The sequence below is a fragment of the Poromitra crassiceps genome, assembly GCF_964638095.1.
Source record: "Poromitra crassiceps genome assembly, contig: HAP1_SCAFFOLD_730, whole genome shotgun sequence".
In the NCBI taxonomy this organism is placed as follows: Eukaryota; Metazoa; Chordata; class Actinopteri; order Beryciformes; family Melamphaidae; genus Poromitra; species Poromitra crassiceps.
The window spans coordinates 5,100-74,000 of NW_028151678.1; the positions used below are offsets into that span (position 1 = coordinate 5,100).

A 68,901-nucleotide genomic window follows, 5' to 3' on the forward strand; every position below is an offset into this window, starting at 1 on the left:
CACACACACACACACACCATACACACACACACACACACACACACACACACACACACCATACACACACACACACACACACACACACACACACACACACACACACCATACACACACACACACACACCATATACACACACACACACACACACACACACACACACACACACACCATATACACACAGACACACAGTCAAAATAGCAGTTCCTATTCCAATATGTTTTATATAAATTTGTATATATATTTTAAACACATCATCCAATTAATCTGTGAATGAGGGGAGACACAAATTGATGATGATCATATAAACTCGATCTAACTCATCTCTATCCATTTCTCTCTAAGATTTCTCTAGGAAATGATGATGAAAATAAAGTGTTACTGTGTGTTTGAGTATTTAGTGTCTAATGACATTTCTGTTCCATGTTCACATATCAGATCTCCAGGTGCAGGTGACCAGATCCCAGTTCTCTAACCAGGCAGAGCTGAAGTGTCACAGCAGCTGTCGTCTAGCTGGTCGTCTTTCCTACCTCTGGTACAAGAATGGACAGACAATGAAGGGAGAAACTTCTTCTTCTTATCCAGGCAGCTTTGGTCCTGAAGACAGCTATTCCTGTGCTGTGAAAGGATATGAGGCTTTCCCCTCTGCTTCAGTGTCAGTGTGTGAGTTTACTCCACAGTGTGTCACTAACATAGCACCACCTGGTGCAGCCAGATAAAATACATGATAAAACACATCTTAATCTTACAGTTAATTTATGTTAATTATAATTTCTTCCAGATGGTCCAAAGCTTCCCTCAGTGTTGGTGAGTCCCTCTGGTGAAACAGAGGAGGGCAGTTCAGTGACTCTGACCTGCAGCAGTGATGCCAACCCAGCAGCTACTTACTCCTGGTACAAGAAGAATGAAGATCCAGAGCAGAAAGCTTTGAAATCAGGACCACAGCTTGACTTGGTTTCCATCCAGTCCTCTGACTCTGGAGAGTATCACTGTGAAGCTGAGAATGAGCTGGGGACAAAGAGGTCTGCCTCCATCTCTGTCAATGTGACATGTGAGTGAAATACAACTAGTGTAAAAGCAACAAACACATTCAATCTGTCAACTTATTTTAAACTTTATTAACCAGGGAAAAGGTTTAGCTGAGCATGTATGTTTTCCTGCTTCACTTTCACAACTGGGAGCTGCCCAGAACAAACCACAGTGTGACTGTAGCTCACTGAGCAGCTCCACTGCAGCACTTGGAGATGAAGTGCCTTGCTCAAGGGCACAGTGACAGCAATGTTGAGGGACAGGAGAGCGTTACATATTCACTGTTCAAACAATCAGACTTCCAGTCACAAGTCCACTTCCAAATGTTCAGATGCTGCCTCCCACATATTTACAACTAATTGTTGAATTACAGTCTGTGTCATTGTTAAAACACATCCTTATTTCATTAATCCATGTTAATCCATGTTCTCCAGATGGCCCCAAGAACACCTCAGTGTATGTGAGTGTGGCTGTGGCTGTTGTGCTGCTGGCCGTTGTGCTGGCTAGTCTGCTGCTGCTCTACAAATGGAAGACAAAGAGGGAACGTGAGTTACCACACACACAGATGCACACAAACACACACACACACAGATGCACACACACACACACACACACACACACAAACACAAACACACACACACAAACACAAACACACACAGATGCACACACACACGCAAACAACCTTTGTGTTGTCTGTGTTCACAGGTTCGAGCACCAGGGGAAACTCTGTAACCATAAACTTGCAGGTGAGTTTTTTTTTGTATCTATTTTTACTTTTATTGTTGCTTAGGCAACCCATGCTGTCAAACTCTTGTTTTAAACTTTTTGTTTGTTTGTTCTTATCTATTTTTACTTTTTAATAACAAACAAATTCAACAAAATATCTGGGCAGTAACTTTGGCTGGATTCTTTCTATGTAAAATTACAGTTCCAATTGAAAAAGTTGCACTATTAGTGTTAGCACTATCTATGCTTTTTTAAATCAGATAACACATTTTATAATCTGTTGAATAACAAAAAAGAAAATAATAAATAGTAATAACTGTCATTTCAATTAAGTGTTATAATTTTGGAAAATCCTTTAAAATGGACATATAAAGTGTTTACAGTGTGTGCAGAACACATGTAGGAGGAGCCTGGTAAACCATACTGATCACATGACCTCACATTCTGTTTGGTTCTGCGCAGAGCAACTTAGAGAGAGAGTGGCGTCAGCGGAGGACCAAAATGCATGACTCATTAGCCAATGAACAGCCAGGAAGGGGTCTTGCACTACTTTTGAATGCTAAAATGAAGCTGATAATGTACAATTTGATTCTAGAAAAAAACACTTTCAAAGTACAACACAAACTGTCCATTTTGCTGCAACTCGACAGTGCTGCTTAATCCAGGACCTTACTTCCTGGAACTCTAAAAAAGTAAAAAAAAACAAAAAAGAAGGTCCATTGGAGTGAATGGAGATGTTGCGACTCTTCTATATATACGGCTCTGGTTCTGCAGATCAGTCTGACCTCCAGCTGCTCTATAAGTCACTCTGTTGGTCCTTTATTACCTGCAGGGGGCAGCAGCTCTATAAGTCACTCTGTTGGTCCTTTATTACCTGCAGGGGGCAGCAGCTCTATAAGTCACTCTGTTGGTCCTTTATTACCTGCAGGGGCAGCAGCTCTATAAGTCACTCTGTTGGTCCTTTATTACCTGCAGGGGGCAGCTCTATAAGTCACTCTGTTGGTCCACAAAAATCAGAAATTTGCATATCTGGTCACAGCTATAATTGCAAATTTGTGTTTGTTTATATGAAAGTTAAGTTTTCCTTTCTCATCTTGTCTGTCTTCTCTTCATCAGGCAGACTCTGATCCTGAGTATGAGAACATCACTGCAGCTCAGTCAGGCTCTGATTCTGAGTATGATGACATCGCTGCAGCTCAGACAGGCTCTGATTCTGAGTATGATGACATCGCTGCAGCTCAGACAGGCTCTGATTCTGAGTATGATGACATCGCTGCAGACTCCACCTACCAAGGCCTCAGCCCAGCCACCATGGACCAGGACCAAACGTACGGTACTCTGGATCCAGACTCCACCTACCAAGGCCTCAGCCCAGCCACCATGGACCAGGACCAAACGTACGGTACTCTGGATCCAGACTCCACCTACCAAGGCCTCAGCCCAGCCACCATGGACCAGGACCAAACGTACGGTACTCTGGATCCAGACTCCACCTACCAAGGCCTCAGTCCAGCCACCATGGACCAGGACCAAACGTACGGTACTCTGGATCCAGACTCCACCTACCAAGGCCTCAGTCCAGCCTCCATGGATCAGGACCAAACATGCTCTACTCTCACAGACTAGATGCAGCGATACTCAACCTGAGGCTCTAGAGCCACGGCTCCTTATAGTGCCTCTTTTAAGTACTACTTAAAATAAATAAATAAATAAATAACAATAAAAAAGAAATATTTTTTGATAACACTTCATAATAACTATACACTACAAAGCATTAATAAAGCATTCGTAAATACTTAATTCCCAATGAACTCATCATTTAAAAAGCATTATTCATACATTACTAAGCTAACAGATAGTAAGTAAGTTATAAACACAGTTATAAACATTTGATTCCCGATTAATAACCTAATCTGTAATGTGTTTAATGATTGTATTCTCATCCTTAAATGATAGATTCACAATTTATAGATGAGTATTATATCAATTACAAACCATTTATTTATGAGTTGTTAATGGTTCATAGGATCATTTAGAAAGTGTAAGTAAAGTGAACCCAAGTGAACCGCCCCATCCACAAACCCTTAGGGGAGTAACCCCACCCATCTACTGTTTAGGGATAAATAAGTATTACACCTTTGACACTTAAAAACCTATAAAAATACACCAAAATGTCAATTTCACCCACTTCCCGAGGTCGTAGAGACTCATGGACGGTTTCGTTGGAAAGCCCATGCTCCCTTCCTGGACATTTTCATAAAGATCCGAGCGTCAGTTCCAGAGTTATTCAAGAAATCCTCCTATTGGCTGTTTAGAAGGCTCTGGGAGGCTTAATTTGCATTTCTGTCCCATCATGCAATTCTGACCCTCTTAGAGACACAAAACCCTGAGTGAAACACATCTCTCAGAATCATTCCCTGGCCGTTTGGCCATTCAGACATCTGCCTCCATTGGTCAAGGTCAGCCGAGACCTTCTATCTCATTTATTAAATGCTTTATAAGGCATAGTCCTCACTTTAGATGGGCTCACACAAAATACTTAACTAATGACTAGTAACTACCTTAATTAATCATGAGTTTGAGTATCAATAAGTGTTTATAAACCATCTACTAACACTCACTAACCATGTCTAAATCATATGTACAAATGTACACATAAATGTACATACATATGAATAGTTGTTTAATCATTTACTTACACTTTCTAAATGATGTTATGAACCATTAACAACTCCTAAATAAATGGTTCATAATTGATATAATACGTATTTATAAATAGTGAATCTATCATTTACAAAGTATGAGAATACAATCATTAAACACATTAGAGATTAAGTTATTAATCAGGAATAAAATGTTTATAACTGTGTTACTAATGCTTAGTGATGTATGAATAATGCTTTATAAATGATGAATTCATGATGAATTAAGTATTTACTAATGCTTTATTAATGCATTATAGTGTATAGTTATTGTAAAGTGTTACCAAGAAACGAATATTTTTTAAATGTGTATGTTATAGCCTATATGAACGATATGACTAATTACAGTAAGCGCACGCTTTGGGACATGGGGATATTCACTGCGTAACTGCGCGACGGCCCTTTAGTGTGTTTCAAATAGATTGTTCCATCAGCATCAATTTTCGTTACGAATCCGAACAGGGTTCATCCTCCAATTCTCTCCCTCTCTCTTCCCTCTCTCGTTCTCTCCTCTCTCTCTCTCTCTCTCTCTCTCTCTGTCACTCTGCTTGCACTCAGCAAGAAAGAAGCTGCCGTCACAGACGTGATGGCAGTGACGCTGTGGCTTTTAAGGGGAGTGATCTCACACTTGTGAATACTGTTATGGGCATAAACACGCCTATATGAGGTTTGCGCCAAGATGACGCGAAGTGCAGCGGGCCGACACGGCCACAATTAGGGCTCTGCGCGCTATTCCAGCGCAAAATGGGCGCTAATGCAAAATGACCGCCTTTGCGATGATAGGGCCCGTAGTGTATAATGTTTGATGTTTCTGAATGACTTGATTATAAGTTGTTTGATTTTTACTGTTTGATAATTGTTTTACTCATTATTCATAATTCTGTAGGATTGTAATATCTCGAATGGCCACTTGAGGCAGGACTCAGAAGTCCCGTCGTTCCTGTTAAAATGCCCCACTTTGTAACAGTAATTAAACGTCTTTACAGCCGGGTTTAAAGTTATGCATAATTAAGGGCGTGGCCCGGTTGAGTGACAGGCGGCCATAGTGACAGTCCGGCAGCCTGTGCTGGATAGTGCTTTCTATAGTTGTCTGACTTCATGTTTGTCCTGTTGCGTCTTTTTGTCAATTTAATCCAAATATTGGACTGTAAATATGGCTTTTTGCGATGCGTTGTAGTAACCGTACCTCAAAGAAAAGTGGTTTCCACTTTTTCCGGTGAGTGAATGCTGTTGTCGGTGGTCAGCTATACGTCAGCTAACTGCTAACAGCCAGACAACCATCTGTGCTATGCTAACCTGAGTGTAACATTATTATCCTTTTCACACACACTGAATATACCGAAATGACTTGATCTTGGACTTAATGTTGATGTTAATCAGAAAGTGCCACACTCTGTAACGTTAAGGTGTGTTTGACCTAATAGAAATATTAACGTTAATGTCACATTTCAGTTCCAGATGTAGCCTAACCTAGCTGTTAAGAGGCTATACGTTACGGTAACGTTACGTCAATGCCATGACCCATTATCATTAATATTATTATTATCTTTTTTATTATAGTATTACTATAACAGACATTCTGAGATTAACGTTAACATTATTGCAATTCAGAAACTGACTGATTGAGACTGAGAGCTGACATACCGTTAACAGTGTTAACTTAACACAACTTAACAGCTTGATATGGGCTAGTTAATTGTCGGCAGTATTGGTTTTTGAATTCTAACAGCCTCACAGCATATATGATGATTGTGTTTCTGACTTGGACTGTGGTTTGATTCATCAGAACTGTCAAAATCCTTACTGCTGTCGGCTGCTGTCCAGTAATAGTGACATCAGGCGACAAGCTGAAATGTTCTTTTTTCTACCAAATCTAGGTACATTTCAGACTTGAAAGTAGTGTCCTGTCTTGTTTGAGGTCAATGCAAGTGAACTAGTATTTGTCAATCCTGTCCAGACTGTCTTTTAATAAAGTGTGTTGTGTTCTAGTTGAATACCATGTCTCTGTTCCCTCATTTATGTTTACAATGACAAAGAATCTGTATGGTTTATCTGTTGGTATTTCCTTGGGTGATATTCCCAGGTTGTCACTCATTACCTAGACCTACCCTGCATTGTGTACAAATTGGGCTACATTTTCAATGGTAGTAAATCAAAGTCACATGTGAGATATCACAAGTAACTGTATTAAAACACCAATCAAAATCAAAATCCTTCTCTAACTATTGGTGCTTTCACACAGAAATATTTACACAATTAGATTGTTTTGATAAATAATCATCAATAATGTGGATATAAAGACTTGTGTGGGTAAAGGCACAGTAGATGATGACATCTGGTGCATCTGCTGCTCTTCTTCGTTGGAGGACATGGGAAAACCAAGAAAGAAGACCATTCCAACCCAGTCCACCTGAAGCTGATCCCCAAGGCCTTCTCAGCAGCACGCCACACTGTCACTCAAGATCCACACTGTGGGAGTCAAATAAAATGTAATATGCTTCAGGAAATGAAATATAAAAAAGTTGCCTAATCCATGGCTACATTGATCAACGTTAATGTTGTTTCACGGTAGCTAGCTGGCTATAATTTCTGCAATTTCCCACTATGTATATGCTTGGTACGTTAAAACTATAATAAAAGTTGACGCAAAGATGTAAGCTCACCCCCATAGGCTATGCTAATCGGCGCTCATGCCGCTAGCGCTCATGCACTAGCTCCACCCTCTCAACCCTCTCTATCATTGACGGTATCAAATTTAAGGAGAAAAAATGCACAAACAAATTTCTAAGAAGTACTCTTACTTCTGTAATCTTCCCTTTACCAATAAAAAGGAAAAATCTGTTAAAAGATGATCCTGAAGAGATCAGGCCCGTATCTAGCTATGAGGACAGGGAGGTCCGGACCTCCCTAATAATTTCAGAGGGAAAAAAAAATCATTTTTTTTTTTTTTTTTTAATGTAACTTAAGTAAAAATATTTTGCAGTTCCTTTCTTGTTTAAGAATGTTTCGGGAAATGAAAATGTAGCCCATTTAAATACAATTATCAACAATAACAATCAAGGAAGTTACATGCTTGTAGGCTAGAGAAGAAGAAGAAGCGGGCATGCACGCACATGTTGTGTTGAACCAACCAACAACCAATAAGAATTGTTTAATCTGGCAATAAAGAAATGTGAACTTGACATGCTATTTTAATAGCCTACTCAAAAATGCACCTCCCACTATACAGCAAAGAGAGGAGTCAATGTTTCTTGATATATGCCATTCAGATCAGAATAATTAGTCTAGTCATTAAGTTTGCTGGTAATATTTCTATCATGTTAAGTCTGCAGTGTCATGTTAACTGGTGTATTCAGAGCAAATAGGGAGATATAGAGCATTATCATCATGCTATATATCTCCCTCTTTGCTCTGAATGAGTGAGAAAAGGAGAAAATACTGAATAATTACATCACAACAGTATCCTAATGTTAATTAAAAATGAGATATTCCTCTAAATATGGCTAAAAAAGGTAAAAAAAATACATTTTTTTAATTTAAAATGATATATTACTCTAAATATGGCTAAAAAAGGGAGGGGGGGGGGATCTCAATTTTTTTCCGGCGGCGCCCGCCCTTGCCATGTCTGGATCTCCCCAATTTCGAAACCCTGGATACGGGCCTGGAAGAGGTAAGAATTAGAATTAGAACTAGATACCTCACTCTCCCCATCCCACCCAAAGCTAAAGACACTCACTTTAAAGTAATGAATGATATCCATGTAATGAGTTTCTGAGACAAAGATTTAACCTTGATATGAACAACTGTAGATTTTGTGATTCTGATATTGAGACTGTAGTAGAGCATCTGTTTTTTGTTTGTAATTACTCTAGATCTTTTTGGGATTTGTTTCAAAATTGGATATCTGAAAGAGACCCTCAATCGCCCAATTTAGAATATAATGATATTAAATTTGGAGTTATGATGAAAGATAAACAAATTGAAATGATGTACAATAGTTTAATTATTATGGCTAAACAATTCATTCACCGATGTAGATTTCAAAATGCCAGACCCCTGTTCTTGATTTATTTATTTTACTTTGTTGTTTATTTGATTGTCTGTTCCAATTTTGTAAATGTTTAGTCTGAATTTTTCTGTATAATGTAGGCCTACTGTTTGTTACTGCCAGACTTTGTTTATTGAATAAAAACAAAACGAAAAAAAACGTTCCATCTTGCCTGGCACTTTTCTAGACTCCTAAACGCGTGACGTCATCTACACGCGCCAAGCAACTTGCCAGCTGGGGTCCTTTCCTTTCCTCCAGCAGTCGCAACCGGTGCCTCTGGAAAGTTCTGGTCGGGACTGGAGAACAATCGCAATCTGAGCCCATCCGCAGCCCAGCAGCACCGCGTGAAGCCCGGGGTTCGTCTGTCCCCCCTCTGAACACCTCGATTAACATTTTACAACGAGTATGCCTGAAGTGATGGCGGCCTCCAAAGCGTTCGGCGGCGGCAGATACAAAGGCATCGGAGGGGCGTATGTGGACCGCGACAAGCCGGCCCAGATTCGCTACAGTAATATCTCTGCGGGGAAAGGTAAAAATAATACTAATACTAATAAACTGTGCGTGCTATGGTGGTCAACTAACCGACAGCGACTCTCATGTTGCAGTTCAGTTGACATCTGTCACATAGCAGCTCACGTCCTAAACAATGAACCATAACACCCACCTCCATCCAGGATGCTGTACTGACTTGTAGCAGTAGGCAGGGCCGGAATCCCATTAAGTAGCTTGATCTGCTGATGTGACAGTTGTATGTGCCCCGCTGCTGGATAGAACACATTTGACTATTTGGATAGGATCTGGATTCATGTTCGGCATACACCCAATACAATATTTACATTTGCTTCCCCGCCCGTGATTCCTCACAATGCTTCCTCCACCGAAATGCGTCACAGTAAAAGTCTGTCTTTTATTTTGTTGGTGGTGGGTCACTTCACTTGTCTGCCAAATTTGCCATTGCAACATTCTTTTTTTTGCAAGATTTTTGAATGGAGTTTGGCGTGATGTTCTTCTCTCCATGTAAGCGCATGCATGCTGCTGCACCACCACCACAAGATGCTCGTGGTGACTCAACATAATCTCAGCATTTAGCTAGCGTTAGCTCGCTTGCCAAAAGTGCAGCACAAACTGAATCAAATTTAAACAAATGCACAGTAGGCTGTCCACAGGACAAAGGTGTTAAATTGGATGAGCACATTATGCAAAATTAAAGCCTTAACTCGCTATCAATAGTTACGCTTGATGCAATTTGCTTGGTGTGCAGTTTTTCTAGCTTTTTCTTTTTACAGCTTTTCTTAATTTTAATTTTTTGTTGTGAAATTGTGTTAAATGTCGTTTTTACTGCGATTTACTTGGTGAAACCTCCAGATATCCTGCATCATGGATGTGATCATTCTGGATAAAAGAAGAAGACAAACCATTGTCAATATCAAAAGCTGTAGTTTTCTTTCAGGGATGCAAACTAGTCACCTTTTTCATCCTAAAATAGGGGGATTTCTGAGTGGTTTTATGTCTGCCCTGGTATCTGTCACCTTTTTCACTACGCATGACTTTGTATCCTTGTTCTTTAAACATAATGAGCTTTATGTAAAGCAGACAAAAAAAAAACTGGTCAGGTTACTGTGATCTGGAGTCAGTAAAAGAAGTAGAGTCCGCACACTGCCAGTAGATTTCAACCATCTTCACATTCTGAAGAAGGTTGTTTGTAACTGAAACATGAAAAACAAATCTACTGGGAGAAGTCTACAGACTAGTTCTTTTATTGATACTGATTGTGTGTCCTGCACCGGCTCATCAAGTGGATGTGCATTGTGCACGCTTGACTTTGTATCTGTACTAGGGATGTTCATTTTGAAAAATGTCCAAAATCGAAAATCGGGGAAAATTAACGATCAATAATAATAATAATATATATATATTCCCCATGTTTAAAACAGTTTTGTTGGCACAAAGGCCCGTGCCCAGCCAGAAAACTAGAGACTATATGAAGCTCCACCTCACGTTAGTCGGCTGTGCAATGGAGTGGGGCGAGGAGGAACGAATTATAATAATAATAATAACAATAATCGATAAGAATTCCACATGATCGATTCCATTCCTTAACGATCAATTATCGATTTTCGATAACTGATGAACATCCCTAATCTGTACTGTGATTTGGAGTCCTCCTGCCTTCGCTGGATGGCCACAAAGTGTTGTTGAATGTAAGCGAATGGAGTTCAGCGCTGTGGCAGTACTGACACGCCTTCTGTTTGTGTTGCAGCCGTCGCAGATGCCATCAGGACAAGCCTGGGGCCCAAAGGCATGGACAAGATGGTCAGTGAACGGCGTTTGGCTTCAAGCTAACTTAACGCCAGCTCTTTGGTCATACACATCTTTCTAAAGTCGCTTCAAGCTAACTTAACGCCAGCTCTTTGGTCATACACATCTTTCTAAAGTCGCTTCAAGCTAACTTAACGCCAGCTCTTTGGTCATACACATCTTTCTAAAGTCGCTTAAAGCTAACTTAACGCCAGCTCTTTGGTCATACACATCTTTCTAAAGTCGCTTCAAGCTAACTTTACTAAGTCGCTTCAAGCTAACTTTACGCCAGCTCTTTGGTCATACACATCTTTCTAAAGTCGGTTCAAGCTAACTTTACGCCAGCTCTTTGGTCATACACATCTTTCTAAAGTCGCTTCAAGCTAACTTTACGCCAGCTCTTTGGTCATACACATCTTTCTAAAGTCGCTTCAAGCTAACTTTACGCCAGCTCTTTGGTCATACACATCTTTCTAAAGTCGCTTCAAGCTAACTTTACGCCAGCTCTTTGGTCATACACATCTTTCTAAAGTCGCTTCAAGCTAACTTTACGCCAGCTCTTTGGTCATACACATCTTTCTAAAGTCGCTTCAAGCTAACTTTACGCCAGCTCTTTGGTCATACACATCTTTCTAAAGTCGGTTCAAGCTAACTTTACGCCAGCTCTTTGGTCATACACATCTTTCTAAAGTCGCTTCAAGCTAACTTTACGCCAGCTCTTTGGTCATACACATCTTTCTAAAGTCGCTTCAAGCTAACTTTACGCCAGCTCTTTGGTCATACACATCTTTCTAAAGTCGCTTCAAGCTAACTTTACGCCAGCTCTTTGGTCATACACATCTTTCTAAAGTCGCTTCAAGCTAACTTTACGCCAGCTCTTTGGTCATACACATATTTCTAAAGTCGCTTCAAGCTAACTTTATGCCAGCTCTTTGGTCATACACATCTTTCTAAAGTCGCTTCAAGCTAACTTTACTAAGTCGCTTCAAGCTAACTTTATGCCAGCTCTTTGGTCATACACATATTTCTAAAGTCGCTTCAAGCTAACTTTACTAAGTCGCTTCAAGCTAACTTTACGCCAGCTCTTTGGTCATACACATCTTTCTAAAGTCGCTTCAAGCTAACTTAAAGCCAGCTCTTTGGTCATACACATCTTTCTAAAGTCGCTTCAAGCTAACTTTACGCCAGCTCTTTGGTCATACACATCTTTCTAAAGTCGCTTCAAGCTAACTTTACGCCAGCTCTTTGGTCATACACATATTTCTAAAGTCGCTTCAAGCTAACTTTACGCCAGCTCTTTGGTCATACACATATTTCTAAAGTCGCTTCAAGCTAACTTTACGCCAGCTCTTTGGTCATACACATCTTTCTAAAGTCGCTTCAAGCTAACTTTACGCCAGCTCTTTGGTCATACACATCTTTCTAAAGTCGCTTCAAGCTAACTTTACTAAGTCGCTTCGAGCTAACTTTACGCCAGCTCTTTGGTCATACACATCTTTCTAAAGTCGCTTCAAGCTAACTTTACGCCAGCTCTTTGGTCATACACATATATTTCTAAGTAGCTTCAAGCTAACTTTACGCCAGCTCTTTGGTCATACACATCTTTCTAAAGTCGCTTCAAGCTAACTTTACGCCAGCTCTTTGGTCATACACATATATTTCTAAGTAGCTTCAAGCTAACTTTACGCAGCTCTTTTTTGGTCAAACCAGAGCTGCCAAGTTTCACCAAAAGTTAGGAGTGAGACTTCAGGCGAGGGGATCTTTTGAGCGAGGAATAGGCCTATCTCATTTGAAATGAACAGGATTACACTGTTGTGATGTTGGTCTTAAACCATCAATATTGGCTCATTTTATTATGATTTCCTTATGATGATCATATTGATTTCAACCATGATATCACCCAGCCCTACTTTTGGTAGCCCCCCTGGACAGAAATGCCCCAGCCGCTCCTACAGGTCCGTCTACAAAGTTATGCTAAACAACGAACAACATAATTGGTGGGATATGTCAGTAAGATCTGTTAAGATGTCTTTAATTAGGCTTAAGTCAATAGCCTATGTTTGCCCTCCTTTGAGGTTTGCTACTGTGACAGTTTGTATTGTTACAAGTGGCACACGCAGGTACAGTATATTGCTCAAATCGTGCAAAAATATAACATGTTGGTTGTCATCTGTCATCTGGTTCAATGCGCCAAAACTATTGAGTCTTGACTGCAAAATAATGATCAATAAACAGTAGAGGTGCTCCGATCGATCGACACGCGTTCGGAATCGGACGATTTTGACCTCAAATATGCGATCGGCAGATTGCAGATGTTGCTTTATTGTTGCCGATCTATGCTGCACGTGAGAAACGCCGATTTCTCCGCAGAGTTAATTGGTGTAAAAAAAAAAACATTTTCATGATAGAAAATGTCTGTCGTTTAACTTTCATATTGTGCTCGATCGTTTATATCATTGTGTTGCAAATCACACGCTTTGCTTTCATCAGTGTTTCTTTACTCACCTCCACACCGCACCAGACTCTGTCAACACGCCCCTTGCGTCTTTAGCCGTTTTCACACATGACCGGAAAGCGGTCTAAGTCATAGATGAAGTTTAATAGCTTTGGTTACCTTTAGCAGCTTTAGCTTATAAATCTATAAAATAGTTTCCTTGGATCGAAGTTATTTTTCTTGTGTAACAGGGAAATCCCGGAATGGAGTGTTTTTTTTTGCGCGAACTGAACTGCATTGAACTGGTAACATGGAAGTGGAATATTTTTGTTCCTTTATAAACTGAACTGAGGGAACTGGACTGAACTATAAAAGAACATTCTTCTAGCCATTTAGTTCAACACAGTCTTGTGCGCCAATTATCTCACACACAAATAATCATGTTGGCAGTTTCCTTTAGCCTCCACAATATAAAATATTGATGTAGAAAAAAGGAAATGCGCTGCACTTTCAATTTGATGCATGATATGTAGGCCTATATGTCAAATGGAAACTGTTCTATAATAGACTGCTATAGCTGCTTAAAAAAATAAAACAAAATCTGTTCTTGGTGATCGGTCGGGCAGATATTTCTCATAGGCGATCGGTGGCAAAAAAAAAACGTGATCGGAGCACCCCTAATAAACAAGACTCCACAAGTTTTCTAGACAGAGCTTCAATTAATTTGATTAACTTAACTCTTTCATACTAATATCTAGTCTGTTTATAACATGGCGACGTTGAGCAGAATGAGATCAAAGGGACCATGGCATTACGCACGCATAGTAGGCCTACTGCGCTCTGCTCCATTTACCAGAGCAATATTACCAATATTCTAAGCCATCGCCCTTCCAATTCAGAATATATATATATATATATATATATACACACACACACACACACACACACACACACACACATCGGGGCTTAAAATTCGGTGCAGGATTGCGAGATTCGCGCATCTTTTTGGAAATTCCCGCATATTTTCAATTTATAAAGGGGGAGTAATCCCGCAATGGTTTACGCCAGGGGTTTCAAACTCACGGCCCGCCACGCCACTTGATATCAAGTTATAGTGAAATCAGGCGCGCACCTCCCGAGGCGCGTGGACGAGGCGCACTTCACACCAGGGTTGCCAGATAGATTTCCATAGATGTGCAGTTCCTTGGGCGGTTTTGTGTTCATTTTGGCGGGTTTTGAACTCTTTGTGCTGGAAACCGTCAGCAGTAGGGATGTCGCAATATATCGTCCCACAATATATCGCGATATCAAAACGTGACAATATGTGTCGTTGAGATAAAATCTCATATCGTGAGAAAAAGAAGCTGAACATGGTGGCACTGATCTGCATCTGATTTGCATGCTCGCTCTCCTTTTCATTGCTTTGTTTGAACAGACGAGGGACGTTACAGACACGGAGGATGAAAATGGTGAAATGACTCAAATTAGCGTGGAGGATGCCCCCCTCAACTTACAAATCGATCGCAAAAAAATATTGTTAAAATATCGTATCGTTATCATGAACCCAATATCGTGTATCGTATCGTATCGTGAACTGAGTGTATCATGACACCCCCTAGTCAGCTGTATCTGGCAGCACGGCTTCACACTCCCGCCTGCTAACAACCACCTGCTGGGCTCACGCGAGTGAAAAAGCAAGTGGAAAGAAAAACATTTGCACGCTAAAATGTTGTCTTTTGTTGAGAAAGTGAACACGTCGCTGTCAAAAGGCAAAAGAAAGGTTTCAGGTTAGTTTCAGTTAGTTTCAGGAGAAGTGGGAGAGGGATTGTTTTTTCCTCGGGTTCAAAGGGAATGCCGCCTGCCTCATTTGCAAAGAGAAAATGGCCGCACTAAAAGACTATAACCGGAAGCGAATAAGAATAAGCAGGGATGCAAACTAGTCACCTTTTAGGTAACAGTGAGTCACCTTTTTCATCCCAAAATCGGGCGCTTGAGTGAATGATTTTGCGTCTGCCCTGGTATCTGTCACCTTTTTAACTATCCATGACTTTGCATCCCCGAAGAAGAGTCTAATAATTACTGTGTCTTTTGTCAAAGGGTGAGACTTGGCAGCTCTGGTCAAGCACTTGTTGTTTCTAAGTAGCGGCTGGTATATATACTGTTTGTTCTGTTATATATACTGTTTGTTCTGTTATATATACTGTTTGTTCCAGATCCAGGATGAGAAAGGTGACGTGACCATTACCAACGACGGGGCGACCATCCTGAAACAGATGCAGGTGCTCCACCCCGCGGCCAAAATGGTACGTTCCACCAGAAGCTGTCGGCACTGTCTGTCCGTGTTGTGTCTCTGTGCTGCTGACTGTCCTGCTGCACGAAGTCTTCACATTCAAAACATCACAACAGACTGTCCTGATGCACGAAGTCTTCACATTCAAAACATCACAACAGACTGTCCTGCTGCACGAAGTCTTCACATTCAAAACATCACAACAGACTGTCCTGCTGCACGAAGTCTTCACATTCAAAACATCACAACAGACAGTTAAAGCCCACGTCCACCTGATCCTCCCGCCAGCCATTTTGTAATACATGCCGTAGTAGTAGATAGATCAATGTGTTAATTTGTCCTCGTTTTGAAAATGTAAACCGTACGCTAACAAACCGAGCTTGGAATTAGCTGCAGAGACGCCCTAAACAAGAACGTATGAATGTGACAAATCAACATTGAGACAATCGATCAGCACAGTAAGTGTTTGCAAGTAGCTCCTAGTCGTTGCGCTGTAATCCCACCCCTCTGCTACTGCAGTCAGGTTCAAACTAAAGCCAGTGGTTCTCAAATGGGGGTTCCAGGGGGTCCCCAGCCGAAAGAGGGGTCATTGATTTTCGCTAGAATCCCATTCATAAGTAACGCAATGACTATTTTGCTCATGGGTTTTAGACACTTTCTGTAATAAAACATCTAAAAGCGTCAAACTTATAATCATATGGGCGACCGTGGGACAAAATCCTATCAAATGGGGGTCCGTGGTCTAATTTTTGGCAGTTTAGGGGTCCTTCATGTGAAACAATTTGAGAACCACTTCCCTAGAAGAATCCCTGTGTCTTCAGTTCACAACTCTGTGTGTGTGTGTGTGTGTGTGTGTGTGTGTGTGTGTGTGTGCGCGCCTCAGCTGGTGGAACTGTCCAAAGCCCAGGACATCGAGGCCGGAGACGGCACCACCTCTGTGGTGGTGATTGCCGGCGCGCTGCTGGACGCCTGCTCCAAACTGCTGCAGAAGGGTGAGCGCTGCAGAGAACCCACCAGGGATCCATGGAAACAGAAGAAGCTATTTAAGAAAACACAAGCATTTCAACATAAACGTTTTTTTTTTTTTTTTTTTTTTGCAGTTTTGTTTTATATCATGGAGGAGTCGTCGTCGTAGTAGCAGTAATAGTAGTTCATGGTTTCTGGATTCTGGATCAAGATTCATTTGAATTTTTTATATAGTCATAGTGAGGGGACGGGGGGGGGTTATCTCCATGTAAGATGTGATTAGTAGCGGGCTTTCGGGGTCTCATTGAAGAGGCAGAGGGCAGTTGGGTAGAAGCTTCTGGCATGGGGGAGGAGCCTGAAGAGTTTGATGGTCCTGGACGGGTGGGGGTTCGGCCATCGTTTACATGACGCTAAAATGAAGGCGGTGAAAGTGAAAGTGAAAGTGAAAGCTTGTGTCGTCGCTCAGGGATCCACCCCACCACCATCTCGGAGTCGTTCCAGAAGGCGGTGGAGAAGGGCGTGGAGGTGCTGACGGGCATGAGCACGCCGGTGCAGCTGAGTGACCGCGACACGCTGCTGAACAGCGCCACCACCTCCCTGTGCTCCAAGGTGGTGTCCCAGTACTCCAGCCTGCTGGCCCCCATGAGCGTGGACGCCGTGATGCGCGTCATCGACCCGGCCACCGCCACCGGCGTCGACCTGCACGACATCAAGATCACCAAGAAGCTCGGGTGAGTGTGTGTGGTGTGTGTGTGTGTGTGTGTGGGGGGGGGGGGGGGTGGGGGGCGACTTAGCGCATTGTCGTGTGCAACATCTGCTAGCATTTGCCTCTTGTTTGTATCTGTATATAATTATATCTGTGTATTCTTAGGCTGAATGGTGATACACGATATATATCTGCTTTCTAACAGTGGGCTACATTTTCTGTTGTGAGTAGGGCTGGGCAATATGGACAAAGTCAAATATCACAATCCTTTTGACAAAATAAGTTGACATATCAATATTTCCACAATATTGTAGGGATGAGTATTGCTACTTTTCATCAAATATTGACACATTGAGATTTTATTGATAAATCCTCAGTAATGTGGACATAATGACTAAGTGGGTAAAGGTCAATAACAGAACAGCTAGAACAGTCTGGTAAGTTATGCCGTGTCGCCATATTACCATATTACCATATTACCATATTACCATATTACCATATTACCATATCCAAAATCTAAGACGACATATCTAGTCTCATATCCCGTCACAGCATCTATATAATATCGATATCTTGCCCAGCTTGACTAGGATTTCCCCAGTACTAATGGTGTGTGTCTGTGTGTGTTCAGAGGTACCATTGATGACTGTGAGCTGGTGGATGGTCTGGTGCTGACCCAGAAGGTGGCGAACACCGGTGTGAGCCGTGTGGAGAAGGCCAAGATCGGCCTGATCCAGTTCTGCCTGTCGCCTCCCAAAACCGACGTGAGTCGCCGACCAGTAACACACCGACCCACACCGACCAGTAACACCCTGACCAGTAACACACCGACCAGTAACACACCGACCAGTAACACACCGACCAGTAACACACCGACCAGTAACACACCGACCAGTAACACACCGACCAGTAACACACCGAACACACCGACCAGTAACACCCTGACCAGTAACACCCTGACCAGTAACACACCGACCAGTAACACACCGACCAGTAACACACTGACCAGTGACACAAAAAAAACAAACACTTGTATTGTTGGACTAGCGCAGGGATACTCAACTTGTGGCCCGGGGGCCAGATGCGGCCCGCGGCAGGGTGCAGAGTGGCCCCCCCAACCATTTTTGAATAATTTCACGTTAGTTTTCACGCAATAAAAACTAACGTGAAATAACGTTTGACTGAGCTCCAGCTCAATTGTCAAAACCCGCAGTCTGCTCACTACCCAGGCACTTATGTATGTACTTAACCTATAACTAACTATCTGGTGTGCACAACATTGTCAGACTAAACTCCAGCTGACACCCCAAAAATCCACAATCCCTACAATCCGCTAAAAATATATATGGTTTGTTTACAGTGTTGGGCAAGTTACTTTCAAAATGTAATATACTACATATTACTAGTTACTTTCATTTGAAAGTAATAAGTTACTTTACAATATCACTTTCTGTGTAGAGTAACTGGTTACTTATTACACTACTTCTGCATTACTTTGACCAAAACAACAGCAGCAGCAGAATGACATCGAATATTGTCATCTATTGGTCATTTGCATAAAAACACACAGTTTGATTAGGAAATGATTGTATCTTTTTTAAATATGTGCTTTGATTTAATAAAATGTAACTCAATTTGTAACTTGAGTTACTTGACAAAGTAACTGGTGTAATATTACTTAAATCCAATAAGTAATAAGGTATATTACTGAGTTACTGCTAAAAGTAATATATTACATCGAATATGTTACTTTTGTAATGAGTTACCCCCCCAACACCGTTTGTTGATTAACTGGCCCCTGGCCTCCCATCATTTCACGAAAGTGGCCCCCGGGCAAAGCAAGTTGAGTATCCCCGGGCTAGCGGCTAGGGGACGCTCCGACCGATGGGGCGCCGATACCAATTGGCCGATATTGGCTCCATCGGCTTTAATCGGAGTTTCTCAAAAAAGAATCCAACTGGGCCGATCAGATGCACACGAGACGATGAACTATGCAACACCTAAAATGATCATAGCGACGGACGCATTTGAGAGCGACACGCAGGGAGCGGAAAAGAAACGCATTAATGGTCAGAGCCGGTCGGTTGGAGCCAATGGCAGAGCCTGCAGGGAGAGCGGAAAGGGATTTTCTTCCTCTGCCGACCGCGCCTCTTGACTTCGTGTTGCACCACATTGAAACGGGGCTGCTGCCCCCAGAGGTTAAAGATTTATTCTTTTGTTTGTTTAACCGATGGCTTCCCAGATTGTTTGATGAGACACACAAGACAAAAGACCTCACCAGTCACAACACTAGCCTCACCAGTCACAACACTAGCCTCACCAGTCACAACACTAGCCTCACCAGTCACAACACTAGCCTCACCAGTCACGACACTAGCCTCACCAGTCACGACACTAGCCTCACCAGTCACGACACTAGCCTCACCAGTCACGACACTAGCCTCACCAGTCACGACACTAGCCTCACCAGTCACGACACTAGCCTCACCAGTCACGACACTAGCCTCACCAGTCACGACACTAGCCTCACCAGTCACGACACTAGCCTCACCAGTCACGACACTAGCCTCACCAGTCACGACACTAGCCTCACCAGTCACGACACTAGCCTCACCAGTCACGACACTAGCCTCACCAGTCACGACACTAGCCTCACCAGTCACGACACTAGCCTCACCAGTCACGCCACTAGCCTCACCAGTCACGACACTAGCCTCACCAGTCACGACACTAGCCTCACCAGTCACGACACTAGCCTCACCAGTCACGACACTAGCCTCACCAGTCACGACACTAGCCTCACCAGTTCACAACACTAGCCTCACCAGTCACGACACTAGCCTCACCAGTCACGACACTAGCCTCACCAGTCACGACACTAGCCTCACCAGTCACAACACTAGCCTCGCCAGTCACAACACTAGCCTCGCCAGTCACAACACTAGCCTCACCAGTCACAACACTAGCCTCACCAGTCGCCTCACCAGTCACAACACTAGCCTCACCAGTTCACAACACTAGCCTCACCAGTCACAACACTAGCCTCACCAGTTCACAACACTAGCCTCACCAGTCACAACACTAGCCTCACCAGTCACAACACTAGCCTCACCAGTCACAACACTAGCCTCACCAGTCACAACACTAGCCTCACCAGTTGCCTCACCAGTCACAACACTAGCCTCACCAGTTCACAACACTAGCCTCACCAGTCACAACACTAGCCTCACCAGTTCACAACACTAGCCTCACCAGTCACAACACTAGCCTCACCAGTCACAACACTAGCCTCACCAGTTCACAACACTAGCCTCACCAGTTCACAACACTAGCCTCACCAGTCACAACACTAGCCTCACCAGTCACAACACTAGCCTCACCAGTCACAACACTAGCCTCACCAGTCACAACACTAGCCTCACCAGTCACAACACTAGCCTCACCAGTCACAACACTAGCCTCACCAGTTGCCTCACCAGTCACAACACTAGCCTCACCAGTCACAACACTAGCCTCACCAGTCACAACACTAGCCTCACCAGTCACAACACTAGCCTCACCAGTCACAACACTAGCCTCACCAGTCACAACACTAGCCTCACCAGTCACAACACTAGCCTCACCAGTCACAACACTAGCCTCACCAGTCACGACACTAGCCTCACCAGTTCACAACACTAGCCTCACCAGTCACAACACTAGCCTCACCAGTCACAACACTAGCCTCACCAGTCACAACACTAGCCTCACCAGTCACAACACTAGCCTCACCAGTCACAACACTAGCCTCACCAGTCACAACACTAGCCTCACCAGTCACAACACTAGCCTCACCAGTTGCCTCACCAGTCACAACACTAGCCTCACCAGTCACAACACTAGCCTCACCAGTCACAACACTAGCCTCACCAGTTCACAACACTAGCCTCACCAGTCACAACACTAGCCTCACCAGTCACAACACTAACCTCACCAGTCACAACACTAGCCTCACCAGTCACAACACTAGCCTCACCAGTTGCCTCACCAGTTCACAACACTAGCCTCACCAGTCACAACACTAGCCTCACCAGTCACAACACTAGCCTCACCAGTTCACAACACTAGCCTCACCAGTTCACAACACTAGCCTCACCAGTCACAACACTAGCCTCACCAGTCACAACACTAGCCTCACCAGTCACAACACTAGCCTCACCAGTCACAACACTAGCCTCACCAGTCACAACACTAGCCTCACCAGTCACAACACTAGCCTCACCAGTCACAACACTAGTCTCACCAGTCACAACACTAGCCTCACCAGTCACAACACTAGCCTCACCAGTCACAACACTAGCCTCACCAGTCACAACACTAGCCTCACCAGTCACAACACTAGCCTCACCAGACCAGTCACAACACTAGCCTCACCAGACCAGTCACAACACTAGCCTCACCGCGACTCATCAGTCATTCTTCCTGCTTTGTCATCTCCAAATTCTCCAAATCCACGATTCTCCAAACCTTGAGAGGGATTGATTCTTACAACTATTACTACTATCTTGAAATCTAATGTACTTGTTGTCTTCTGACTCATAGTACAAAATATAAGAACAACAATGAGCGATAAATACCTACAATGCATATACATAATGTACCAGGCTTGGAATTAAGGCCAAGGCCACATTGACCTTTGACCTTTGATGGGGCATTGCGGGTAAAATGTAGGGCACCAAGGTCAAAACCATTATTAAACTCCTTTGTATTTGGCCAGCTAGCTAGCTAGTGCAGGCTAAAGGGCAGGTAGGCAGCACTGTCTGAGGCTGGCTAGCAACAGAGTCCTGCCCTGTCTGGTCAGGAGACCGTGCATGCCCCAACTCACACCATGTACAGTATGGGTGTGCCATGGCCGACCAATGGTGGAACTTCATCACTCACTCACAAAGTGTGATGGGAATTAAATTCCTTGTTATATGAATCATTTTAATATCGTCCTGAAAAAGCAAGACAGAGGCTGTGAAAGATGAACCCACATTTGGGGGGGAAATATGATCGCCTATATATCAAATCTGATCTTAAAGCCCTGCATGATTGGAAGGAGAACAACTTGAGTTGATTTCTCTTGTTACGCTTCAGATCAAATCCTGCCCACACTTTCTTTTTTTTTGACATACAGCAGCCACATGCCCATATTCTTGACAACAGTAACACCTCAAGGGAGCTCTTTCAAACGGTCGTACCTTATAACACACATAATCACAGTATATTCTCTCTGGTAATTCACAATCAAATGTCAAGCACACAGATGCACTATCCTCCTTTTTCCCTTCACGAAATCTCGTCAATCTCCTTCCCTCTTTTACACCTTCAACCTTGAGAAAACCTTGAACGTCAAAATACATTGGCACACCGCTTACCACACCTTTCTTCCATGTTTTGTCCCCGAGCGGGAAGCTATCCACAATCACATTGTCACTCTGACACAATATCCATAATGCCTTGCGGCATAGAAGAAAACCACGCCCTGTGCCCGCCTACGCAGCAGTCAAGCGCCGGGATTGGCCAGGCGCTCATGCTCATGTTGGGCTCTCTGTTCAGGGACACATTCCTGTGAGAAGCAACAACACCAAGCGAGGCTGCAACGAGGATATTGAAAGACAAAATCCTACATCGCACCAAAGCATTTAATGTTATTTGTCTGTCTGACCACCCGCCTCAGCCAGAATAACAGATGCTGCCCTTGGCCATTGGGAAGGCTAACCCTTTACTTTTGGTTTTATTTACTGTGTAATTCAACTTTGTATCTATGATTTTAGATTATTGCATGTTTTTGTAGATTGTTGGGACTTCACTGCGCCTGGAACAAACGGCTGGCCTGGGGGGGGAGGGGGGAGGGGGGCTAGGCCTATGTGCTGTAGCCTATTGTATTTTTAATTTTATATTTTTCATTTGCAGGTTAAACTGTCAGCTGAGCTCTGTTATTGAAGCTTTGGCATACCATCATTCTTCCGCTTGCGGTGTTTGTCAGCCTACTTGTAGTGATCCTGGGTCTGGGCGAAGCATGTTGGTCCTTCGCCAGGAATGTTGTTGTAGGTTGTTATGGTAACCATGTGACCCGGACGCGCTCGTCCTCGATGAGGACTTCACATGTCACACGTCCGGGTCACATGGTTACCATGACAACTAACATTGTTGGGCATGTAAGTTAGAGACCTCAGGTTCTCGCCTGTGTTGTTACATTATTTTAGCCTACTTAGATGAGAATACTAAGTAGAACTAGAAAATGTGATCACATTACTCCAATCCTAATCTCCCACTGCCTCCCAACTCAAACCATCTGACTTTAAGGTGCTGCTGTTATCATTTAAATCATTACATGGACTTGCACCATCATATCTTTCTGACATCACTATCTATATATAAACTTGGCAATGTGGACTCTGTCTGTCTGTTTGCCACAGCTATGCCGTTTTACGTGCGATCGGGCTGAAACTGATGGAGCTGGATTTTTTTAGTTAGGGCAGATTAATTGCCCTAATTGGCCTAGTATTGATTGCCCTAAGGCTGAGGCTACAGTTCAGACTGATGACATCACTGATGATGTCATCAGTGATCAAGTCCTACCTGTCATGCAGTCCTACCTGTCATGAAGTCCTCCTACCTGTCATGAAGTCCTGGGTGTAGGGCGTCTCCACACTGCAGTTCACCATGCTGCTCACAGGGACTCGGCTTGTCTTCAGTCTGCAGGCTGTGCAGCTCGTTTAAATGCCACATCCACTCCAGACCTTTGAGCCTGATATTAAGACCATCCACTCCAGACCATTGAGCCTGATATCAAGACCATAAATTAGTGATTCCATCTGCTTGGTGAAGAGAAAAGTGTGTCAGGCGTGTGTATGTTTATGTTTATGTTGTTCATATTGTGTGGGCCTTTTCTGCTTCAATTTAGTTCCTTCCATTGATCACACCTGTACTGCTTGCTCTTTTATTCCTTTATTTGTATTCAATGTTTTACTGTTTTTATTTCAAACAGATGTCTTCTCATGTTATTGTAAAGCAACTTTCAACCTTGTTAAGAAAGGTGGTGGAAAACAAAGGACACCATATTTCTAATAGCTATCTCACACATCAAACATGGCCTCATTTAGGATCTTTAGGGATTTAGGGCGTTTTTTTAAATATATAAACAGGGTCAAATTCCTGCGTCATGGCGAACACACACAGGCAGACTCTCATAAAGCCCAGGATCAGTACATATATTATTACATATTTAAACAACCATAAAGCGCTGCAAAAACAACAAAAACAACTTGACAATACATATCCAGAAATGATCCTGACTTGGATGACATGAGAGCTAAAGTAGGAACATAAAGATAGAAATTAGTCCAGAGTTCAGAGGTCAGTGGGACAGGATTATTTGCATGTGACGATCATGAGCAATGAATTTGCAGTGGAAATGTCTGTGATCTTGACACAGCCTTGTTATTCTCAGTTCAACCAGTTGCTGCTCTTCTTCCCTTACGAAAAAGTCACATGTGGAAATCACATGTGATTTTGAAATATGTGGTTTTTGGACACACGTTTCGTGTGACTCAACCACATGTTTTAATATCACATGTGGATGTTCACGTCAAGCCACATGTGGAAGTCACATGTGATTTTGAAATGCCACATGTGATTGACATGTGGTTTTAATTGTGTGGAATTGTGTGGAAAATCACATGTGATTATGGAATATATGTGGTTTTTGGACACATGTTTCGTGTGATTCAGACCACATGTGATTGACATGTGGTTTTAATATCACATGTGGGAATATTCACATGTGGATACTCACATGTGGAAAATCACATGTGATTTTGGAATATATGTGGTTTTTGGACACATGTTTTGTGTGATTCAGACCACATGTGATTGACATGTGGTTTTAATATCACATGTGGATATTCACATGTGGGAAATCACATGTGATTCTGGAATATATGTGGTTTTTGGACACATGTTTCGTGTGATTAAGACCACATGTGATCGACATGTGGTTTTAATATCACATGTGGGAATATTCACATGTGGATATCCACATGTGACCTTGAACCACATGTGGTTTTAGGACACGTGGTTTTGTTATTCCCTCCACATGTGAATATTCCCACATGATATTAAAACCAAATGTGATTCAATATGTTGTGGACCACATGTGGTTTTGGCACACGTTTTGGTTTTTCACATGTGATTCAACATGTGGTTCAAATGTTTAATTTCCATGTCCAACAACCACATGTGGTTCAAGATCACATGTGGGAATATTCACATGTGGTTGAAACACATGAACCTTCCAACATGTGATCTTGAACCACATGTGATTGTTGGGACATGTGTTACATGCCAATTGGAATAACATGTGAAAAACCAAAACACATTTCTCCAAAACCACATGTGGAAAACATAGAATCACACATGGTTTCAACATTACATGTGGGAATATTCCCATGTGGATGGAATAACATGAACAACAAATTCACATGTCCTAAGATCACATGTGGGAACATTCACATGTATTAGTAGACAACCACATGTGAATGATCCCTTCTTTGACACATTTTCCACATAATTTCAGATTACATACAATTTGACACATACCAGTAGGTTATTTGCAACACACAACACATGTACAAGAATAAAATTATCTTATTTATTAACAAAACTTCACCTTTTCATAACTGCATTTATCATACATCTCTAGAAAAGGGAGTGATTGACAGATCGCATGTACAGTGATCACGGAACAATTGCAGGTGAAGCTGCAGCTCTGATGGATGAAAAATAAAGATGGCAACAGCCACCACTTCAACTCCAAACGGGAGACCAAAATCAAAGGGAGTGATTGACAGATTGCATGTACAGTGATCATGGAACAATTGCAGGTGAAGCTGCAGCTCTGATGGATGAAAAATAAAGATGGCAACAGCCACTTTTTGGGGAGTTTAGCTCGATTGCCATTTTGTCCCCACTTACCCTAAATATACACTGTCTTTACGGTCACTCTCGATGCAGTATGGAGAGAGGGGTCATATTAAGCGATACAACAGTGGAGGCGGCACTACCGTTCAAAGGCAACAAAACACAGCGCCTAAAGCTCTATGCACATGTGTACATGTTGTGACTAGTTTATTCACCATGCTATGAAATAATAATCCATAGTTGCATGAAACATTATTTCCATAGTAAATCCATACCGGGTCACTTCCTTGTTTGTCTGTGGACAGCGCTTCCACGCATGCGTTATTTGCACATGCGCTGTACACCCGGCAGCGATGTTTACTAAATATTTATTTACCTCAAAAAATTGTTTTTCTGCATTTTGGATTAGTACCCGAGTCACAAGATGTACATAGAGCTTTTTGGCACTTTGTTTTGTTGCCTTTGAACGGCAGTACCGTTCTATCGCTAAATATGACCCCTCTCTCCATACTGCATCGAGAGTGACTGTAAAGACAGTGTATATTGGGGGGATATGGCAATCGAGCTAAACTCCCCAAAAAGTGGCCTATCCCTTTGTAATAACTATGCTAGGGTGTCATGTGAGCTTCTTGTGAGCCTTCAGAACTTGGGGCTGTCATGTCCCTTTCAGGGACAGCTTCCTGTGAGACTTCAGAACTTGGGGGTGTCATGTCCCTTTCAGGAACACCTTATCTGCCGCTGACAAGTCTTCTGATCTTGTTGGTTCCCCTGTGAAAATTTAAATATCATTAGAATAGCCCTGTGAAAATTTTAATATCATTAGAATAATCAAGGCAATTTCACAAACATACTGGGGTATTACAACCAAAACTAGGCAAACCTAGTGTAGTCCGGCTGTGAACTGAAACATTTGATTCAGGACTTTATATTCACAAATGGTCCCATAACTTACACAAAATCTATGATGCATAGAGCAACATTCTCAGAATTTTGGGCAACACCCTATGCCCTAAAACAGATGCTGTAAAATGTGCCATGGATAATGGATGGAGATGCAATAAATCCAACAGAAAATGCTACAACAGAATCTGTGCCCCTACGCCCCGACTACAATTACAGCTCTATTATGAAACGAATACAACCCTAACACTGCAGGGGAAAAAAGAGCGATACAGGCAGAGAGATACACCAGATATCAGACCAGAACACTAATTGAGCACAGATCGGCTCTTCTCCTTTCAGAGAGAGCCTGGAGATGCAAGGTTAGCCTTCTTCTAATGGCTTTTCGGCAGAGAGGATGATGCCTTGTGGCACATCCCCTCCACCCCTTCATGCTCAGAACGCCCACGAGTTTAGCCTCAGGCAGGAAAATGTTTATCACATCACTGATGACATCACAATCGTGACAGACACCGCCAATTTTAATTAAGATATATCAATATAATATAAGCATGAATTAAGGTCAGGTTACATTCTATACGTTTTACACCCACTTTCAGTGATAGAGAAAACTAGAGAAACTTACTGTTCTTTGTCGCACTGCCTCACATCCTTCAACTTCTGGGCCATGCACTGTCTGATTAGAACCTCACTGGTGTTTGGGAACACAGCTTGCACTTGGTCTGTTGGAACAACAACAAAATACAAATTTACTTCAAGGTAAATTAAATTAAATAACTTAAGTTAACAAACAAAACAAAAAGACAGACCTCTTGACCAGAATATTTATTTTACACTATATTTTAGGCACTGTGTTTTGTTGACTTTGAGCCGCGATCCGCTTGGTCCTGTTTTAGTGCTGTCCATTTAACTACTGCACACCCCGACCCTCCAAACTGCACGGACAGTTGCTGTGAAGACGTGTATATCGATGTTTATTGGGGGCGATATGGAAAATTCGCTAAACTCCCCAAAAAGTGGCCTATCCATTTAAGTTTTTCAACTTATATCATCAAATGATGGTACTAACATGCATTGTCTGTGATCAGATTGCAATCCGATAGTGTGCTTGAAAACATTAGCATACCGTTGTTACAGAGATCACGGGTCCCAGGCTGCTCCGCCGTTTCATGGGGAAGGGGTGGGGTGGTGCTGGTGGAGGCAGCAGTGGCTTCAGGAGACGACAGGAGAGACAGAGGCAGAGGGAAAGACAGTAGAGAGGCAGAGAAGGAGACAGGGATAGAGGTAATTATCACCTGACACTAACATGCATTTTTTTTCTGAGATCAGACTGCAGCGCATCAGAGTCAAAGTAGCAAAAAATAAATATAAAAAAATATAAAAAATAAATAGATAAATGTATTTATTCCAAATCTATTTTTTTGACTAAATAATATTATATAGTATTTGTGTATTTAAATTAATATCCTTGCTTCTTTGTATACCACTATGCTGAGAACATCTGCACTATATTTGCAGAGCCTATTTGAATGTTGTGAGGTCTCCAGACCATAGTTCAAGCAGAAGGCCACTCACGCGTAATCCGATCTCAACGTGGTCAAAAAAATCCTAGTATGACGTCTGCTATGACGTCAAACATGACGTCAGTTAATCCTCATATATATAGCAAGGGTTCTACGTCACCTCTCTCTCTCTGGCCGATCATAGCAGCAGCAGCCCACGGCAGTCCATCTCCCTTGAAGCCGGCCTCCGAAGCGTTGTTTTGCCCCACCCACCTCCCCAGTCCACCACCAACGAGTCTTGACTCCCGATCCCCCACGGGGGGGGGGATCTCCTAGCCCATGCAGGCGCCCTCCTCTGCCTCAAGAGCAGCGCCACTGGCCAATGGAGTCAAGCGCCAAAGCATTTGCCATGCACGCCGATTGCTAAATAAAGTTTGTCTAATCCTACCAACTGGCCTCTCCTGATTGAAGTTGTTTTTTAGTCACATTTGCAGGGTTCTCATACCTCCTCAAAATCAAATTCAAAGACTTTGCAAGGAATTTCCAGACCCAATTCTCTTAAATTTGAGGGCCGGGCAGAACTTTCAAAATAATGTAATGAGAACCATGTGCTGATTTTGTAAGGACTAAATAAGGACCCTACCGTTGTTGGGAGAGGGGACAGGGTCCCAGTCCGCTCCGGCACTTCGTGTGTGGGTGGGTTGGTGGTGGAGACGGCAGTGGCTTCAGGAGACGACGGGAGACACAGGCAGAGAGAGAGAGAGGAAAGAGAGACACAGAGGAGAGAGAGAGGCAGAGACAGGGATAGAGGCCATTGACGCCTGGCGTATTTTCTGTGATCAGATTGCAATCGGATAGTGCTTGACCACATTAACCTGATTTAATTTACACCTGGTAATAATGTATCTCCAGTGTTCACATTGAAATCAGGTAAGCTCCATAGCATAGAGCAGTAGAAAAACTGCAGTGACTGTTGTTGTATGTGGATTGAGAGGATGCATTGCATGTACACGTGTTCAATGTGGTCACAATTAGAGATGCAACGGTATGAGTTTTTGATATTGGTATGATAACCTTGGACAAAAATACCACGGTTTCACGGTATCGCGGACCTTTATGTGTTATTGTGAAATCTGGCAACAAAAAAATAGCCTACGTAATTTTTTTTTGCGGTTGAACCAAATGCATTTTATTTTATTTAATCTAATTAACTCATGTAAAATTAAAACACACATGCTTATCTTTTGTCAAATCGGATTGGACACTGGACATAAATGATTGTTTCAATGTTAATGCGCGCACACACACACACACACACACACACACTTATTCGTATCCAAAAGTACTATAGGGCAAATATTAGAGATCCAGATATTTTTGAAGAAAGTTGCTGTACAGCACAGTCTATGATAGAACAGACACTGGATGCTTGTGTGTATCCATCCTCACTCTGTCTTGGGGACGTTTAGCCTACACCCTTACTTTCAAGTGGTCAAGCACTACCCGATTGCAATCTGATCACATCTGATCACAGAAAACACATGTTAATGCCAGGTGTAAATGGCCACATAGAGACAGAGGGGGATAGATATGATGGGCACCACTGCTAATTATTTAGCTAAAGCTAGCTACAGCAGGGTTCATACAGACATCACATTACAAGATTACATTTAAAGACTTTCAAGTACTCTTTCAAGCACTTGGTTTGGAAATAGGCTATTTTCAAGGTGCAGTACTTGATCCCCCCCTCAAAATCAAAGCACTTCAAGGAACCCTGTTACAGTGAATAAAACAAGTATAGCTACACATTCACTTACACTATAGGCAGCACACTGCATTAGAGGGGATTTAGAACCACAACCCTTATGATATTAACAGAACTTACCACAATGTATCCAGAGGTTGCACTGCAAGAGAAAAGGAAAATTCAATCTTTAGCAAGCTAACTTTTGACAAAGTCAGGCCTTAACAATAAAAGTAACAAACAGCACTTGCCAGATTATGTTTCCACATATTTTCCTTAGCATGGGAAGCTGCCAGCTAGCTCACGTTTTATTTTCTGTGTGCTGGAGGCATTTTCATGGCACAATTGTGTCAAACAATGCACTGTTAGCAGCATGCAATGCAGACCTTAGCTAACGTTGCACTAATAGACTACTGTTGCTCACGGAGGAAGAAAAAAGCATTGTATCTATGAATGGCAGGCTTACTACATGCTGCATAGCTTACGTTAGCTAACAGCTAGCTAACAGCAATTCCCACACAACTAACATTAAGCTAACTAACGCTAGCGAACTGTGATAACAATACCATGACCTCAACCACGAGTGCTCGTCTTATTTCCTTCAAAGCCCTTCAACCAAACCATGTAACGCTAGGTTAAGCTAACGTGATAGCCTAGCTACTTCAAACCAAGTTATTCTGTGCAGCTGGGGCTAGCATGCAGTAAACGTTAGATGCCCTAAACCAAACCATAGCAGTTGTTTTTTAACATTTGGCACGCAATGCAGACAATATATATAACATGCGCCATGTCGCCATCCAGGCGTTGTTGCTCGCTGAGACAAGAAAACTGCATTTTAATACATGACAGGCCTGACATATGCTACTGTTACAGGTCTCGGGCTGAGATCCCATAAACAGGTAACATCCTGTAAAAACAGGAGAAGGAATGAGACACGGACAAGGTGCTATGTTTACTTGCAGCTCCGCTCATCACAATTTATTTTATATTGTGCAAAATATATCTTTTTTTCTTTCTCTTTGTATTTTGTTTCCATATTTCAATGTTACTGTAACAATTCACATTTTCATCATATCCAAAAATATCATCAAAACAGGCTATAGTCACAATCTTATTCACATTCAAAATAAACAAACATTTTCCATGTTCCATTTCCTGAGTTAAATCAGTGTACTAAGGCATGAATAAATCCTCATTCAGTCTATAAAGTTAGCTAATGTTTCATTTACCACTACATTCCCACATTAGGCTACTAAGAAATGCAGAATCTCTAGGTTTTAACCTCTCATAGTGCAAATAAATAAACGAAATTAACAGTACTAGCAACTACACATTGCTACTATGGCTGTGCCATTTCAATGAGAACATATGAGCTGACTTACAAAAACGAACTTTTAACAGTGCTTCTAAATTCTAACTAACATCACCACATATTCACTAAAACAGTTGTGTTCCCAAAACAATAATGCTTTACCAAAAACGAAATGTGCTGGAGCTTAAAACCTAAGACCTGTTTGGCTTTTACCATGTTTAGAAAGAAACGTTTACAGCCGGCGCCATTTTGCATCACGTTACAGTACAAACAAAAACGTTTTTCTACTTGTTCACAAAACCATCTAAATGCAGTCATTACACTTGCAAAATCGATCTACTACTTAGTTTAAATGTTAAGCAACGTGTATGTGCAGTTGTACAAGTGTTAATACTTTACCAACCTGTAAAAACAGGAGAAGGAATGAGACACGGACAAGGTGCTATGTTTACTTGCAGCTCCGCTCATCACAATGAGGAAGCCAACGAGAGTCCGCTTGTAAAAACAAAGAGGGTCCGTCCGAGAAGCGCACCAAGTCACACTGCCCCCTGTTGGCAACACCGAAAACTCCAAAGTGAATTAAATCCTGTCATTTCACTAACAGGCTATAGATGACCCTTATGGCTGATTTTAGATTTTTCCCCTAACAGAAATAACATTGTACAAATAAAAATATATACACAACTACATAAATGTGACAATACATTGTGTGGGTGTCACACTACGTTAGCTAGCTAGATGCTAACGTTAGCTGTCGTCTATTCTGAGCTGACTGAGCCCATTACGTTAGCTGTCGTCTGTCTGGCCGAGTTGTTTTAACCTAAAATGAATGGCCAGTTTTGAAGAAAAACGTTACCAGTATGTAAAAATGTTTTGTCCTTACCTCAGACCTCAATGGCCTTCACTCAGCACGGGACACCAGTGCCGTGCGACTGGTGCAACCATATATCTATGGGTGCAACTGCGGAGTGTGTTAAAAAGAATTGGAGGGAAATTAACAGATACTTTTATTCTCCGTTGTCAACACTGCGCATGCGCATGGATGTTTGATCTAATACTAGAGACTTGATGAAAACCACAAATTAAAGACTGATATCCCGCTGCCACTTTACATTGTATCCGACAATAAAAAATGGTTCAACCATAAATATGAATAAAAAACTTTATATTAGATTATCAAATTATTAATTTTCAGCTATTGGAGTGGATACAATTAAAATTGAATGAAAAGCTGCATGCTTTTGTTTTATCAGTGCACACATTAAATTCTCACATGTGGAAAATGTTATTCACATGTGAATAAAGCATAATCACATGTGCGATTGCACGTTTCACATGTGACTTTGACACATGTAAAATTATCACATGTGGAAAATGTCTTTCACATGTGAATAAATCATAATCACATGTGAGATTGCAAGTTTCACATGTGACATTGACACACATAACATTTTCACATGTGGAAAATGTCATTCACATGTGAATAAATCATAATCACATGTGAGATTGCATGTTTCACATGTGACTTTGACACACATAACATTTTCACATGTGGAAAATGTCTTTCACATGTGAATAAATCATAATCACATGTGAGATTGCATGTTTCACATGTGACTTTGACACACATTAAATTCTCACATGTGGAAAATGTTATTCACATGTGAATAAAGCATAATCACATGTGCGATTGCACGTTTCACATGTGACTTTGACACATGTAAAATTATCACATGTGGAAAATGTCTTTCACATGTGAATAAATCATAATCACATGTGAGATTGCAAGTTTCACATGTGACATTGACACACATAACATTTTCACATGTGGAAAATGTCATTCACATGTGAATAAATCATAATCACATGTGAGATTGCATGTTTCACATGTGACTTTGACACACATAAAATTATCACATGTGGAAAATGTCTTTCACATGTGAATAAATCATAATCACATGTGAGATTGTATGTTTCACATGTGACTTTGACACACATTAAATTCTCACATGTGGACAATGTTATTCACATGTGAATAAATCATAATCACATGTCAGATTGCACGTTTCACATGTGACTTTGACACACGTAAAATTATCACATGTGGAAAATGTCTTTCACATGTGAATAAATCATAATCACATGTGAGATTGCAAGTTTCACATGTGACATTGACACACATAACATTTTCACACGTGGAAAATGTCATTCACATGTGAATAAATCATAATCACATGTGAGATTGCATGTTTCACATGTGACTTTGACACACATAAAATTATCAGATGTGGAAAATGTCTTTCACATGTAAATAAATCATAATCACACGTGAGATTGCATGTGTCACATGTGACTTTGACACACATTCAATTCTCACATGTGGAAAATGTTATTCACATGTGAATAAATCATAATCACATGTGAGATTGCACGTTTCACATGTGACTTTGACACACGTAAAATTATCACATGTGGAAAATGTTATTCACATGTGAATAAATCATAATCACATGTGAGATTGCAAGTTTCACATGTGACTTTGACACACATTATACTTTCACATGTGAACGTTTTTATTTCACATGTGAATAAAGCATAATCACATGTGAGATTGCAGGTTTCACATGTGACTTTGACACACATTATATTTTCACATGTGGAATATTTCATTTCACATGTGAGATTGCACGTTTCACATGTGAAAGTGAGTTTTCACATGTGAAATGGAAGATTTCACATGTGAATTACATGTGACTTTTTCGTAAGGGTTGTCTTGTGACAAACCCCATAGTGTGTGTGTGCTAGCAGGATCCAGTAGATGGCAACAGAGAGACATGACAGACTATTCAAATGAATCTGGCTGCTACATCATTCTCTGTCAAATGTTTTTCATGGCCTTAATCCTGGCACTATTGGTTACTGCTTTCATGTTTAATTTTCCTCCTATTGCCATTGGTTGGATCAACTGGAGGAGATTTGTTTGTTTGTGGCTGCAGGGAAGCAGACAAGTCTGAAAATGTGGGTTTGAAGTTTAACTCATTGAGTGCCAATGACGACAATCGTCGTCAATTCAAATACTAACGTAGAGTGCCAATGACGACGATTGTCGTCAATTGCGTTTTTTTGACGGTGGGACGTGGATCAATCTCCTGTGAAAGTATGGTGGATGTTGAATGTGTAAAAGCTATTTTACGGACCCATTAGGTGGCGACAATGCTCTCCAGATTAGAGAAAGGCGAGGAAAAAAGAGAGAAGAAGTCATGGGGAAACGGAAATCGCATCGGTATGCATCGATATGCATGAAGCATAACGTTAGCTGTGCCTGCAGCAGCCAATCTGCTGCCACAATTGAGCCCCTCCGTCTCCGCTGCGATAGCCCATCCGCATGATTAGTTGTGGAGTTGTTATTATTCTCAACTGGAAGCGATGGGAGCCGGTGAAAAATACACGCGGAACGCTGTAAAAAAGCTGGATGTAGCGCACTTTTCAGTGCAGAGCAAACTCAGCAGAGAGCCACCAGAGCCACAGAGACACACCCACGGAGAAGGGGTTTGCAGTTGAGGGGTGGGGGAGGGGGGGGGGGTGGGGCATGCAGGGCAGCATACAACACCGACCCAGACAGACCCAGACAGCAGGACAGGATTGGCAAACAAGCTAGAATATCTGATGCCCACCAGCAGTAAATCAAGACCAGCAAGAAGCTGCAACCAGCAGCGCACGCAGGGGCCAGCGCTGCTGGTTGCAGCTAAAAAATATTATTTTGCCAAACAAAATTCCTTTGTTTTCACTGTTTTATTGAAGGAAATTATTTTTGAGGTGTCACATCAGAAAATATTAGCTTCAGAGTCAGTCATGTGCTTGAAATGCTTCATTTCACAAAAGGCTAATTATCTCAGCTTCTAATTTGAAACGTCTCTTTTTGGTGAAATCAACCTATCTTCTCCGGCTCATAACTAAAGAACGGTAAATGATATCAATAAACTTTTTTTTGCTGATGATAGAAGAGAGTCTCATCGTTCTTTGGGCGTGTTCGGTGTTTACATAGTAATATCACACAATATTCTGTGGGCCTCGAGAAATCACTGAAAACGCTCTGAAACTCTGGCACTGGGAGCGTCCGTTCTCCAAAAGTGGCTGGCACTCAATGAGTTAATTATCAACAATATATCCTCAGCAATAGAATTGAACCTGCCCACCTCGATTGCCAGAGGGAGGGTATCAGTGCTCACCTGGGCACATAGAGATCTTCTGGATGTATCCAGGCGTAATGGAACGTAAGGTTCTGGACTATATGTATTTTTAATTTGGATGTATGTTCTGAGTTTTGGTTTGAGCCACTTGTGATTATCCCGTTTTTCTTGATTGTCAAGAAATAACCTATGTTTAATATAGTGATCACCAGAACGTAAACTGTTTCTGAAAATAAATTGCTGGTCAGCTTCCCTGAAAACAGCATTCATATCATTACACCATGGATAGTTATGTGCTTTATCCCCGTTAAACACTTGTTTTGCTACTCTACTCTCTGGCATATTAGAGAGACGGTTCCACAAACATTTCATCTTTTTGTTTGATCAAACAAGGCTCCCAACACATGTCCCCTTGAAAAGCCAACACAGGTGCAAATGTATGCACGTCCAAAAAGCAGCAGACTGCACAGGTTTGGATGTCATTCACCTTGGAAAATTCCTTCCTTCTCCAAACTCCAGCTGCATAAAACAAAACTGGTGACACACATGCATCATAAAGCTTTGAAAATGTAGCATAACCAAGGTTTTTACAAGTTTTCACTTGACTTATTACTGAACCCAGGGCTCTAGCAGCAGTGTCGGCCAACACACATGCCCTCTCCAAACATAAAATGTTCATCAAAAGTAAATCCAAGATATTTATATGAACTGCTATGCTAATGACATAGCTCCAGCATGAACATCAAAAGTGATTCTCCTTGTTCCTGATTTCTGGAAATGCACAATTTGAGTTTTTTCTCTCTCTATTAATATAATAATTAATAGTCTACATTTTAAGATGAGTAAAACAATCATAGAACTCAAACTGGGAAGCTGGGTTTCCTCTGAGTCTGCATAATGAGCCATTCATCAATCATTCTTGTCCATTACAATGTGACAAGAGGGTGACATCACAGGTAGGGGTGTGCCGATTAATCGTATAATCGATGCATCGCGATTAGTCACGTGACGATTAAAATCGATTCACAATGTGAACAATTTGATTTCACAATGTGATTTTTAAAGTCACAGACATTGAAATTTAGGGATCTAGTGGATTTCAAAACTGCACAAATAGTGTTTAAAGCAACACAAAATCTACTGCCAAACAACATCCAAAAAATGTTCAATGATAGAGAAGGGGGATATAACTTAAGAGGGAGATTTAATTTAAAACAGCCGATTGTGCACACCACTAAGAAAAGCATGTGCATTTCTGTCTGTGGGGTGAAGTTGTGGAATGGTTTACCGGAGGAGTTAAAGGAAAGTAAAAATATTGTTCATTTTAAGAGAAAGTTGAAACACTTTATACTGGAGAAATATAGAACTGATGGTTAACTGTCTTTCGATGATGTATAGTTCAAATGCTAAAAATGTATATATGACGTATAGATCAAATGCTTAAAAAAAAAAAAAAAAATTGCTTGCTGTTTTTGTTAATTTGTTCGTTTGTTTTTTTGTAATTAGACCATATGGAAAGTTTGTAATTTATAAGATGAACTGGGTTAGGGCATTTACAAGCTTATAGCTTCAGCCCTAACCTTTTCGGCCAGCATCGTATGTTTGTTTTGTTTCGCATGTTTGTTTGTTTTTTTGTGATGTGGCGCGAAATAAACTTTATTCATTCATTCATTCATTCATTCATTCATTCATTCATTCATTCATTCAATGTTCGATTATCGATTTGCAAAAAAAAAAAAAAAAATTTTTTTTTTTGCAATTTCTTTTTTGCTTTATTTGCAAAAAATACGGTATTTCGCCCGGAAAGCAGTTCCTTAACTGTAAAATGAGACCAAAACCGAAGTACTGGAAACTGGAATCACTGAAGAAAGCATGCAGGGTGGCTGTAACATGTGATGCGTGGACTTCAGTCGCAACTGAAGATAATGGAGGTACATTTGTTTGTTTACTTTAATTAATGGATACTGACAAATATACCTTGCTTAAAGAAAATCCTGTTTGGTGAAAAAGATGCATCGAAAATCATGATTAATCGTAATCGTCTAATAATCGAATCGTAGCACACCTTAATCGTAATCGAATCGTGAGGTGCCTAAGGTGGCACACCCCTAATCACAGGGGAAAGAGACCAGCCAATAAGAGAAGGCCTGTTCAGTACCCTATAGGTGTCAGGCTTCACCACCAAACATCTGGGTTTAGGTGTAGTTACACTGGTGGTTTTCTTTTGGTGTTGTTTTGTTCTATTTTACATTCAAGTCTTTGACGAGTGTCTTTTGCTTTTTCACAGAAAAGGGGGCGGGGACATGTTAGTCCACTATTTGTGCAGTAGGGAACAGTTTCAAACAGGGCCATTGTTTCCATTTGGACTAAAACATTTAGCACAGATAGCAATGTTTGTGATCAACTTTTATTGTTTCTTGTGATACATAAACACATGACAACACAACAAAGCACAAAAACATCTACATACATACATGACACTCTAAATCCCCCCTCCACCACAGATCAGAGTTAACAGAGCTCCCACACATTTTCATGGATAAAATTTCTAAACTTTTCCATGACTTTTAATAATAATAATTAATAGATTATAATTAATAGAATTTCCATGTAATGTGAGGCGGTGACTCTGAATAAATACCAGAAATGATTAGTATGGACAAATCGACACAGCTGCTCTTTATATTTTAGTGTCTTTGCATCATGGAAGCTATTGAACTAAAAGAGGAATTTTCCATAAAAATACTAATATAAAATACAAGAATTCAAAGAAGTAAAATCAATACATATTAGAGCTGCGTTATGTCAAATGCTACAGAGAATACTTTTGCCCTCATGTTACATTCCATGGAAGGTTATCCACAGGAAGATTACTGCAACAATTTCATTACACACAACAAACTTTACCCATCTGTGTGGACTATCATGTGTCTCTTCAAGGTTCCTTTCTGACCAAAACCTTTACCACAGACTGAGCAATTAAATTGTTTATCTCCTGTGTGGATTATCATGTGTCTCTTCAAGTTTGCTTTATGACCAAAACCTTTACCACAGAGAGAGCAATTAAATTGTTTATCTCCTGTGTGGATTATCATGTGTGTCTTCAAGTTTCCTTCATAACGAAAACCTTTACCACAGATTGAGCAAATAAATTGTTTATCTCCTGTGTGGATTATCATGTGTGTCTTCAAGGTTGATTTATAAGCAAAACCTTTACCACAGACTGAGCAATTAAATTGTTTATCTCCTGTGTGGACTATCATGTGTGTCTTCAAGTTTCCTTCATAACCAAAACCTTTACCACAGATTGAGCAAATACATTGTTTATCTCCTGTGTGAATTATCATGTGTGTCTACAAGGTTGATTTATAACCAAAACCTTTACCACAGACTGAGCAATTAAATTGTTTATCTCCTGTGTGGATTATCATGTGTGAGTTCAAGGTTCCTTTACAACCAAAACCTTTACCACAGAGAGAGCAATTAAATTGTGTATCTCCTGTGTGGATTATCATGTGTTTCTTCAAGGTTCCTTTACGACCAAAACCTTTACCACAGACTGAGCAATTAAATTGTTTATCTCCTGTGTGGACTATCATGTGTGTCTTCAAGTGTGCTTCACGACCAAAACCTTTACCACAGACTGAGCAATTAAATTGTTTATCTCCTGTGTGGATTATCATGTGTCTCTTCAAGGTTGATTTATAACCAAAACCTTTACCACAGACTGAGCAAATAAACTGTTTATCTCCTGTGTGGATTATCATGTGTTTCTTCAAGGTTCCTTTACGACCAAAACCTTTACCACAGACTGAGCAAATAAATTGTTTCTCACCTGTGTGGACTATCATGTGTGTCTTCAAGTGTCTCTGTGAGTCTAAATCTGACTGAGGTTCACTAGTTTCCATGCATTCATCATCATTGTCTTCAGTCTCAGAAGAGTCTGAAGTCTTGTCATCACTAGTTGGTTGTGAATTACTAGCTGGTTCTGATACTCCACAGTCCTCTCCATCAGCTTCTGTTTTCATCTGTTCAGTTGAGCAGCTGGCTAGAGGCTCTGTCTCTCTGTTCTCCTCAGTTTGGCTTTGATGAAGCTGTGAGGACTGAGGTTTCTCTTCCTCATATTCACTCTTCACAGGGACAACAGAAAATGGGAACTTGGTGATATCATCAGCCTCCTCCGGCCGTTGAAGCTGCTCTCCCTCCTGACTGATCCATAGTTCCTCCTGTTCCTCTTTATTGTGTGGAGACTCTGGGTCCTCCTGTTCCTCTTTAATATCATGTGGGGGCTCTGGGTCCTCCTGTTCCTCTTTAAAATCATGTGGGGGCTCTAGGTCCTCCTGTTCCTCTTTAATATCATGTGGGGGCTCTGGGTCCTCCTGCTCCTCTTTAATATCATGTGGGGGCTCTGGGTCCTCCTGTTCCTCTTTAATATCATGTGGGGGCTCTGGGTCCTCCTGTTCCTCTTTAATATCATGTGGGGCCTCTGGGTCCTCCTGTTCCTCTTTAATATCATGTGGGGGCTCTGGGTCCTCCTGTTCCTCTTTAATATCATGTGGGGGCTCTGGGTCCTCCTGGTGCAGACTGGGGCTCCACTCCTGCTGCTCAGCGGGAACCTCTTCTTTAACCAACAGCTGCTGGAGGTCTGGAGGCAAGGCTTCTCTGTGTAACGGCCACTTCACCCGACACAGCTTCACCACAGCTCTCAGCTTCTGGACTTTAGACATTTTAATGTTCACACAGTGACAGACTGGAACTGTTCCTCCTGAACTGTGACCAACTTTACCTTTCTAAGCTCCAATAAATAGCTTCACAGCTAACGTTAGCTTCACAGCTAAAGCATTCATCTGAGTCCATTAAGTCTTCTTCTTCCTCTGAGTTAACGGAGTCCCGCCCCGCTTCCACTTTATATACTCGCGATAATATCACCCGCACATACGAGTCTTCTGCTTCTTCTTCTTCTTCTAGTATTGTTTTATGGCGGTTGGCAAACAACTTTTTGTGCATTACCGCCACCTACTCAGCAGTCAAGCGCCGGGATTGGCCAGGAGCTCATGCTCATGTTGGGCTCTCTGTTACAGGGACACATTCCTGTGAGAAGCAACAACACCAAGCGAGGCTGCAATGAGGATATTGAAAGACAAAATCCTACATCGCACCAAAGCATTTAATGTTATTTGACTTTCTGTCCACCCGCCTCAGCCAGAATAACAGATGCTGCCCTTGGCAATTGGGAAGGCTATTACTTTTGGTTTCATTTACCGTGTAATTAGGGGTCCAAGCACGAAGTGCGTGGATCCCTATTGTATCTGTTCCGATTATTTTTTTTTTTCTTCTTCTCCGGTAAAACTGTATGTACAGCAGAAACTGTAATGCTCAGCGTAGCCAGACTGGGCACATAGATTGTAAATGTGCCTCACTACTCAGAAACAAAAAATTACCCATATCGGCCAGATGGTGGCGCTATAACAGACCATTTCGCGTTATGGTCCATATCTTCTGAACCGTGAGGCGTAGAATCAAAATTCCACTTCGGCTGTATTCCCTGGATCAATACGCATCTATCCATATAGGCCACGCCCATTTGCGTGTGCCTAGATGTTCCGCCATCTTGGACTTTCTAAAAAAAAAAAAAAACGAACTCGTCCTAGGCCATTTGCCCGAATGAGCCTAAACTTTTTGTGTGTCATCTCTGGACTTCCCTGATTAAAAAACTTAGAAAGAATTTGGATACGTGAAACCGTCTTGAAATGATAAATGTTTAAACTTTTGTGTATTTACTTTTGTTCTTTTCCTGCCCTAAAAGTGTGTGGATCTCAGAAACCATACACCCCCCATCACCCAAACTTTCCACACAGGCTCACGACATCACCCACTACTCAGAGTAAAAAAATTACACCAATCCACCAGATGGTGGCGCTATAACAGCCAATTTCACGTTTGTCGGTCCATAACTTCTGAACTGCGAGCTGTAGAATCAAAATTCCACATCTACTGGTTTCCCTGGAGCATCATGTATCTAACCCACTAGGCCACGCCCATTTCTGTGTGGTAGATTTTCCGCCATTTTGAATTTGATCAAAAACCTACTTTTGCGAGCTCCTCCTAGACCGTTTGGCCAAATCACACAAAACTTTTTCTGGGTCATCTATGGACTACCCCGACCTAAGGTTAGTAAAGGATTTTGGATACGTGAAACCGTTTTGAAATGATAAATCTCGAAACTTTTAATGAAACACACGCCAACACTAAATTGCCCACAACTCATTAACCGGTCAATTACAACTACTGCTGCTACTACTGCTACCACTCCCACTACTACCAACACTACTACTACTACTATTACTACTTCTGCTACTATTACTACTACTACTACTACTACTACTGGAAGTTGGAATGTAGCATTTTGGGTGGGGTTAATGTGTTTTGGGGTTCTGCATCTGCTGTAGCATAATACATAGTTGGTTTAGATGTCACACAGTAATGCCCGATCCACAAAGACTTGACACCCACGTTTGAATAAAAACAAGTTTATGCCATAATAAGGTTATATCCGTGCCTTGTCATTGCTGTGGAAGGATGGTGTAGGGGTAAAGTAGCAGACACCAAAGCTGGAGGTCCTGGGTTCAAACCACGGCCAGGTAACTGTTTTATTTTTTGAAAATGTAGAATAAAGGTTAATCTGGATATAATTATGTATAACGCTGCTGAATACACACTGTGTACATAGCAGAATAACTGAATATGCCTATTTATGGTAACGTCATATTTCGACGTCCTCTTGACATTCCTGTGTAGATGTCTAAATGATCCCCAAATCGGCTGTGATTTGGCCTAGTCCTGGACGTCACTGAAAGATGATATCAGAACATCATCATGATGTAATTGTGTTTGCTGGGAGCCTTCTTTCAGATATATGAAAGGAAAAACATTCCAATACATTATTGTGTCTTCAGATGTGAAAGGTCCAAAAAGAGAATTAAATCTGAATTATCCTTGTCACTCATGTGTCCAGCTCAGTGGCCTTGTGGTCTGAATGTCCGCCCTGAGACTGGGAGGTCGTGAGTTCGATCCCCGGCCGAGTCATAGCAAAGACTATAAAAATGAGACCCATTTGCCTCCCTGCTTGGCACTCAGCATCAAAGGGTTGGAATTGGGGGGTTAGATCACCATATGATTCCCGACCGCGGCGCACGCTGCCGCTCACCGCTCCCCCAGGGGATGGGTCAAATGCGGAGAACAAATTGCACACATTGTGTGACAATCAGTGGGACTTTACCTTTCCTTTACTTCCATTGTAACAGCACAACCCACACCAATTAGTTCAAACATCTCCATTCAGGGCAGACTTTTAATGTAAAGTGGTGGATTATGTGTGTAATACAGACATGTCCTTAATGGTAAATGGACTGCATGACAAGCTGCAATGCAGGGTGCTGGCTATAGTCATCAAAAGCACACACACACACACACACACGCACACGCGCACACACACACGCGCACACACACACACACGTACACACACGCACACACATATACACCAAACCTGCACCTAATTCTGGACTGATCACCACACACCTGCACTTAAGACGCTAATCAGCCTCTACACTCAGTGTGTGTCCGTTACTGCAGTAGAGGCTGTGTTGGTGTTTCGGTCCTTTGGTGTTTATCCTCCCTTCAGATGCATTATTAAGTAAGTTGTAGTTTTGTTAGCCATTGTTGAATTGCCATTCCAAGCCATCCTGATCTTAAAGGTGAATTGCATATGTTTTTCTCTTTAGCCATGGTTAAAATATATTGTTTATTGTTTGTTTGATTGTTATATTGTTTTTTATTGCTAAACATACTACTTCCTATGACTATTTTGTCTGTTTGCGCACACACACACGCACACGCACACGCACACGCACACTAAAATGGCCACCACTGGTGTACTTCATCTCCCAGAGTGCTTCACTCACTCACTTGTGGATTGTGCCACGTGGGTGGGGAGATGGGTGGAGCTATGGCTATAAAAGAAGTGCAAAACTTGCCCCAAACCCCAGTCTGCTGCTACAGAGGTGCTGTGAGCCAGTCCAACTCATGCTGACCTTAAAGGTGAATTGCATATGTTTTTTTCTTTAGCATGGTTAAAATATATTGTTTATTGTTGCTTTAATTGATTGTTACATTGTTTGTTTATTGCTAATTTGATGTCATTTGGATTGCTTGTTAACATTGTGTATTTGGGTAAATAATTCTGTTTGTGTTCTTATCCACAGACAACATGCTGATTGCCTCACTGTCACTTTTGATGTTGGGAAAATAAAATCACCCTGCACCTTGTCCTGCTGTGTGCCTGCCATCTTTCCTTGTGGTTTTATCTGGGTCCAGTGCTGAGGGGTCACATTGCCCTCACCTGTTCATAGGTGTGACACTCATTAACCGCTCATCCTGGCTGATATTTTACCACATGTTGAGCAGAGTTGCTTTAACTTAAGAACACATAATTTGATAATTGTAAACCCAGTTCACCAATGTTTACACTGCAAAATGTATCACCAATGTATTTTACATGAAACAGAAGTTGGCGGGCTTGTAATCCTGCAGTGTGACTGACATCACTCTGAGCCAATCAGAGTTGGGCTGTGGTCAGGCTCTGTACCAGGTGCACTGAATCACTGATGAATGGAGATGGTGCAAGACAGTTGGCAGTATAGAGGGAACGTTTTTTAACATCCAATTCAACTTATCTTTGAAACCTGCTGAATGAAACCTCCAAAAGCCAAATCCGTGAGTTTAAAGGGAGGTTTACACAATCTGAAATATATTTTCAATGTTATGTAAAGGGAGGTATGAAGGTAATTTGAAGTGACGGCAATGTGTTGTGATTTGAAATGTATTCCTATCTTGTGTTTTAATTAAAGCCAACTGAGATGTTAGTTTTGGCCTTAAAGGGACACTCCACCGAAAACGGAAACAATGCTTATTTATTTTGCACATCTCGCATATCCGAAAACAGTTTAGCAGGCATTCAATTAGTTTGACACTTATTGGGTTGATTTGTGAAAGGTATAGTTTGGTTTATTTGAAGTGGGGTACTATGCGGTACTTGCATGCAGTCGGTGTACTGGGTAAAGCACTCTGGACGCATCACACACAGAGATAGAACTGTACTCTAACCACAACAGGCACAGAGCTGTCTGCTGAGTGAAGTTGACCATGAGCAAAAACATAGAAAAAACAAATACATAGAATGCTTCCATACTGCTCACCTGGTGTAATCAAACTCTCCACAAGCCCTGAGATGCCAAGTTGACTTGAAAATGTCATTTACACCCTGATTCTAGCTTAAATGTTCACTGTAGCAGGGTTGTACCTTAGTTGGTGTAATTCAGCCGCTAGCTCCAGTGCACATTGCCACACACACACACACACACACACACACACACACACACTCACACATATATACACACACACATATACACACTTACACACATATACACTAACACTACTATTACTACTGCTACTACTGCTTGAACCCGGTCAGGTCACCAAATCTCAACCAAACTTTGTGCACTTGTGCACATACCAACTCTGATTAAATGTGCAATTCAGTGTCTATATTATCTGACATACACCCCCCAAGTCACCGGAAGCTTGGACCCCGCATCGCCGCTTGCGGCTATATTTATTATTATTTTTATTTTTATTTTTATTCTCCGCTAAAACAGTATGCACGGCAAAAACCGTAAGGGGTACAGTAGCCAGACTTTGCACATAGGTTGGAAATGTGCCCCACTACTCAGAGACAAAAAAATAGCCATATTGGCCAGATGGTGGCGCTATAACAGACCCTTTTGCGTATTGACCCATAACTGCTGAACCGTGAGGCGTAGAATCAAAATTCCACATCTGCTGGATTCCCTGGATCAATACGCATCTATCCATATAGACCACGCCCATTTAAGTCTGCTAGATTTTCCGCCATCTTGGACTTTCTAAAAAAAAAAAAAAACGAACTCGTCCTAGGCCATTTGCCCGAATGAGCGCAAACTTTTTGTGTGTCATCTCTGGACTTCGCTGATTCAAAATCTTAGAAAGAATTTGGATACGTGAAACCGTCTTGAAATGATAAATGTTTAAACTTTTGTGTATTTACTTTTGTTCTTTTCCTGCCCTAAAAGTGTGTGGATCTCAGAAACCATACACCCCCCATCACCCAAACTTTCCACACAGGTTCACGACATCACCCACTACTCAGAGTAAAAAAATTACACCAATCCACCAGATGGTGGCGCTATAACAGCCAACCACCACTACTACTGCCGCTGCTGCTACTACTACTACTACTATTCTTAGTACTTCTGCTGCTACTATTGCTACCACTCCCACTACTACCAACACTACTACTACTACTATTACTACTACTGCTACTACTACTACTACTAGTACTGCTTGGAAACCGTCAGGTCACCGGATCTACACACTCACACACACACACACACACACGCACACGCGCACACACACACACACACACACACGCGCACACACACACACACGTACACACACGCACACACATATACACCACACCTGCACCTAATTCTGGACTGATCACCACACACCTGCACTTAAGACGCTAATCAGCCTCTACACTCAGTGTGTGTCCGTTACTGCAGTAGAGGCTGTGTTGGTGTTTCAGTTGGTGTTTATCCTCCCTTCAGATGCATTATTAAGTAAGTTGTAGTTTTGTTAGCCATTGTTGAATTGCCATTCCAAGCCATCCTGATCTTAAAGGTGAATTGCATATGTTTTTCTCTTTAGCCATGGTTAAAATATATTGTTTATTGTTTGTTTGATTGTTATATTGTTTTTTATTGCTAAACATACTACTTCCTATGACTATTTTGTCTGTTTGCACACGCACACGCACACACGCGCACACACACACGCACACGCACACGCACACTAAAATGGCCACCACTGGTGTACTTCATCTCCCAGAGTGCTTCACTCACTCACTTGTGGATTGTGCCATGTGGGTGGGGAGATGGGTGGAGCTATGGCTATAAAAGAAGTGCAAAACTTGCCCCAAACCCCAGTCTGCTGCTACAGAGGTGCTGTGAGCCAGTCCAACTCATGCTGACCTTAAAGGTGAATTGCATATGTTTTTTTCTTTAGCATGGTTAAAATATATTGTTTATTGTTGCTTTAATTGATTGTTACATTGTTTGTTTATTGCTAATTTGATGTCATTTGGATTGCTTGTTAACATTGTGTATTTGGGTAAATAATTCTGTTACACGCGCACACACACACACGTACACACACACACACATATACACCACACCTGCACCTAATTCTGGACTGATCACCACACACCTGCACTTAAGACGCTAATCAGCCTCTACACTCAGTGTGTGTCCGTTACTGCAGTAGAGGCTGTGTTGGTGTTTCAGTTGGTGTTTATCCTCCCTTCAGATGCATTAAGTAAGTTGTAGTTTTGTTAGCCATTGTTGCCATTCCAAGCCATCCTGATCTTAAAGGTGAATTGCATATGTTTTTCTCTTTAGCCATGGTTAAAATATATTGTTTATTGTTTGTTTGATTGTTATATTGTTTTTTATTGCTAAACATACTACTTCCTATGACTATTTTGTCTGTTTGCACACGCACACGCACACGCGCACACACACACGCACACTAAAATGGCCACCACTGGTGTACTTCATCTCCCAGAGTGCTTCACTCACTCACTTGTGGATTGTGCCATGTGGGTGGGGAGATGGGTGGAGCTATGGCTATAAAAGAAGTGCAAAACTTGCCCCAAACCCCAGTCTGCTGCTACAGAGGTGCTGTGAGCCAGTCCAACTCATGCTGACCTTAAAGGTGAATTGCATATGTTTTTTTCTTTAGCATGGTTAAAATATATTGTTTATTGTTGCTTTAATTGATTGTTACATTGTTTGTTTATTGCTAATTTGATGTCATTTGGATTGCTTGTTAACATTGTGTATTTGGGTAAATAATTCTGTTTGTGTTCTTATCCACAGACAACATGCTGATTGCCTTACTGTCACTTTTGATGTTGGGAAAATAAAATCACCCTGCACCTTGTCCTGCTGTGTGCCTGCCATCTTTCCTTGTGGTTTTATCTGGGTCCAGTGCTGAGGGGTCACATTGCCCTCACCTGTTCATAGGTGTGACATGCATTAACCGCTCATCCTGGCTGATATTTTACCACATGTTGAGCAGAGTTGCTTTAACTTAAGAACACATAATTTGATAATTGTAAACCCAGTTCACCAATGTTTACACTGCAAAATGTATCACCAATGTATTTTACATGAAACAGAAGTTGGCGGGCTTGTAATCCTGCAGTGTGACTGACATCACTCTGAGCCAATCAGAGTTGGGCTGTGGTCAGGCTCTGTACCAGGTGCACTGAATCACTGATGAATGGAGATGGTGCAAGACAGTTGGCAGTATAGAGGGAACGTTTTTTAACATCCAATTCAACTTATCTTTGAAACCTGCTGAATGAAACCTCCAAAAGCCAAATCCGTGAGTTTAAAGGGAGGTTTACACAATCTGAAATATATTTTCAATGTTATGTAAAGGGAGGTATGAAGGTAATTTGAAGTGACGGCAATGTGTTGTGATTTGAAATGTATTCCTATCTTGTGTTTTAATTAAAGCCAACTGAGATGTTAGTTTTGGCCTTAAAGGGACACTCCACCGAAAACGGAAACAATGCTTATTTATTTTGCACATCTCGCATATCCGAAAACAGTTTAGCAGGCATTCAATTAGTTTGACACTTATTGAGTTGATTTGTGAAAGGTATAGTTTGGTTTATTTGAAGTGGGGTACTATGCGGTACTTGCATGCAGTCGGTGTACTGGGTAAAGCACTCTGGACGCATCACACACAGAGATAGAACTGTACTCTAACCACAACAGGCACAGAGCTGTCTGCTGAGTGAAGTTGACCATGAGCAAAAACATAGAAAAAACAAATACATAGAATGCTTCCATACTGCTCACCTGGTGTAATCAAACTCTCCACAAGCCCTGAGATGCCAAGTTGACTTGAAAATGTCATTTACACCCTGATTCTAGCTTAAATGTTCACTGTAGCAGGGTTGTACCTTAGTTGGTGTAATTCAGCCGCTAGCTCCAGTGCACATTGCCACACACACACACACACACACACACACACACACACACACACACACTCACACATATATACACACACACATATACACACTTACACACATATACACTAACACTACTATTACTACTGCTACTACTGCTTGAACCCGGTCAGGTCACCAAATCTCAACCAAACTTTGTGCACTTGTGCACATACCAACTCTGATTAAATGTGCAATTCAGTGTCTATATTATCTGACATACACCCCCCAAGTCACCGGAAGCTTGGACCCCGCATCGCCGCTTGCGGCTATATTTATTATTATTTTTATTTTTATTTTTATTCTCCGCTAAAACAGTATGCACGGCAAAAACCGTAAGGGGTACAGTAGCCAGACTTTGCACATAGGTTGGAAATGTGCCCCACTACTCAGAGACAAAAAAATAGCCATATTGGCCAGATGGTGGCGCTATAACAGACCCTTTTGCGTATTGACCCATAACTGCTGAACCGTGAGGCGTAGAATCAAAATTCCACATCTGCTGGATTCCCTGGATCAATACGCATCTATCCATATAGACCACGCCCATTTAAGTCTGCTAGATTTTCCGCCATCTTGGACTTTCTAAAAAAAAAAAAAAACGAACTCGTCCTAGGCCATTTGCCCGAATGAGCGCAAACTTTTTGTGTGTCATCTCTGGACTTCGCTGATTCAAAATCTTAGAAAGAATTTGGATACGTGAAACCGTCTTGAAATGATAAATGTTTAAACTTTTGTGTATTTACTTTTGTTCTTTTCCTGCCCTAAAAGTGTGTGGATCTCAGAAACCATACACCCCCCATCACCCAAACTTTCCACACAGGTTCACGACATCACCCACTACTCAGAGTAAAAAAATTACACCAATCCACCAGATGGTGGCGCTATAACAGCCAACCACCACTACTACTGCCGCTGCTGCTACTACTACTACTACTATTCTTAGTACTTCTGCTGCTACTATTGCTACCACTCCCACTACTACCAACACTACTACTACTACTATTACTACTACTGCTACTACTACTACTACTAGTACTGCTTGGAAACCGTCAGGTCACCGGATCTACACACTCACACACACACACACACACACGCACACGCGCACACACACACACACACACACACGCGCACACACACACACACGTACACACACGCACACACATATACACCACACCTGCACCTAATTCTGGACTGATCACCACACACCTGCACTTAAGACGCTAATCAGCCTCTACACTCAGTGTGTGTCCGTTACTGCAGTAGAGGCTGTGTTGGTGTTTCAGTTGGTGTTTATCCTCCCTTCAGATGCATTATTAAGTAAGTTGTAGTTTTGTTAGCCATTGTTGAATTGCCATTCCAAGCCATCCTGATCTTAAAGGTGAATTGCATATGTTTTTCTCTTTAGCCATGGTTAAAATATATTGTTTATTGTTTGTTTGATTGTTATATTGTTTTTTATTGCTAAACATACTACTTCCTATGACTATTTTGTCTGTTTGCACACGCACACGCACACACGCGCACACACACACGCACACGCACACGCACACTAAAATGGCCACCACTGGTGTACTTCATCTCCCAGAGTGCTTCACTCACTCACTTGTGGATTGTGCCATGTGGGTGGGGAGATGGGTGGAGCTATGGCTATAAAAGAAGTGCAAAACTTGCCCCAAACCCCAGTCTGCTGCTACAGAGGTGCTGTGAGCCAGTCCAACTCATGCTGACCTTAAAGGTGAATTGCATATGTTTTTTTCTTTAGCATGGTTAAAATATATTGTTTATTGTTGCTTTAATTGATTGTTACATTGTTTGTTTATTGCTAATTTGATGTCATTTGGATTGCTTGTTAACATTGTGTATTTGGGTAAATAATTCTGTTACACGCGCACACACACACACGTACACACACACACACATATACACCACACCTGCACCTAATTCTGGACTGATCACCACACACCTGCACTTAAGACGCTAATCAGCCTCTACACTCAGTGTGTGTCCGTTACTGCAGTAGAGGCTGTGTTGGTGTTTCAGTTGGTGTTTATCCTCCCTTCAGATGCATTAAGTAAGTTGTAGTTTTGTTAGCCATTGTTGCCATTCCAAGCCATCCTGATCTTAAAGGTGAATTGCATATGTTTTTCTCTTTAGCCATGGTTAAAATATATTGTTTATTGTTTGTTTGATTGTTATATTGTTTTTTATTGCTAAACATACTACTTCCTATGACTATTTTGTCTGTTTGCACACGCACACGCACACGCGCACACACACACGCACACTAAAATGGCCACCACTGGTGTACTTCATCTCCCAGAGTGCTTCACTCACTCACTTGTGGATTGTGCCATGTGGGTGGGGAGATGGGTGGAGCTATGGCTATAAAAGAAGTGCAAAACTTGCCCCAAACCCCAGTCTGCTGCTACAGAGGTGCTGTGAGCCAGTCCAACTCATGCTGACCTTAAAGGTGAATTGCATATGTTTTTTTCTTTAGCATGGTTAAAATATATTGTTTATTGTTGCTTTAATTGATTGTTACATTGTTTGTTTATTGCTAATTTGATGTCATTTGGATTGCTTGTTAACATTGTGTATTTGGGTAAATAATTCTGTTTGTGTTCTTATCCACAGACAACATGCTGATTGCCTTACTGTCACTTTTGATGTTGGGAAAATAAAATCACCCTGCACCTTGTCCTGCTGTGTGCCTGCCATCTTTCCTTGTGGTTTTATCTGGGTCCAGTGCTGAGGGGTCACATTGCCCTCACCTGTTCATAGGTGTGACATGCATTAACCGCTCATCCTGGCTGATATTTTACCACATGTTGAGCAGAGTTGCTTTAACTTAAGAACACATAATTTGATAATTGTAAACCCAGTTCACCAATGTTTACACTGCAAAATGTATCACCAATGTATTTTACATGAAACAGAAGTTGGCGGGCTTGTAATCCTGCAGTGTGACTGACATCAATCTGAGCCAATCAGAGTTGGGCTGTGGTCAGGCTCTGTACCAGGTGCACTGAATCACTGATGAATGGAGATGGTGCAAGACAGTTGGCAGTATAGAGGGAACGTTTTTTAACATCCAATTCAACTTATCTTTGAAACCTGCTGAATGAAACCTCCAAAAGCCAAATCCGTGAGTTTAAAGGGAGGTTTACACAATCTGAAATATATTTTCAATGTTATGTAAAGGGAGGTATGAAGGTAATTTGAAGTGACGGCAATGTGTTGTGATTTGAAATGTATTCCTATCTTGTGTTTTAATTAAAGCCAACTGAGATGTTAGTTTTGGCCTTAAAGGGACACTCCACCGAAACAATGCTTATTTATTTTGCACATCTCGCACATCCGAAAACAGTTTAGCAGGCATTCATTTAGTTTGACACTTATTGAGTTGATTTGTGAAAGGTATAGTTTGGTTTATTTGAAGTGGGGTACTATGCGGTACTTGCATGCAGTCGGTGTACTGGGTAAAGCACTCTGGACGCATCACACACAGAGATAGAACTGTACTCTAACCACAACAGGCACAGAGCTGTCTGCTGAGTGAAGTTGACCATGAGCAAAAACATAGAAAAAACAAATACATAGAATGCTTCCATACTGCTCAGCTGGTGTAATCAAACTCTCCACAAGCCCTGAGATGCCAAGTTGACTTGAAAATGTAATTTACACCCTGATTCTAGCTTAAATGTTCACTGTAGCAAGGTTGTACCTTAGTTGGTGTAATTCAGCCGCTAGCTCCAGTGCACATTGCCACACACATATACACCTATATACACACACACACACACACACATACTCACACATATACACACACATATATACACACACACACATATACACACTTACACACATATACACTAACACTACTATTACTACTGCTACTACTGCTTGAACCCGGTCAGGTCACCAAATCTCAAGCAAACTTTGTGCACTTGTGCACATACCAACTCTGATTAAATGTGCAATTCAGTGTCTATATTAGCTGACATACACCCCCCAAGTCACCAGAAGCTTGGACCCCGCATCGCCGCTTGCGGCTATATTTCAACTTTGTATCTATGATTTTAGATTATTGCATGTTTTTGTAGATTGTTGGGACTTCACTGCGCCTGGAACAAATGGCTGGCCTTGGGGGGGGGGGGGGGGGGAGGGGGGCTAGGCCTATGTGCTGTAGCCTATTGTATTTTTAGGGGTCCAAGCACGAAGTGCGTGGATCCCTATTGTATCTGTTCCGTTTATTATTATTTTTCATATTCTCCGCTAAAACAGTATGCACGGCAAAAACCGTAAGGGCTACAGTAGCCAGACTTTGCACATAGGTTGGAAATGTGCCCCACTACTCAGAGACAAAAAATTAGCCATATTGACCAGATGGTGGCGCTATAACAGACCATTTCACGTATTGGACCATAACTGCTGAACCGTGAGGCGTAGAATCAAAATTCCACATCTGCTGGATTCCCTGGATCAATACGCATCTATCCATATAGACCACGCCCATTTAAGTCTGCTAGATTTTCCGCCATCTTGGACTTTCTCAAAAAAAAAAAAAACGAACTCGTCCTAGGCCATCTGCCCGAATGAGCGCAAACTTTTTGTGTGTCATCTCTGCACTTCCCTGATTAAAAATCTTAGAAAGAATTTGGATACGTGAAACCGTCTTGAAATGATAAATGTTTAAACTTTTGTGTATTTACTTTTGTTCTTTTCCTGCCCTAAAAGTGTGTGGATCTCAGAAACCATACACCCCCCATCACCCAAACTTTCCACACAGGTTCACGACATCACCCACTACTCAGAGTAAAAAAATTACACCAATCCACCAGATGGTGGCGCTATAACAGCCAACCACCACTACTACTGCCGCTGCTGCTACTACTACTACTACTATTCTTAGTACTTCTGCTGCTACTATTGCTACCACTCCCACTACTACCAACACTACTACTACTACTATTACTACTACTGCTACTACTACTACTACTAGTACTGCTTGGAAACCGTCAGGTCACCGGATCTACACACACACACACACACACACACACGCACACGCGCACACACACACACACGCGCACACACACACACACGTACACACACGCACACACATATACACCACACCTGCACCTAATTCTGGACTGATCACCACACACCTGCACTTAAGACGCTAATCAGCCTCTACACTCAGTGTGTGTCCGTTACTGCAGTAGAGGCTGTGTTGGTGTTTCAGTTGGTGTTTATCCTCCCTTCAGATGCATTATTAATTAAGTTGTAGTTTTGTTAGCCATTGTTGAATTGCCATTCCAAGCCATCCTGATCTTAAAGGTGAATTGCATATGTTTTTCTCTTTAGCCATGGTTAAAATATATTGTTTATTGTTTGTTTGATTGTTATATTGTTTTTTATTGCTAAACATACTACTTCCTATGACTATTTTGTCTGTTTGCACACGCACACGCACACGCGCACACACACACGCACACGCACACGCACACGCACACTAAAATGGCCACCACTGGTGTACTTCATCTCCCAGAGTGCTTCACTCACTCACTTGTGGATTGTGCCATGTGGGTGGGGAGATGGGTGGAGCTATGGCTATAAAAGAAGTGCAAAACTTGCCCCAAACCCCAGTCTGCTGCTACAGAGGTGCTGTGAGCCAGTCCAACTCATGCTGACCTTAAAGGTGAATTGCATATGTTTTTTTCTTTAGCATGGTTAAAATATATTGTTTATTGTTGCTTTAATTGATTGTTACATTGTTTGTTTATTGCTAATTTGATGTCATTTGGATTGCTTGTTAACATTGTGTATTTGGGTAAATAATTCTGTTTGTGTTCTTATCCACAGACAACATGCTGATTGCCTCACTGTCACTTTTGATGTTGGGAAAATAAAATCACCCTGCACCTTGTCCTGCTGTGTGCCTGCCATCTTTCCTTGTGGTTTTATCTGGGTCCAGTGCTGAGGGGTCACATTGCCCTCACCTGTTCATAGGTGTGACACGCATTAACCGCTCATCCTGGCTGATATTTTACCACATGTTGAGCAGAGTTGCTTTAACTTAAGAACACATAATTTGATAATTGTAAACCCAGTTCACCAATGTTTACACTGCAAAATGTATCACCAATGTATTTTACATGAAACAGAAGTTGGCGGGCTTGTAATCCTGCAGTGTGACTGACATCAATCTGAACCAATCAGAGATGGGCTGTGGCCAGGCTCTGTACCAGGTGCACTGAATCACTGATGAATGGAGATGGTGCAAGACAGTTGGCAGTATAGAGGGAACGTTTTTTAACATCCAATTCAACTTATCTTTGAAACCTGCTGAATGAAACCTCCAAAAGCCAAATCCGTGAGTTTAAAGGGAGGTTTACACAATCTGAAATATATTTTCAATGTTATGTAAAGGGAGGTATGAAGGTAATTTGAAGTGACGGCAATGTGTTGTGATTTGAAATGTATTCCTATCTTGTGTTTTAATTAAAGCCACCTGAGATGTTAGTTTTGGCCTTAAAGGGACACTCCACCGAAACAATGCTTATTTATTTTGCACATCTCGCACATCCGAAAACAGTTTTGCAGGCATTCATTTAGTTTGACACTTATTGAGTTGATTTGTAAAAGGTATAGTTTGGTTTATTTGAAGTGTGGTACTATGCGGTACTTGTAATGTCTAAACTTTTAATGCCACCTGCTGTGACACCCCCCCCCCCATTCCCACACACACACACACACGTGTGAGCCACCTAATTGACTCAGGGCTTGGAGACTCGGACTCAAATTCCCATAATCCATCACTCCCTGGGTGGCTATTCACATGCAACCCCCACCATTCTGAATGAAGGACGCCACTTCGAAAAAGTAAGTCTACTATCTTTTTTTGCACCCTATGCCACAGTAGTGACATTAGATAAAACATACAATATCATGCAAAAACAAAATGCCACCTACTGAACCTTGGCCTTGAATCTTTGAATTTGAATTACATACTCCAGATTTTCTAAAGTCAACCTATATGCAAATAGTGTCATGTCAATGTGAAGTTATGAAAGCTAAACATACTACTTCCTATGACTAATTTGTCTGTTTATGCCATGCTCTTCCACAGATCAACATCACTTGCAAAGTAATCAAACTGGTAAAACCCACAACTGAAGCAACAACCTGAGCCGGCACCACCATGAATACAACAACCTTCCTCCTCATTGACGCAACTGGAACCATTGACCTAGCTGTGTGGGGGTACTGTAAACCTGACATTGACGACTGGTACCACCTGACCAACCTATCCATACATGCATACAAACCAATACATATCTGACAACCACCCCAACCACAACATCAACACCCACCACTGCACTTGAATCATACACAGAACCACCACCACCCACCACTCAAAGCATCTATGGTGAAGTCTCTTCTGCCACCGTCACAAACAAGTACTTCTGTTTTTGGCACCTATCACTACTGTAAACTTTGACTCACTCACATACAAATGTCACAAATGCAATCAACGCCATAAAACAGAAACCGCAAAACACATATCCAATTCTCTGTCCATCAATAACCAGGAAACATCATACACCATCCCACTTGCACTTATCACACCACTGCTTACAAAATCACCAACTCAAATGACTACAGACGAAATGGAAGAAGCTATCCTCATGCTCAATCACATCTGAGTTGACATAATAGACAAATCATAGCCCTGACTCAGACTTGACTCCAAGACTCGACAGTCCCTCCACACAGTCCAGAAACCCCGACTCAGCCCCACACAAGGACAAATGGATTGATATATTTATTTTTACTTTAAGTTTTTAATTTCATAAAAACTATTATTTGCAATAAAAACTTATTGTTTGAATCATATATCTGCCTCCTTTGCTGTCTTTTGTCCCAGTTTTTTATGCATTATATCCTAACTCCTTTAGTCAACCTTGAGCTTACACTTTTATTGCCAACTTGTAGATGTCCACTGTGCCCAAGCTTACCCTTTTAAAACATCTGAATAACAGACAAGTAACTTGTTAACTGATAACCTATTAAGCCACTAACAGTTTGACTTAAAGGGTGATTTACACAACCTGAATATTAATCTTGTTATACTGTACCTATACAGAGACACTATGAATGTACCATGTGGAGTATCTAGTAATAGTTAGGATTTTACATTAATTTCAAGACAAATGGTTCAAATTCTGGCCTTGTGCTTATGCAGACCAGATTTATGACTACCACCACTACTACAAAAGCATTGGCTTTTCATTGTGACAACCAATTACTTAGATCACCATTCAGGAACAGTTTGTTTAATCCTTTCCTCACTGAGCACATCTATAACCATGATCAGAAGTGTACAGTAGAAGCAGCACACTATCTTCATCCAATGGACTCGGAACACCACAAAAGCAACACCTCAGTACGCTGTCCACTCATGGCTAACACATCTAAGCTTATCAGGAAGCTAGGATTTGAAATTATGACAGTTTGCCTAGAAAAAGTCCATTGCTTAATAAGCCTCTTTGACAGCCACCATTTGACTTACCACCACCACTGCTACTTACTACATATTACTTGCAAACTTGGTACACTTGTGCACATATCAACTCTGACTAAATGTGCAATTCAGTGTCTATATTATCTGACATATAACCCCCAAGTCACCAGAAGCTTGGACCCCGCATCGCCGCTTGCGGCTATATTTAATTTTATATTTTTTATATTTTTCATTTGCAGGTTAAACTGTCAGCTGAGCTCTGTTATTGAAGCTTTGGCATACCATGATTCTTCCGCTTGCGGTGTTTGTCGGCCTACTTGTAGCGATCCTGGGTCTGGGCGAAGCACATTGGTCCTTCACCAGGAATGTTGTTGTTGGTTGTTATGGTAACCATGTGACCCGGACGCGCTCGTCCTCGATGAGGGCGTCACATGTCACACGTCCGGGTCACATGGTTACCATGACAACCAACATTGTTGGGCTTGTGGTTGGAGACCTCAGGTTTTCGCCTGTGACTACCCTGAAGCCAGTTAATAACTGGAGTTTCCCATGGAAATGTGTTTCAGTGGATAATGATTGTTCAGATGCACTTCATTACCGCTATATTAGTTTTTCTTCTTAAAAGGCCGTTCTGAGTTCTGTCTCTGAACAGTTAGATGCTCCTTCTACTATCAAATAGACCCAATAATCAGTGAAATGCATAAAACAAATTGACCATTGATGCACATGGGAAACTTATCGACTCTGCTTAACATGTAGTCAGAGCTGTTTTATACCAAGTCACATTGGACTTTAAAAGCCTTGCTTCTTAGACATTATTGTGTGAAGTGTTGTGTTGTGTTGTGTTGTGTTGTGTTGTGTTGTGTTATTGAGGGCAGGCCATGCTGTCGCCATCCTGGGGGAAAATATTGCCAGCAGGACTGTTATATTCCCTACCTTTTCACATAGCATTACACCACTGAGTGACTGAAACACTAGCTGAACATGTAGGCCTAGGTCTAGTCTGGCAGTAGCCAGCTGTAGATACAATACCTCTATGTCTGGAACAGAACTCTGAAAAGTGGTTAACACCTGCCCCCAAAGACAAAAGAAAAGAGGCGTGACAGACATAGCAGAGACACTGCGTAACGCGTCATCATTCAGAAACCACGCCCAAGACGGGGGAAAACAGAACCACCCCCACCAATCCTGGCGTTCTGTCACGTGCATGGTTATGTGTTGCACAAAAAGATCGTATAGGCCTATACGGAAGATGAACACTCCAACTTACTTCTTGACAGCTAGATCCACATTTTTCTTCTCGCCAATTCTCAATGGCTTCCTTGTTTTGCTCAGGAGTACAAAAAAACTTTAACTTTTAAACTTACATTTGTTGTCTGCGCAGCACAACAGCTTTTAGCTCTGTTTAATTCAAGGAAAATGAAGCTGGTGTCTGGAAATGAACAGCAGCCTGTTGCACCAGCTGAACGTAAGTTCTGTCTTAAGTTAGGGTGTAAAGTCGACACTAACTGCTACGTTCAAACTAGTTAGTTTGACACTAAAGTTGTGTCTTTGTTTGGTTGCACCACGGAGACGTAAGGTACATCTTAACTAGTAGACCCTAAAGTCCATACTAACCAAAATAGTGTCGCAGACAATGACGTGTACAGTATCTGTGACCAATCAGTGAAAAGCATGGTGGAAACGGTGTTTATTTACGGTTGTTTAAGTAAGTGGAGTGAAAACAGGACATGTTGCCCACCGCAAATTAGTGCTTTCATATTTCATCAACACTAATCAAATGAGAACGTTATTGAGTAACGTTTGTTTAGGTTCACATTAGCTACTGTTAACGTTTATCTGTGAGCTCTTCATTGTAGGCTAATTTACCACCATCCTGCCTCGCTAAATTGTTGTGGTTATTTTAATTTGTATGCAGTGCTGCAGCTTGTGGGGAACAAAAGCGTGAGTCATAAATATCAAAGGGTGTAATACTTTATCACGGAGAGCGCGTTGCTGACGCAAAACAACGATGCGCCACGGTGCCAAATTGCGATCCGTGCCAACTGCTATTTTACGGAGGACTTTACACCTAGTAAGAAGTAGGTGTAAATTTTAAGTTCTAACTTATGCCTACGTTGTAACTATTTCACTTGGTGCAACCCAAATATTTTTAGTAGTGCGTAAACTCGGACTTAGTGAGACTTTACGTTCAAACTAGCTTACGTTTCAACTTACGCACAGCTGGTGCAACCCACTGCAGAGCTTTTCCCCCGTGATGGGCGGGGCCTATTTCATGCAGCGCTCCTATCGTCCAACAACCACGTAACCTCGCGTCACCAGGCTCTTCTCGGCGAGAAAGAGCCTGGCTCCCGCCCACAATTGATTTTGTCACCCTACTGGCTCCGGCCTAGAGCCCGCCCTAGACCGGATGGCAGCGTTTCTAGCTCGTCAACTTTCACGTTAACTTGACAATTTGACCCAAGTATCAGAATCCCCTTTCACCGTTTTGACCGGTGTGTCAGGCGGTGGTGGCGGAGATGCCATATTGCATAAACGTTTTGTTTTATGTAACGCTAGCTTTGTTTTGATCAGACTCTAGTTTAGGTAACATCACCGCGTCAAGCTAACGGCAACAAAGACGTTGTTAGGCGCATTGCCATCCGGTGTTAATTCTGGGTCCGGGGTTTACGCCCCCATGACAAAAAGCGGGGTGGAAGGTGCCCAGACTACAACCACGAGGGTAGCACTGGTCTCTGAGGCACGCATGCGCAAGGGATGATGTATTTTTGTAGGCTTAACAAGAGGCTGGTAGTTTTATTATTATTATTATTATTATTATTATTATTATTATTATTATTATTATTATTATTAATTATTGTCAATTTATTGTCAGACACAAGGTCCAATAAAAACACACAATACATATTATTATTATTAATAACAAAAACAGTCTTACAAGTGCATTCAAGTATGAACTAATGACCTGTAAAAAGTGAATTGAACGGTCGTCCAGGCCGGAATTCCAGCTCGGCCCGCTTTGTCCGAGATGACGTCATATCCGCACATCTCATCCAAAATGTTGCATTACCGCCTCCACTTCCCAGAATCCTCCTTGGTTTTTCCCTCCGACCAGGAAGTGCAGCGTGAACGCAAATCTGCCTGCTGGGGCGGAGGTTCCGAATGTAAACTTCCAGACGGTCCGAGTTGTCATGAATGCGAGACCGGAGATCAAAAAGCTCTGGTGACGCGAGGTTACTGGAGACGAGGTGACGAGGCTCCGTTTAGCACTGAGAGGAAGAACAAGCTCCTCTCTCTTATGGACTCGTATGGATGGTTTAGCCGTGAAGCTATCGGAGCTAACGTTTAGCCTATTGGAGCTTTGAAGAACCTTGTTTGTCAGTGAGTAAAACGTTCAGGAGGAAAAGTTCCTGTGTCACTGTATGGAAATGTCTAATGCTGAAAACCTGACAGTGTTGGTGAACTAACGCCTAACTGCTAACTGCAGCCACTGAAGAGATATTTGGGCAGTTTGAAAGAAGATAGCAGAGTACGAGGAGGACGCTTCTTTGCCTGAGTCCAGACTTTCAGATCTTCCCACTCCACTGAGTTGACTGCTTCTGAAGAAGGAAATGGCTTGTAATGAGTTAACAATGCACTCTGATATCAGGCTAGAATCTTCTGGTTCCAAAAAGAATGAGCAACAACAGAAGCTGCTGGTTTTTAATCCTGTAGTGCGGTTACACAGAGTAGCCGTACCTCCAGACGTCCAGCAGCTGTTGGTCATTAAAGAAGAAGTTCCCCCTGAGCTGCAGGAGTGGAGCTCCAGACCCTCCAGTCTGGATCAGGAGGACCCAGAGCCCCCACACATTAAAGAGGAACAGGAGGAACTCTGGATCAGGAGGGAGGGAGAGCAGCTTCAGAACGACCCAGAGCTCCCACACATTAAAGAGGAACAGGAGGACCCAGAGCTCCCACACATTAAAGAGGAACAGGAGGACCCAGAGCCCCCACACATTAAAGAGGATCAGGAGGACCCAGAGCCCCCACACATTAAAGAGGAACAGGAGGACCCAGAGCCCCCACACATTAAAGAGGAACAGGAGGAACTCTGGATCAGTCAGGGGGGAGAGCAGCTTCAAGGGCTGGAGGAGGCTGATATCACCACGTTCCAATTCACTCCTGTTTCTGTGAAGAGTGAAGATGATGAAGAGAAACCTCAGTCCTCACAGCTTCATCAAAGCCAAACTGAGGAGAACAGTGAGGCAGAGCCTCTAGCCAGCAGCTCAACTGAACAGATGAAAACAGAAGCTGATGGAGAGAACTGTGGAGTATCAGAACCAACAAATGCTGGTAAGACTTCAGACTATTCTGAGACTGAAGACAGTGATGATTGGACGGAAACTAGTCAACCTCACTCTCTCTTAGACTCGCAGAAAAACAGTGAAGTTCTTGGGGATAAACAGTTTAGTTGTTCAGTTTGTGGTCAAATATGTGTTCATAAGGGAAACTTGAACAAACACATGAGAGTCCACACAGGAGATAAACCATTTAAATGTTCAGTCTGTGGTAAATGTTTTGGTTATAAAGAAAACTTGACAACACACATGATAGTCCACACAGGAGATAAACCATTTAAATGTTCACTCTGTGGTAAATGTTTTGGTTATAAATCAACCTTGACAACACACATGATAGTCCACACAGGAGATAAACAATTTAAATGTTCAGTCTGTGGTAAATGTTTTGGTCATAAATCAACCTTGACAACACACATGATAGTCCACACAGGAGATAACCCATTTAAATGTTCAGTCTGTGGTAAATGTTTTGGTCATAAATCAACCTTGACAACACACATGATGCTCCACACAGGAGATAAAAAATTTAAATGTTCAGTCTGTGGCAAATGTTTTAGTAAAAAAACAAACTTGACATCACACATGATAGTCCACACAGGAGATAAACAATTTAAATGTTCACTCTGTGGTAAATGTTTTGGTCATAAATTCAACTTGACAACACACATGATAGTCCACACAGGAGATAAACAATTTAAATGTTCAGTCTGTGGTAAATGTTTTTGTAAAAAAAACAAACTTGACAACACACATGATAGTCCACACAGGAGATAAACAATTTAAATGTTCAGTCTGTGGTAAATGTTTTGGTCAGAAATCACACTTGACAACACACATGAGAGTCCACACAGGAGATAAACAATTTAAATGTTCAGTCTGTGGTAAATGTTTTGGTCAGAAAGGAAACTTGACAACACACATGAGAATCCACACATGAGATAAACCATTTAAATGTTCAGTCTGTGGTAAATGTTTTGGTCATAAATCAAACTTGACAAAACACATGAGAATCCACACATGAGATAAACCATTTAAATGTTCAGTCTGTGGTAAATGTTTTGGTCATAAATCAAACTTGACAACACACATGATAGTCCACACAGGAGATAAACCAATGGAGTATTTCAAAATCTATAATCAGTCAACACATACACTGATAAAAGGGCACAATTCTGACTCAACATATCAAATGGCTACTCTGTCAGAAAAGGTTTGCTGTATTCTTTGTATCTTTCTCATTAATTGTCCACATTTAAATACACTCAGCAATGGACAATTGGTTTGATATTTGAAATTTGAATTCCTTTCTGGTTTAATTCAGTATACTCATTCATTGTGAATTCACACTAATTGGGCTTGCTGAGTTATATAATTGTTAGCACTCTTTCCAGACACTTCTATTATATCCTTTTTCATAAAGCAGGTAGAATCATTGTAATATACTTGAATCGGTCACTATATAAATAAATGTTTTATCGTACTGGGCACAAAAACACATTTTCGTTAATAAAGTATACTTGGCCCGCGTTCACTTGTTTCATATTTTGTGTTTAATTCACTGGACCTCATTTACAGTCAGTTTGTTCACTTTACTTTTGTTAATACAAATAAAGGTCTTGATGACGATCAAAAAGAAGCATGGACTCATTTCCTGGTGGGGTTCTGGAAAAATGTTTACCTGTAACAGCTTCTGAAACTGCTGGTAAAAATGTGTCTTAGAAACGGTTTTCAACTTTCTAACTTTTTATTTTAAAACTTATGTTATTTATTTATTTATTTGCCTGACTGGCCTGCAGGGCATGTCGGTCCAGTATGGAGATGGCCAGTCCACAAAAGTGTGAGATGTAAGTCCTGACATGCAATTTCAGTGGTTTGAATAGTTTGCTATTTTATTTTATTTTTTGCTTTAAAACCCTGTCTTTATAGGTTTTTGATTTGGGGCTAAAGTTGTGTAATAATGGGTTTGGTCTTTCTTTGTAATGGAAAAACAGATTGAACTACATAGTTGAAGCTGTACTAGCAGGTAACATGCATTTTTCACCAGCACATGAGAGAAGATGCAATGAAAAGTTCAAAAGAACACATTTTCCCAATGAAAATGTTGGACTTGTCATGATAATAAAATAAGAATATATATGATTTAAACAAACATCTGAGCACTGCAGGAATGAGTCCAGAAGTAACACTTGGGTTGGTCAGGGGAAAAGTCTATGGGGATTTAACATGGGGATTTTGCTTAAAAGCATCAAATCAGGTCTGGGGTTAACAAATGTTTACGGGCGTGGTTAAAACATTTACTGAAAATCATGTTTAAAAAAATGCATTTACATTTCAAAAATCATAAAAGTGCCCCAGGTGTGTGAAGATTATCTTGCTGAACACAAATGACCACGCCCATAAACTTGTGTTAACCGCACAGAGCTTATTTGATGCATAACCCCATAGACTTTTTCCCCTGAGAACCAACATGGCGGCGATGTCTGGTTAAGCCTACAAGCCTTCGTACTCGGGTATGAAACTACAAAATATGTTGAAGTTTGTTAGTTTGGTGTTTGACATTCTCTTGTTTTATTTTCACATTGATATATTCTGCTTTAAATAATGGGAGTATTAAATCACCTTGATTTAAATCACAGTCCTACCTGGCTGATTACATCCTGCTTTGATTTAAGTTGCGCTCATCCTTCACAAACTCCTGTTCTGCCCAGAAATTAGTGGGCCAGTCAAAAATAATAATTAATAAATGGTGGAGTAAAATGGTCTTTTAGATGCTAAAACCACTGATGTTTGTTTCTTCATGTCAGCCCTGCTCAGAGTCACAGTTTAAGTGACTTGCTGGACTCCCTCCCAGGCAGCAAATCTCCAAACGAGGCTTTTTGTTTTCAATGTGGAATGACATGAATCGATGCATCTGTTTTATTAACCCATTGATACCTGATGCAGCATTTGCGTGTATATCCCTCATTTGTGTGTGTACCCCTTTAAGACCGCGAACCGCGTTACACAAATGCTGCATCAGGTATCAATGGGTTAAGGCACACTAGTGTAGCTTGAAGGGCCAAAAGAAATGACAACAAGCTAATAGTAAACATGTAGTCCCTCACCATCAGTGATGTAGTAGTCCCACCCATTGGGTCAGTCAGCGATTGCGGAGTGTAGGCCTACTTGAAATGGTGAAATTGAAGCATTTTCGTAGCATCAATGAGAGGACAGATTGATAATATATTTCTGTTTGCCTTCTCTCCTCAGAATTAAGCTTACAACTATTACTACTATCTTGAAATCGAATGTACTTGTTGTGTTCTGACTCATAGTACAAAATATAAGAACAACAATGCGCGATAAATACCTACAATTATACATAATGTACCAGGCTTGGAATTAAGTAATTTTTTAGGGCAAGGCCACATTGACCTTTGACCTTTGATGGGGCATTGTGGGCAAACTGTAGGGCACCCAGGTCAAAACCATTATTAAAATCCTTTGTATTTGGCCAGCTAGCTAGCTAGTGCAGGCTAAAGGGCAGGTAGGCAGCACTGTCTGAGGCTGGCTAGCAACAGAGTCCTGCCCTGTCTGGTCGGGAGACCGCGCATGCCCCAACTCACACCATGTACAGTATGGGTGTGCCATGGCCGACCAATGGTGGAACTTCATCACTCACTCACAAAGTGTGATGGGAATTAAATCCCTTGTAATATGAATCATTTTAATATCCTCCTGAAAAAGCAAGACAGAGGCTGTGAAAGATGAACCCACATTTGGGGGGGAAATATGATCGCCTAGATCAAATCTGATCTTAAAGCCCTGCATGATTGTAAGGAGAACAACTTGAGTTGATTTCTCTTGTTACGCTTCAGATCAAATCCCTGCTAATGGAGAAGATGATTCCTACCCTGAAGCCAGTTAATAGCTGGAGTTTCCCATGGAAATGTGTTTCAGTGGATAATGATCGTTCAGATGCACTTCATTACCGCTATATTAGTTTTTCATCTTAAAAGGCCGTTCTGAGTTCTGTCTCTGAACAGTTAGATGCTCCTTCTACTATCAAATAGGCCCAATGATCAGTGAAATGCATAAAACACATTGACCATTGATGCACATGGGAAACTTATCGACTCTGCTTAACATGTAGTCAGAGCTGTTTTATACCAAGTCACATTGGACTTTAAAAGCCTTGCTTCTTAGACATTATTGTGTGAAGTGTTGTGTTGTGTTGTGTTGTGTTGTGTTGCGTTGCGTTGCGTTGTGTTGTGTTGTGTTGTGTTGTGTTGTGTTGTGTTATTGAGGGCAGGCCATGCTTTCGCCATCCTGGGGGGAAAATATTGCCAGCGGGACTGTTATAATCCCTACCTTTTCACATAGCATACGCCACTGAGTGACTGAAACACTAGCTGAACATGTAGGTCTAGGTCTAGTCTGGCAGTAGCCAGCTGTAGGTACAATACCTCTATGTCTGGAACAGAACTCTGAAAAGTGGTTAACACCTGCCCCCAAAGACAAAAGAAAAGAGGCGTGACAGACATAGCAGAGACACTGCGTAACGCGTCATCATTCAGAAACCACGCCCAAGACGGGGGAAAACAGAACCTCCCCTCCAATCCTGGCGTTCTATGTCACGTGCATGGTTATGTGTTGCACAAAAAGATCGTATATACGGAAGATGAACACTCTGTTGTGATGTGATCTTATTGACTGTCACAGGCTACCGTAGTTGTAGTACTGTAGTAGACGCACATGAGTGGCGTCAGTTGAGCGACTGTATGTTACCTGAACAGCACGTGTATACCTGTCTCATGCAGTGAATAAACCAACGTAAAGTAAGAACTGCGTCTTCCTTCAATCATCATCATGACATGGTGTCAGAAATAAACGCGAGTCTACGCGGACAGTGAACGAGAGCCGAATGGCAAAGTTTGGTCCGCCAGAACCGTTCGATTTCACACGACCAGCGGAGTGGCCGGTGTGGAGGCAAAGGTTTGCTCGCTTCCGAGTGGCGTCCAAACTCGACCGAGAGAGCGGCGAGGTACAGGTCAACTCTCTCCTGTACGCGATGGGAAGAGACTCGGAAGCCATCTACAGTTCATTCGTGTATGACGAGGGAGAAGACGATGCCCGTCCTGAGTTTGACTACGAGTTGGTGGTCAACAGGTTCGACGACCACTTCATCCCCAAGAGGAACGTGATACACGACCGGGCGTGTATCACAAGCGGGTTCAAAGGGCCGGTGAGACGGTGGAAGCTTTTGTCCGCAGCCTGTACGAGCTAGCACAGCACTGCGAGTTCGGCATCACAAAAGATGAGCAAATAAGAGATCGGATCGTCATAGGAATAACTGACGGTGACGTTTCACAACAGCTACAGCTGGAGTCCGACTTGACGCTGGAGAGAGCGATCCAGCTTGCACGCCAAAGCGAGCAGATCAAACAGCAGAATGCGGACATGCGCACGGACTGTGAGGTGAACGAAGTGAAGCGCAGGCACTATGCTAATGCTAATGCTAATCCAAGGAGAAGCTACGACAGACAGCATCAGTCCATGGGAGGACATAAACACAGTGAGTTTAAGCAACAGAGTGCTTGCCCACGCTGCAACCGTAGCCATGGCACAAGAGAGGATTGCCCTGCCCAAAATAAACGATGCAGAAAATGTAATAAAGTGGGCCACTTCGAAGTAGTGTGCAAAACAAAAATTATAAAATCAGTGAGAGCAGGGGCAAATGCCAGTGGTGAAGATGATTCCTTTTTCCTTGGAAGCATAATAGAGCAGCCTGACAAGGACACTGATTGGGATGTAGAGCTTCAAGTGAATGGCAGCCCAGTTGAATTTAAAATTGACACTGGAGCGGACATCACAGTGATGTCACAAGAGACATTCAGTGGCTTGCTGCACCCACCGAGGCTGACCAATGCCAGGCCAGACGTGTCCAGCCCATGAGGTAAAGTGACATGTGTGGGCAGATTTCTAGCTGCTAGCCCATACAAGGGACAGAAATACAAATACTGGATTACAGTCATAAAAGGGCCGTTTAGCAACTTGCTGGGCAGGAGTGTGGCAAAGCGCATGGGGCTGGTCGTAAGAGTCAATAAAGTGAGCAGCGACTCACTCGGGGACGTGTTCGGAGACATAGGGCTGCTGGACTGCGAACCCGTGAAAATAGAGCTCAGAGACGACGCGGAGCCCTACAGCGTGACATCTCCAAGGCGAGTGCCCTTTCCCCTCCTCCCCAAGGTGGAGGCAGAGCTGAAGCGCATGCTGAGTCTGGGGATTATAGAAGAAGTCACAGAACCCACAGACTGGTGCCAGCCGCAAAACGGAACAAAGAGCAGGTCAGAATTTGTGTCGATCTGAAACGGCCAAACAAAGCAGTAAAACGGGAGAAATACATTCTGCCCAATTTAGATGACATAACTCCCAAATTGGCCGGGGCTAAAGTCTTTTCAACCTTAGACGCTTCAAGCGGTTTTTGGCAGGTCCCATTAGACCCCAGCTGTCAAAAACTGACCACATTCATAACCCCGATGGGCAGGTTCTGTTTTAGACGGTTACCATTCGGTATTACATCAGCTCCTGAGATCTTTCAAAGACTGATGAGTACACTGCTCAAAGACTTAGAATGGACTGTCGTCGTGATGGACGACATTCTAGTTTATGGAGCATCCAAAGCGGAGCACGACCGCCGCCTGGACACGGTCATACAGACCATCAGGGCGTCCGGACTGAAGCTCAACCGAGCCAAGTGCCACATAGGCAAATCAGAATTGCAGTATTTCGGTCACATTATCGGTGCTGATGGTGTGGAACCGGATAAGAGCAAAGTGGAGGCTGTCTCTCGCATGCCGAGCCCCACTAACGTCGAGGAACTGCGCCAGGAGCTGGGACTCATCAACTACCTGGGCAAGTTCATACCCGACATGTCCACCATGCTGCACCCACTCACCGACCTACTCAAAGAGGAGAGTAGCTGGATCTGGGGGGAGCCCCAGGAGCAGGCGTTCCTCAAAGTGAAAGAGATGTTGGTGACAGCGCCCGCACTCAGCTACTATGATGTGGACCGAGAGACAGTGGTCAG

The 68,901-nt window shown here is 42.0% G+C and overlaps 2 protein-coding genes across 2 annotated transcripts; one reads left to right on the forward strand and one right to left on the reverse strand.

Moving 5' to 3' along the window:
• Positions 1 to 8,751: 8,751 nt before the first annotated feature.
• Positions 8,752 to 23,944, forward strand: LOC310771515 (T-complex protein 1 subunit delta-like; the record flags this gene model as incomplete). The annotated part of the gene is made up of 7 exons (XM_083664111.1): positions 8,752 to 9,032; positions 10,764 to 10,816; positions 15,449 to 15,538; positions 16,409 to 16,517; positions 16,958 to 17,222; positions 17,829 to 17,961; positions 23,864 to 23,944. Exons 1-7 carry the CDS (start codon positions 8,909 to 8,911, stop codon positions 23,942 to 23,944), a joined length of 855 nt encoding a protein of 284 aa, XP_083520237.1. The 5' UTR covers positions 8,752 to 8,908.
• A 1,922-nt stretch (positions 23,945 to 25,866) lies between these two features.
• LOC310771516 (uncharacterized protein) lies at positions 25,867 to 60,685 on the reverse strand (the record flags this gene model as incomplete). Its single annotated transcript, XM_083664112.1, has 8 exons — positions 25,867 to 26,911; positions 27,669 to 27,765; positions 28,170 to 28,253; positions 29,189 to 29,268; positions 30,431 to 30,452; positions 31,161 to 31,196; positions 32,001 to 32,004; positions 60,563 to 60,685. 8 exons carry the CDS (start codon positions 60,683 to 60,685, stop codon positions 26,872 to 26,874), a joined length of 486 nt encoding a protein of 161 aa, XP_083520238.1. The 3' UTR covers positions 25,867 to 26,871.
• Between the last annotated feature and the right edge of the window lie 8,216 nt (positions 60,686 to 68,901).